The sequence below is a fragment of the Cricetulus griseus genome, chromosome 4, assembly GCF_003668045.3.
Source record: "Cricetulus griseus strain 17A/GY chromosome 4, alternate assembly CriGri-PICRH-1.0, whole genome shotgun sequence".
Taxonomy (NCBI): domain Eukaryota; kingdom Metazoa; phylum Chordata; class Mammalia; order Rodentia; family Cricetidae; genus Cricetulus; species Cricetulus griseus.
This window is the reverse complement of record NC_048597.1, coordinates 122,148,156-122,219,346: the sequence shown is the minus strand read 5'-3', so window position 1 is coordinate 122,219,346 and position 71,191 is coordinate 122,148,156. Positions and strand designations below refer to the sequence as shown.

Genomic DNA, 71,191 nt, shown 5'->3' with positions numbered 1-71,191 from the left:
TATTTTGATTTAGACCTTTTCTAAGTAGAGTGGTTGGGTGAGAAACTGCTGTAGTTAGGATGTATTATCTACAATGAGTCATTTTTTAGATATTACTGAATAAATTGAAGAGGTCATAACTGGTATATAATTAGTTTTATAAAAATATCTTTTTTTCCCTTCCAGATGTACAGCACTTAAGAGTCTCCATTTCCTCCGGTGTTTTCCTAGAAGTAAACCTAGTCATGCAGATCTGAAAATTTTTATAAAAAATGCAGTTTGAATTCTATGGAGTGTACTTTTGTGTATGAATAGTTATATAAAATATTGAGTTCTCAAAAAAGAAGGCTAGTTAGTAAGGTACTTCGTGCAACAGGAATGCTGTGGTAAAACAGGCTTGTTAGGTACTTGTGGTAACAGAAGAGAGAGCTCTGTCTTCATAAAGTGGTTCATCTGTAATTATAACAGATGTAGTGAAGCTAAGGTGGACTTTTAAAAATGCAGTCTATCAAGTTTATGGACAAAATACTGTGTTGACCAGATATATTAAAATAATAGACACAGGAAGGATTAAGGTACTAACACATAAGATTTAACAGGTGAGATTAATAACAGTTCAAGCTTTAAGTAAAGGTCATTCACCACGCATACTGTAGTCTTAATAGGTGTGTTAACTTCCCCAGAAGGTAACTGAGATTAGTATAAACCACTTCAGGAAATACTGTGATGATGAGCTGTGGGAAATTAGCTTTTAGGAAATGTAACCATGTGGAGAATTTACTTACTTGTATTTGGTAGACAATAGAGTAGGTTTGGACCTTATGTTAAAGTCCTTATAAGGTGAAAAAGCCTGCATATAATTTTTCCAATATAGTCAGCACCTGACTCAGTATATCTTGACTACATAACTTTTTTTAATGAAAGTAAATTATGGTTAAATAGCTCTTGGGTTACCCAAAAGGGTTCATATGATCCTAGAGTCCTGAGTAGTGTAGTATTTTGGGAAATGAGACAGGTTTGTCCTATATAAGGGTGAACTCATATAAATGCAGTCAGGTGTAGTGACTTCCACCCAGTTAGGATCTGTCTGTGGTAGAGATCTTACTTAGTGTGAAGGTGTGAGAAGCTTCACAAAGGCAGTGTAAGCTTTTAGAGATACTCTCACTACTCATGCACACAGCTCTCTCCCAAAGAGTTGTCCAAGGTACCTTACGCCAAAACCCCACAAGTATAATGGAAAATAGCACAACCCTGCCAGACTGGACAAGAGAGAGCAAAGAAAAAATGAAGTATGATTTTTCATGTGAGCTGTATAGAATGTCCACGTACTCAGCTTTCCCCACGGGAGTTCCTGTATCGGAAAGGAGCCTAGCTCGAGCTGGCTTTTACTATACAGGTGTCAACGACAAGGTCAAGTGCTTCTGCTGCGGCCTGATGCTGGACAACTGGAAACAAGGCGACAGTCCTGTGGAAAAGCACAGGCAGCTGTACCCCAGCTGCAGCTTTGTTCACACCCTGCTTTCTGCTAATCTGCAGTCTCCATCCAAGAACACAGCTCCTGTGAGAAGTGGGCTTGCACATTCGTTACCTATTCCAGAACGAGCGGGTACTCACTCCAACTTGTCCTCAAATCCTCTCAATTCTAGAGCAGTGGAAGACTTGTCATCAAGGACCAATCCCTGCAGCTATGCCATGATTACTGAAGAGGCCAGATTTCTTACTTACAGTATGTGGCCATTAAGCTTTCTGTCACCAGCTGAGCTGGCCAGAGCCGGCTTCTACTATGTGGGACCTGGAGACAGGGTGGCCTGCTTTGCGTGTGGTGGAAAACTGAGCAACTGGGAACCGAAGGATGACGCTATGTCAGAGCATCGGAGACATTTTCCCAACTGTCCATTTCTGGAAAATTCTTCAGAAACGCAGAGGTTTAGTATATCAAATCTGAGTATGCAGACACATACTGCTCGAATGAGGACGTTTCTGTGCTGGCCGTCCAGTGTTCCTGTTCAGCCTGAGCAGCTTGCAAGTGCTGGATTTTACTATGTGGGTAAGATGTTAACAGAGACTAGAACTTTCTCTTTTTTGTTTATGGGAATATACATGAGTCAGTTTCTCATCTTCTTTTCTTGTTTAGATCGCAATGATGATGTCAAATGCTTTTGTTGTGATGGTGGCTTGAGGTGTTGGGAATCTGGAGATGACCCCTGGGTAGAACATGCCAAATGGTTTCCAAGGTAATTGGTTCTTTGATTGTTTTTGTTGAGACAGGGTCTTTCTGTGTAGCCCTGGCTGTTCTGAAACTAGCTCAGGCTGGCCTGGAACTCAACAGCAATCTGCCTGCCTCTGCCTCCTGAGTGCTGGGATTAAAGGCATGTGCCACCGATGCCCGGCTATCCCTAACCTCTTAATTTTTATTATTGCTTAAAATAAATTTAGGGGCACAGTTGTTAGTGAAATAGAATTAGAAATTGTATATTTGTAACCAATTAACTATGTGAACTTGGACATAATTTCTAAAATAAATGGGCTGTTAGGAGTTTTTATCATGATAAAATATACATAAAAATATACCAATTTAGCCTTCTAAAATGTATTCTTGTGCAGCATAAAGTGCATGTGTACTGTTTTACAGTCATGTTCAGAGCCTTTTCATCTTCTCACTCTGAAACTCTGTATCCCATACACTTGAAAGCATCCCCCCCACCCCTGGCAACCAGCCTTTTACTTGCTATATCTGAATTTTTTACTTTAGGTACCACATGTAAGTGGAATCATACAATGAAGAAAGTTTGGACTTGTGCATGCCTTCCATAATAATGATAAATCTGTTGGACCTCCTTCAGGAAATTACAGGGACCTTTGGTCATTTTTGTGTGATATATGATGAAAAGGAATTTGGAAGTAGAAATGTTTATAGTGGATCAATCCATTGTATATGATGGGGTAGGGAGTGCACCCATGCCCACACGCCTTTAATCTCAGCACTTAGGTGGAAGAGGCATGTAATCTCTGTGAGCAGAGGCCAGACTGGTCTACATAGCAAGTTCAGGTCAGCTCAGGTTGAGGCAGAAGGAGTCTGAGGTCAAGGTTAACTTGGGCTACATTGTGAGCCCCAGACCAACTCAGCTAGTTGGCCAGACCCGATCTGGAAAAAAACAGTAAGCAAAAAAAAAATTCTTATCCAAGGAAAATAAAGCACAATTTGCTAGTGGAGGTCATAGGACAACTCTTCTTTCACCATGTGGGTTCTGTGAATGGAATGCAGGTCGTCAGGCTTGGTGGCAGGCATTTCTGAAGGCACCCAGAGTTTGTTTCAAGGGTTCTCTTAATGCAACAAATTTGACAAGTGATTTCATAATGTTGTAGGTCTTATTGGAGGTTGATCTTTAAGAACATGTTTGAAAAAAAGCAACATTTCTCCATAGTAATGCTAGTATGAATTTAGTCTTCACTGTTGAAAATGTCAGAATTTTAAATGACAACCATACTTGTGGGCTTATATGTTGTAACTTGAAATTTAACTTATATATAAAAGACAAAAACGTTCTAAATTCTAACATTTGAATTGCTATACTTTGTAAAACAAAATTCTTCACCCTGTTTTAAATGCCAAGGGAGAAGACAGGAATGGTTTTTGTCAGTGCAGCTCAGAACAGGTTTCAGCTGTGACTGTTTGCTCTCAGCAAAGACAGACTAACAGATGGTCATTATCACTAGGTTTTAGTATATATAGTTCACTCATTTGTCAGATTCAGGTGTGCTGCGCTCTGAGGGCAGTCAGGACTGCTATACTACATGTCTTTAACCATTCTGCTGATTGGTTTCTGTCATTGACACACTGGTCACCTGGGAAGAGGGACCTCAGCTGAGGATTGCCTCCCTCACATCTTAAAGCAGTCTGCTATGAAAACTGATGATTTCAGCTGCACAGAAACTGCCTCTGTCTTCCCAGCATACCATGGCTTTGGTGTCACTATATCCTTCTAAGTTTATTTATTGTTTATCTTCTTTCTTTCTTTCTTTCTTTCTTTCTTTCTTTCTTTCTTTCTTTCTTTCTTTCTTTTTTTGGTTTTTCGAGACAGGGTTTCTCTGTGTAGCTTTGGAGCCTATCCTGGCACTTGGTCTGGAGACCAGGCTGGCCTCGAACTCACAGAGATCCTCCTGCCTCTGCCTCCTGAGTGCTGGGATTAAAGGCGTGGGCCACCAACGCCTGGCCTATTGTTTATTTTTCATATGATAATTGTAGCTACAGTTATTTCTAATACTGTTTTTATTAGGATAGTTGTCACTATAGTTGTAGCTATAGTTATTTCTAACACTGCCTTTATTTAATAGGACAGTTATAACTACAATTGTAGTTACAGTTGTTTTTAGCACTGTGATGGACTGGGGTAGTACTGAAGGTTGATTCTGGGCTTTGTGCATTGTAGATAGGCACTTTACCTGAGTCCCAGTGTTTGTTTTTTTTTTTACCTTTATGATAGAGTTGAATTATTTACACTCTGCATTACAATGTGGAGAAGTCTGAAGATGATTATGTATTTGTCTTCACCTGTAAATTTTGTACTTTCCTGTGCTCTCAAGAATTGCTCTTTGTATTCTTTCATTATAGCTTGTGTATCTGTCTTGTTCTCTTGAAACTCACCACACTCCCTGAAGATGAATATTACTTGCTTATCTGACAGCAGTTTGTAAACACCTTTCTCTTCCTTCTTTTGAATTGGTTCTTGGAAAATTTTTGTCTCCCTTTGTTGTTAGAGTTTTTGTTTTATTTATTTGTTAGTTACTTGTAATCCTGCTTCTTAGATTTTGTGTTGAGCAAAGACCTTTAACTGTGGGTGGGTGTGAGGGTTTGGGCTTGTCAGGGGTATGGCAGGCCCAGACTCCTTGGGAAGTGCAGTTTCATAGTCTCCATGGAGCTTCTGTTAGCTGAAATCCTTGTTAGTGAAGGTTTTAGAGATTCTCAGTGTCTGGGCAGCATCAAAGCTTATGATCTTTCCTGTCATGGGAAACACCCTGGCCAATGGGACCCCTGTTATACCTGTTCTGGCTTGTGAGTGTTCTCACAATGAAGGGGACGGTAGCACTGGTGTTACCTGGTTTGTCTTGATGATTGAGAGCCTGAAGAGCAGTCACAGAGCCATCTGTGTGAGTGTGTGGAGAGAGCACTGACTGCTGCTGTGATGTGTTGAGTGTCTGAGATGAAGACACTCACCTTGAACAGCTGGAGGAGATGTGGAGCACAGGTGTGTCAGAGCAGCTGCAGGGCTGGGGCTTAGGACAAGAGCAGAGTGGACATAGGACAGGCTCTGACATGCAGGCTGCTCTGCAGCTCGGTGCTACAGAGCATGGGTTCCTTGCTGAGTGTTGCAGCACCCCTCCTTTCTGCCTCAAGGGTTCCTTAGTAGTGGGAACTGGCTGCTCCATGGGAGAGGAGGTTCTGAATTCAGTGCCAGTACACACTAGAGAGTCTTTTGCTGTGACACTTCAGGAGGTCAGTGGTTCTCTCAAGGTTGTTGACAGCTTCATTGGCAAAGGTTCTGGGTTTTTCCCCAAAGGAGCCCCTAGGAGCCATGGTGGTATTTGCTTGCCAGTACTCCTGAACTCTGAGCCTACCTGTTTCCAGATGTTTCTGCTAAGCCTGTCCTCCCCATTGGGCCTTCTTTCCCTCCTCTACCCCTTCCCTCCCCTTCCCCACCCTACCTATCCTCTCCCTCCTTCTCCCTTCCCTCTCGCCTCCCTCCCCCTCTCTCTTTAGTGATCCTTAGCTCAATCTTAGCCTTAGCATACTATTCAACCCCCTCCCCCCCCCCACACACACTGTCACAGCCTCCACCCACTCGTCTGTCTTCATTTTATGTTAGTTGGGTTACTCAGCCTTCCCTGGGCTGTATGTTCCAAGGACAGCTGTCTTTTTTAGTTTTGATTTGTTACAGACATAAGCAGACAAGACCCTTTTACTTTGCTATCTTTTTTTTTAAAACAATTTTTAAAGATTTTATTTATTTATTATGTATACAACATTCTGCTTCCATGTATATCTGCACACCAGAAGAGGGCACCAGATCTCATAGCGGATGGTTGTGAGCCACCATGTGGTTGGAACTCAGGACCTCTGGAAGAGCAGTGGGTGTTCTTAACCTCTGAGCTATCTCTCCAGCCCCACTTTGCTATCTTGCTGATAACATTCTTGTAAACTCTCCTTTAATCTGTGGGTTTTATTTGTTAATCCCACTGAATGACAGTAAAGACTGTGATGCAAATTCTCTGGTCAAATTAAGCAAGCTTTATTTTCTGTCAGTCATGCTTTCTCTCTAAAGTGGAGTTTGAGAAAATAGCATTGGACTCAGGAGAATGTTGGGTTTATATAGTCCCCAAACTGTGTGACTAGGAATTTTTCAAGGGTTGGAGGATTTCCAGGGGAATTTGATATAGGAACTTGGCTGAACATTTTAAAATTATTTGGCAGAATATCTGATCTCATCAGGATACATTCAAGGTGAGTCAACTCCATAGAGTGGGGAGCATGGCAAATTCCAGAAACAGGTTAAAGTACTTAGGCCAGCTTGGATTTTGCAGGAAACAGAAATGACATTGTTCTGACCTTGTAACAAAATGGGTTCAGTCCTTAAGATGGAGAGTCAGACTGCTCCATCAGTATTTTCACTTCTGGGTTTTAATTTTTATTTAAGTGTATGTGTCCGCATGTATAGCATGTGAATGCCATAGGATGGCGAAAAAACCTCTAGGGCTGAGGTTATAGGCATGTGAGAGCCCTTTCACATAGGTGCTGTGTATCCTGGGAGAGCAGCAGGTGCTCCTAACACTGATCCATCTCTCCAGCTCCCCTCCCCCCTTTTTCATTTCTTTAGCAAAGAGTCTTTTGAAGAACCAATGTCTCTAATTTTGAAGATGACATTATATCAGTTTTACCTTTTATGGATTATGTTTTTTGTCCTGGTCTAAAATTTCTGTTTTTGAATATTGAATCCTGTGGACTTCTGCATGCAAAGTAGAGGCTCTGTATCTGATACAGCTATGCTACCAGGCTTCTTAATTTGTTTTAATTTATTTTTACCATATTCGCGCGCGCGCGCGCGTGTGTGTGTGTGTGTGTGTGTGTGTGTGTGTGTGTGTTAGGGTTACTATTTCTATGATGAAACACCATGACCAAAGCAACTTAGAGAGGAAAAGGTTTATTTGGCTTATGCTTCCATATCACTGTTCTTTATAAAGGAAGTCAGGACAGGCACTCAAACAGGATGGAAACCTGGATGCAAGAGCTGATGGACAGGCCATGGAGGCTTGCTGTTTACTGGCTTTCTCCTCATGGCTTGCTCAGCCTGCTCTCTTATAGAACCCAGGACCGCCAGCCTAGGGTGGTCCCACCCACAGAGGACTGGACCCTCCCCCATCAATCACTGTTTATAAAAATGTTTTACAGCTGGATCTTTTGGAGGAATTTTCCAATTGAGTTCCCTCCTCTCAGATGACTTTAACTTTTGTCAAGTTGATATAAAATTATCTAGCACAGTGTGTCTGCATGTGGCTATGTGTACATGAGTGCAGGTGCCCAAGAAGGCCCGAAGCATTGGGTCCCCTGGAACTAGAGTTACAGAAGGTTGTGAGTTTCCTGCCATGGTGCTGGGGACTGAACTCTGGTTCTCTGTAGGAGCAGCAAGTGCTCTTGAGCACTGAGCTACCTCCGGCCTTCCTTCTAAGCTTCTCATATAAGAACGTGTGGACATAAGGAAGGACAAAAGGAATTTTCTTATATTGAAGGATATGGTTCATCTTTAGTTAATTTTTGCATGTAGCATGGGCATAGGTCAAGATTTTTTGTCTTTGTGCTTTTAAAAGAAATTTTCTTTCTTTTTTAAAAAACCTTTATTTATGTATCTATTTATTTATTATGTATACAATGTTCTGTCTGCATGTATCCCTGCTGCCCAGAAGAGGGCACCCAATCTCATTACAGTTGGTTGTGAGCCATCATGTGGTTGCTGGCATTGAACTCAGGACCTCTGGAAGACCAGTTAGTGTTCTTAACCATTGAGCCATCTCTCCAGCCCCCAAAGAAATTTTCATATGGACATCTTGTTGTGTAACATTTGTTCAAAAAGGAGTAGGATGGCAATGGATGTTAGGTGAGCTTCTTTCGAGAAGCTTTAGTAGTTTACATGTTTGAGAAACATTGCTACAAAATGTGGAGATAAAGTACTTGATTATGTGTTTCCTGGAGGAAGTGTGGTAGGTTGTATTTCAAGATAGGAGAGTGAACTCTGGAGCAGGATTGGCAGTTCCTGTATTGTGAACAATAAAATTTTAATAAAGAGTATTAGTTTTTGAAATAGTGTTAAGCACAAAAAAGATAATGTCTGTAACATTGTTTTTCATAAGCCAACTTTTGCCCTAAGTCCAGAATTTTCCCTTTGTTGTGTGTAATTAGGAGACAGAAAAATAATGGAATGTACCAACACAGTAAGAATGTGTGCTGGTATGTGACCGTTTGGGTTTGTTAGACACAAATGTCTCCTGGGTTGTGATGTAAAATGTTTGCTGTGGGGTATAATCAGGAAGATTTGAAAGTCACTCCTCGAATAAATTGACATGAAATAATTTAGAGTCATTTTTGTTTAACATTTTAGGTGTGAGTTCTTGATACGGATGAAGGGGCAGGAGTTTGTTGATGAAATTCAGGCTAGATACCCTCATCTTCTTGAACAGGTAAACTCATTCTTCAAATCAACCAGAGAGCTGGGGAGGTGACCATTTGGTAAAGTGCCTACCGGGCAATCTGAGGACCCAGCCCTGTGTACAAAGCCGGGTGTGGCAGTATACATCAGCAAACCCAGGGCTCGGGAGATGGGAATCCCTGGAGCTCTCTCTCTCACAGGCCAGATAATGGAACCGTTCAGTGAGTTCCAGGGTGAATGGAGACAGAGACCTTGTCTTAGAAATAAAGGATAGAACTGTTAAGACATCTGTGTCTACCTTTGTCCCCCACACGTGTGCACATGTAGTTGCTCACACCCATGGTAACAGGTACACACACTCTCTCCATATACAAAATATAGCATTGGACTATGCCATGTAATAGTGATTACAGAAATCTTTTAGAGTGATATTTATATCTGTTTTATTAGTTTATTTACAAATTTTTTTAGGACAAAATTGGGGCTTATTAACAAATTCTTATAGCGATTTAAGAAAAAGAAATGTGCTTAGAAAGATATACCTGAGGTTGTGAGGTGCTAACACACTTGAGAATGTAAGTGTGTGCTTAGAAGAGCTGTGGAGTTGGAGTTACATGTCATGTAGCCATGGTAATGGCATCCTTGATAGTTTGCTACTCAGGCTTCTTTATAAATACTGTTATTTACTTTTGCAATTTTGGAAAATCTTATATCCTACCAGTGTACAGAATTTTTTTCTTAAAAACAAAAATGGGGTTGAAGAGGTATCTTCAATGTCTCTAGTCTTTTCCAGAAAAAAAAAAAAGCCAAAAACCTTTTTAAAGTGTTACTACCTTTTAAAACTTACCCAAATTGAAATACTGCTTTCCAAAGGAGTGAGGAGCCACTGTTGTATCTTCCTTTCTCTGAAATGGAAGAAACACTGGAATCCTAACTTGGTTGTCGATAAAGTATAAGCATAGTTGTATAATAATTATGGTGAAGTAAAACCATAATTTTTAATAAATACTTACATAGTATTTATTTTAGAGGTTTGAGACATGCAGCTGAGGCATGCCTTGAACTCTTCATCTTCTCAGCTTTCCAAGTGCTGAACTTACAGGTTTGTGCTAGCATACCTGGCTTACAATGAAGTGTTTGAATCACCCAGTTTCCAAAAGGGTATGTGTATTTACTTAAACTAACTGTTGTTGTTTGCTTCGGTGTGGCAGCTCACTCTGTCATCCCAGTGCTTGGAAAGCTGAGGCAGGAGGATTGCCATGAGTTGTAGGCCAACCTCAGCAACAGAATGAGACCTTACCCTACAGCAAGGCAAATCCCTGACTCTGCTGTTTGGACTGTTTGAGGTTTCTGATTTTCCTGTCAAGTGTTCTCTTATTTCATAGCTGTTGTCCACTTCAGACACCCCAGGAGAAGAAAATGGCAACCCTCCAAGTAAGTAGGGAAACTTTTAAAATACAACTATGAGATTTTGTAAGAATTTTAGAAATGGAAGTATATTAGAGGAAACCATATAGGGAACTGTGGGTGCTAACTAGAAAATTTGTCTACTAATAAGATTTGTGACATTTTTAAGATTCTAAGACGTTTATTGGTCTTCAAAGTGCTGACATTTCATATGAGGCAACAAGATACACACAGAAAACAAGAGCCTGAAGCCATGTCAAATGAAAGCTTTGCCTCCAGGGAGGAAGAGGTTGTGTGTGAGGTGTGAGCAAGCTTTACCTCCAAGGAGGAAGAGGCTGCTGTGAGTGTGTTACAGTTGAGTTATGATGTTAGGATGTTAGGTTTAAAGGCAGGAACATAGCAAGAGTACAGGGGCTCTGGACTGGAGCTGAGTTTTAACCATATCTCAGTAGTTACTGTATGTGATCCCCATGTATTATGGTCCCACGGTGGTTGATGTGCTAATCACATCTGAAGGGGAGTTCTGGTTTTGACTCACCTTTTCAAGAGAGGCTTTGGCACATTAGTGGCTAGAACAGAGGAGGACCAAGATATAGAAAAGTCGTAGAAACCATGACTTGGCAGTAGATAAGGTGCCTGCTTGGTAATGGAAACAGTGACTCTGAAGTGCACTAAGGTCAGCAAAGTAATGGATAGTGGGTAGCTGTTCTTATTTAGTGTTTAAATATTTAGACTGCTGCTGAGGCTAGAACCCAGGGCCTTGTGTATGCTAGGTACTTGCTATACCGTCTGCACCTTGCCACACCACTCTGTACAGCACTACACTATGCCATGATACACCACACTATACCACACTGCCATGCTACACCATGCTACATTTCCAGCCTCTCAAGATTTACATCTTACTTTTGTTTATAAAATCACTTTGCCAGTCTTCAGAATGAGTGTTATACATTTCCTTTCTTTATAGGCTTCTGTTTGTAATTTACAAAATCTTTTTAAAAGAATGTGTGAGAGATTGTATACATGTGTGTATGATGTATGTTTGGGCATGCATGTGCCACAGTGCACGTGTAGCGATCAGCAGGCAATTCTCAGGAGTCAGTTCTCTTCGCTTTACATGGGTTCTGGGATCATTCTGGCTTGTCTGGCAAGCGCTCCCCTCTCAGCCATCTCAATAAGACTCTAGCTCATCCCACAGTTTTCCTAGTTCATGTTCTTCACTGAGAATGCTGTGTGATGTTTCACTCTTGGCTTTTTTGAGGGGTCTACCACCCAGTTCCCAAATAAGTCACACACACAGGTTTATCTTTAGGAATGCCTGGCCTGGGCTTGGCTTGTTTCTTGTCAGCTTTTCTTAAATTATTCAACTACCTTTTTCTTCTGGACTTTTTTCCTTTTTTTACTTCTGGATATCTTACTTTCACTCTTACTCTGTGGCTAACTGGGCAGCTGCCCCCCCCAAAAAAAGGCCAAAGAATAAAACATCACCCAACAAAGAAAATAGAAAAATGAAAAGAGAACTCTTGTTTTCTCTTCAAAACCACTTTTCTTTGTTCTTTTGTTTATTTATTTATTTCCCCTTCCTTCATTCTTGATACAGAGTCTCATAATATGGCCCAAGCTGGCTTTGAACTTTGGATCCTCTGGCCTCGGCTTCTGAGTGCTCTATTACAGGATATGCCATCATACCTGGCTTCATTTTCTGGATTATGTCCCCTACTGCTAATTTGTAAATGTTGTCATGGTCACCAGAAACTGCTGTATTAGCAGATCTCTTACTTCCTGACAGCTGGCATTTGATACAGTTGAATGCTGCTTTTGGAAGTGTGTTATGCAGTATTCTTGGCTGCCCTAAACTTGAGATCCATAGGGCCTTTATCTCCCCAGTGCTGGGTGACAAAGGCACTCCGGCACACGGGCCTTTGTCCTCAGTATACTCTTTTGGTTGACTTCCCTGATGTCATTTTTTGGGGGTTTTCCTGTTCTTCTGTTGATTCTGAGCAGTTTCCTTTCCTAGCTCCTCTTTCTTTTTTTAGTTCTGAGATAAGGTTCCTCTATATAACAGAGTCCAGGCTGTCTTGGAACTTGCTCTGTAGACCAGGCTGGCCACAAACTCACAGAGATCTGCCTGCCTCTGCCTCCTGAGTGCTGGGATTAAAGGTGCACACTACCACCACTTTTTCATATTTCTGAGTCACAGACTACCGTATGAAGTGTTCTTTATGCTCTGGTCAGATGGGTGCCAGGCTGCAATGTCCAGTTACCTGCTTAAATTTCAAAGTGCTTCCATTTCTGGCTAACGTGGCTGTTTCAGTAAATATGTTGGAGCACAAGCTTCCCCTGTTTGATTCCTGAGAGGCTCTGCTCTCACCTTTCCATCTCAGTTAATAGCACCCAGCTACAGAACCAGCTGGGCCTTCCCAGTGTGTCCAGATGCTCACTGTCTGCCCACTGCCAGCCTCACCGTCTACTGCCCTCACCGTCTATAGTCCTCACCCGCTTCTGTCCTAAGTTTTTGTCCTGCTTAAGGCTGTTGTGCTTGTTGTTCTCTTTCAGACATTCCTATCGATTACTTTATCATTTCAGCTTCAGGGTTTGTTTATTCTTCATGTTATTTTCTGGAGGAGGTGTCAGGGGTCAAGGCTGGTTTGGCTACTTTGGACATGCTTTTGAGGAGGTTGCTGTTGACATTTTGACATTGGTTGTTTGTGTGTTTATTGCAGCAGTCTCCAGCAGATGGCAGGGCAGTGTCTTGGAAAAGCTCAGCTGTAATGGCACAGAAGCACAGGAAGAGCTCACACTGACCTTAACAGAGAGGGCTTCCCAGGCCTTCTCTTCCAACTCCCACTCTCATCACCTTACATTTTCATCTTCACAACTGCTCTGTTCAGGCTCTCATTACTTTTGCTTATTTAACTATGTGTTTTCCTTACATCTTTATGTGTCCCATCCTTGTTTTCTCTGCCTCACTTGTGTTTCTGTTTAGACATTATTCATAATTCAGCTCTGAATCATCTCCATTGGTGTTGTGAATTAAACCCAAATGCTTCATGTGTGCTTGCCAAAGACTCACCACACTGTGCAAGGTCCCAGCCCCACACCTAACCCCTTTACAGGGGAAGGGAGTAGATGTGTGCATGATTGCTAGAAATGGAATTCTCAAGCATGCCAAACAAGTCCTCTACCTAGTCCATACCCCATGTCTTAATTTTTTTCTGTTCTTTTTACTGTGCTATCAACCATATGCTAGAAAAGCATTGCACTGAGGCGCTGCACCTCCGTGTTAGCACTGTGCCCTATATCTATCTATCTATCTATCTATCTATCTATCTATCTATCTATCTATCTATCTATCTAGTTTTCTGAGGGGGTAGCATGTTAAATCTTGTTTGTGAGTGTCAGAAAAGGGTCAAAGGCTTTGTCTGTGCTGGCGCATGTCCAGTTCTTAATGAACTTTACAGTTTCCTCGATTTTCCTGCCTGGAGGTTATTTCTTTATTTTTGTAGCTCGGCGCGTACACACACACACACACACACACACACACACACACAGGATTAGTTACACACACACACACACACACACACACACACACACACACACACACAGGATTAGTTACTTCAGGAGTCATCCTGTGGGTTTCAGGAATTGAACTTTGGTAGGCTTGTGCAGAAAACATGTATACCATGAGCCATCTTGCCTGCTTGATTTTTGAAAAATTAAAAAAATACATATGTTATTGTGTATGTGTGGGTGTACATGCCACAGCATGTGTGAAGAGGACAGCTTTGGGGGCTGGAGAGATGGATGGCTCCGTGGTTAAGAGCACTTGGCTGCTGTTCCAGAGGACCCAGGTTCAATTCCCAGCATCCACATGGCAGCTTACAACTGTTTGTGGCTCCAATTTCAGGGGATCTGACACCCTTACGTAGACATACATGCAGGCAAAACCAATACAGATAAAAGTAAATAAATAATTTGTATTATTATTATTATTATTAGGAGGAAAACATTTGGGAGTTAGTTCTTTTCTCCTACCTTATGGATCCTGTGAATTGAACTTAAGGCTTTCAGGCTTGGCAGCAAGTGCCTTTACTACCCCACCATCTCACCAACACTGGTGAGATTTTTTAACAGTACAGATTCCTAAGCCTGTTGATAAGAGATTGTTTTTATTAAGTACGTCTAGGATGTATGCATTGTAGCAAGTAATTTTTTAAATGCATAGTATGTTAATTGTACTCTCATTTCACTATTATCAAGTTAAAATGTTATTGAAGTTAATTTAATTGGTGCTTGTGGTATATCTCCCTAATCAGGATATGAGATTACAGTCATTATTTTCCATAGTTTTAACTTTGTGGAGTTTAATATTAGCAAATTTGTCTGCAAACAGTTATGCATTTCGGACTTGGTGAAAGTTCAGAAGATGTGGTCATGATGAACACGCCTGTAGTTAAAGCAGCTTTGGAAATGGGCTTCAGTAGGAGCCTGGTAAGACAGACAGTTCAGAGTCAACTCCTGGCCACTGGCGAAAACTACAAGACGGTCAGTGATATTGTCTCAGCACTTCTTAATGCTGAGGGTGAAAGAAGAGACGAGGAGGAGGACAGACAGACTGAAGAACCGGCCTCAGGTATTGCAGGGTTGGTGGCTACACAGTTTCTCAGTTACATGTTACATATCAGCATCCTTGACTCACACCCATAGGCTTTTGGAGACATCCCTCTTTCCCCAGTATTTCTAAACTGTCTGTCTGTCAAGCTCAGGCTGGCTTCAAATTCGGTCTGTAACTAGCTCTGTCCTTGAACTCCCCTGAGCTTCCGGCGCCCGACGCCAGAGTGCTGGGATTACATATATATGCTACCATACCCCAATTTACAATAAACTTTTTTCTTGAGCTATATTATATTTCTTCTTTTTGCATAGCTAAATTTTAAAAAGCATGATTTAAGGGGTTGGAGAGATGTCTCAGTGGCTAAGAGCTTTTGCAGTCCTTGCAAAGAGCCTGGGTTTGGTTCCCATCATCCATGTGGAGTCCAATGTCCTAAACCCCAGTCCCAGTGTATCTGACACCCTCTTGTGACCTTTGCGTGCACCTGGTGCACACACAGACACTCAGCTCCTACACATACACGTACACATACAAATGGATACTTTTTCTTTAAAGCAAGATTTAAAACTGATTGAGAGCTGATTGTAGTGGAACATGACTCATTCCTACAACCCTAGCATTCAGGAGAGTGAAGCAGGAGTGTGCTGAGCTCAGGGTCAGCCTAGGCTACATAGCAGGAATCTCTCTTTAAAAGATTGAGATATTTCTACTTTTTAAATAAAGTTCCTTTAAATCTGGTTTCTAATATGGTATTTTATTAGTAGGTATTTACTTGTTAGGTTATCCTTATACCAAAAAGTCAACTTAAGATGATCCTGGGCTGTGATCCTTTGTCCAGCCCATGGACAGTATATAATGATTTTGATATTTGTGTACTTTTTTTTTTTTAACATCTTAACCTCCCAGAACATGTCTTCTGAGTAATTACATTTTCAACAAATATTTTCATATGTTTAAATATGTAAACAGCAGAGGTAAATAATGTGAAAGTGATGATTGTTCTCAAGGAACATGTAAAAGCTGGGGAAACTTGGTTCAAAAGACAGAATCAGAGAGCTAGCAGAGGGCCTGCAAGACAGCTAAGTGGAAAAGGGTGCTTGCTGTCCACCCTCATAACCTTAGTTCAGTACCTGAGATGCACACAGTAGGAGGAGAGAACCAGCTCCTGCAGGTTGTCCTCTGATGGCTATATGCACATCATGGTACTGAATCTCTCTCTCTCTCTCTCTCTCTCTCTCTCTCTCTCTCTCACACACACACACACACACACACACACACACACACACACACGGTACAAAAAACTTAAAAGCTGTCAGAGACGTGAAGGTTGTATGTGTAATGTAAATTGAGGTATTAGGTTAGAAAACACTTTTGTCCTTAAATAAAGGTAGAAATAGTTCAGGCCAATGAGGTACTTGCTACCAAGCCTGATGGCTGAGTTTGATGCCCAGGACCCACACGGTGGCATCCCATCCCCCACCCCCCACCCCCCAAGGAAGAAAATGATTTTTTTTTAAGGACTAACTAGTTCAGGACAGCCTTATTGTATGACCATATATCAAAATGTTTAAAATTCTAACTTCTGGATTGATACACATTTACATTTAAGTTCTGGCATTTTTTTGGTTAGCAGGTAGGCAGCTCATTCAACTAAACTTAAGGTTTCTTACCTCTGAAGTGAGGTTATCTGTTATGAACAAGCTAGATTCAATTTTTAAAGCTGCACTATAAATTTAGATTTACAAGATGCACCAGGTAATGTAAGGTAATAAAATGCATTTTATTGAACTCTGTAAGGAAGGTGTTGTTACTCATATTTCAGATTGGAAAGCTGAGGTGTATAGCAGGGGGACATGGCTGAAGTGTCTAGACTTGCCTTTGGGCCAGCAAAGTCCATCTTGACTTGTCGCTTAAGCTCTTGAGTGCTGTAGTTCATAGATGGTGTGGAGTCTCAGAAAGGACATCAGCACTGTGTAAACCAGGCTTGATGGTTCATGCCTGTAATCCCAATACCTAGAAGATACTCATGAGGATCAGGGCTATCCTTGGCTCCATTTGGAGCCTGGATACATAAGGTCCTGTCTCAGTAAATAACAAACCAAAAAACTCAACTAGTTTAGGACTGGTTTGGCAACTCATTTTGTGGTCTTTGACAAGCCACTCATGCTGTTCTAAGGCTCCCTCTCTGGAAGATAGTTGGCTTATTTAACTGACATTTTGAATGTGACAGTTTGTGTGCCTGTACTTATAACCAATAAAGAGATATAATACAGATAAAAATAAATTACTTTTTAACTCCATTGTGGGGAAAGAGAAAGAAAAAGAGGGCACATGTTTTACTACTCTCTAAAGTTTTCTGCTTGTTCTCAACAATTTACAGACATGGGTCCAGGTCCATTAGCATTTAGACTTGAAAGTATTTGTGCTGTGTGGGACATCTGAATTTAATGTGGAAGTTTATGATGGCAGTATGGAGGTGCAAACAAGTCATTTTCCTTCCCCTTCAAGCTCCATTTAGTGCCTAATTTGTGCATAGGGGTCATTGGGTATACTTGGGGCCTTTGACATTTAACGGAACTTTTTCCTTGCTTGTTTTTAACTGAAGGTGACTTGTCATTAATACGGAAGAATAGAATGGCTCTCTTTCAGCAGTTGACCTGTGTCCTTCCTATCCTGGATAATCTTCTTGAGGCCAGTGTAATTACTAAACAGGAACATGATATTATTAGACAGAAAACACAGATACCCTTACAAGCAAGAGAGCTGATTGACACCGTTTTAGTCAAAGGAAATGCTGCAGCCAACATCTTCAAAAACTGTCTAAAGGAAATCGACTCCACATTATATGAAAACTTATTTGGTGAGTTTGTTAGGGAAATTATTTAGTTACCAGTAGGGTTTTGTTCATCTCTCTGTTGAGCAAGCAGAATAAATCCAGTTAAAACTGTAATCTTTACATTTTACCTGTTCCAAAAATACTGGTGTATTTTACTGTCTAGGTAGTATTCTTTGTAATATGTAGCAAAAATCTATATAAAAACAGTAGATTTGAAAAAATGAATGATTTTTGTATGCTTTCTTTTTTCAGTGGAAAAGAATATGAAGTATATTCCAACAGAAGATGTTTCAGGTAAAGTACAGTTAGTACTTCAACATTATTTCTGTTACTTTTTAGAAGTTGCATTTTACTAATGTTCTTTTTTGTTCTTTCTTAGGCTTGTCGCTGGAAGAGCAGTTGCGGAGGTTGCAAGAGGAACGAACTTGCAAAGTGTGTATGGACAGAGAGGTTTCTATTGTGTTCATTCCCTGTGGTCATTTGGTAGTCTGCCAGGAATGTGCCCCTTCTCTGAGAAAGTGCCCCATCTGCCGGGGTACAATCAAGGGGACTGTACGTACTTTTCTCTCATAAATGAAGAATGGTTTTAAAGTATTATTGGACACCAGAAGCCATCTGAACAAAGAATGGATTACTGATTCAACCAGTACATTCATGTTTGCTCTTCTTCAGAATTACTCATCTTGCTTCATGAAAGGTGGTATTGTGTATTTAATCTTGATCTGTTTAGTTGAAAGGGAATGTCTATGCTGATAAGCTAAGGGAGTGTGTATGTATAAGGAGTAGTAGTGTTTGCTGTGTGTCATTCAGGAGTCACTGGATTTGGAATTTCTGAAAACTTTAGGTTCAGGTGATGTAGAGCTCAGAGACTCTGGAAACCAGTAGTCCTGGCACTCAGCAGTTAGGGTGCGCCATGCTTCTTGGTGCTTTTTCCTTCTGGAAAATAAGGATTTTTCTGTTACTTGGTAAATAAGATTCCCCTAGTTGTGAGAAACATATTAATAAAGTGTTTTTTAAAGGCTTGCATCATCACAGTGTGTTTTCTTTTTTTTTTTTCTGAGCACAAACATAAAAATAGAGCACATTTATTAAGAGTAGGAAAGCCACACTTACAGTAAGTAACAATGTATCAAATCTCACATAGTAAACACAGCAAAAGAGAGCAACTCCTTACTTGATATTCTGATGCAGTATCTTCAAAGCCTGTCCTTAACACATATCCACATAAGGCATTCATTTCATAGGCAGAAAAAATGACATCATTGAAACAGATTTCCTGGTTTTCAGCTTTGATTATATTCTACAGATACACTTGAAATACAAAAAAAAAAAAATCAACAAAAGCTGAGCATGGTGGCACATATCTCTAATCCCTGCATTAGAAGAAGCAAAAGCAGGTAGATCTCTGTGAAATCAAGGCCGGCTTTCCTCTACATAGTGAGTTCCAGGCCAGCCTGGCCTACAAATCGAGACCCCAACTTTAAAAAAAGAAAAACAGCAAGAACACAATATTCATTCCTAAAATAAATGTGCAATATATATGTGTGTGTGTGTGTGTGTGTGTGTGTGTGTGTGTGTGTGTGTGCATATATATATAACTTTTATTAATATTCTGTACAATGGCGAATATTTAGAAAGGTCTGATGTTTTCAATTCCCCTGTGAATCACACTGATGTTTTTGGTCCATTAGTCCGGTGGAGGGAGTTGTATTTCTTTTTCTTTGGTGGCTCATCATCTGAGCTACTCTGTACTGCGACTGCTGCTGCTGGAGGTGGCTGGAGTCTGAGTCTGAGTCCGAAGAGGAGGAGGAGGAAGAGGAGGAGCTAGAGACCTGTCATCCAAGTCACTGTCTTCTGAGGAGGATGAGGCAGATGTCTGGCTCTCTGATGAAGACTCACTGGCAAAACTGTCACTGCTAGAGGTACTGGAACTCGTGACACTTTTAGACCTCTTCTTGGCTTTTCTCTCTATATTAGTCTCTCCCATGCTTTGCTGCAACAATCTAGTTTCTTTTAAAGCTTTCTTCAGCTCTGCTGTTCTTGAAGGCCTGTGGAGGTACTTTCTTTTTCCTTTGCATTCATACATCCAATGTCCAAATTCCAAGCATTTCTGACATCTTACATGTAGCTTATTGGCTTCAGCTTGTCTCTGAGCTATCAGCCAATGCATGGGAGTCACCATCTTCACAGTGTGTTTTCTATCCTGATTTAAAAGTAACTTTTATAAGACTTTATAAGCCCTCATTTGTTCTTAGGCTAAAAAAATGAATTCATGAAACAAATTATTAAAGTATTTCTAATAATGTGATTCATGAGAATTCCTTTAGCTAACAAACTGTGTATGCTTTACAAATAAAGTATTGGGTGACGACTTCACTGTCAAAAACTCAAATAACTCTACATGAGAATTTACAAGAAACTGTGTACTTGCCTGGTGTGTGGGTGTTGATGGGATTAGGGGATAGGACACGGGACCAAATCATATGTGGCATGTCCCAGATTTAAATATGGTAAACTTGTGAAGATTCAAAGTGCATTTAAACAAAACAAACAAAAAACAAAAAACAAAAAAACAAAGCAAGCTGGGCATGGTGGTGCATGCTTTTAATACCAGCACCCAGGAGGCAGAGATATATCTGTGAGTTTGAGGCCAGCCTGGTCTACAGAGTTTCCAGGACAGCCAGGACTCACACAGAGAAACCTTGTTTCAAAAAAAAACAAAACAGCATAGTGGTACACACCTTCAGTCTCAGCAGAGGCAGGTGGATCTCTGTGCTTGTTGGTTTTTGACAACAAATTTAGACATCTGGGAAGAGGGAATATTAATTGAGAAAATACTTAAGATTGGCTTGTAGGAAGTCTGTGGGGGCATTTTCTTAATGATTGATGTGCGAGGGCCCAGCCCATGGTAGGTAGGGCCACCCCTAGGCAGGTGATCCTGGATAGTACAAGAGCCCAAACCAGTAAACGGTACACCTGCATGGCCTGTGCTTCAGTTCCTGCCTTGACTTCATACAGTGACAGAGTGTGACCTGAGAGCTGTAAGCTGAAACAAACCCTCTCCTCCCCAAGTTGCTTTTTGTTATGGTGTTTTATCATAGCAGTAAAAGCCTTAAACAAGGCAAAGCAAAGATGGCCTGGACTACAGAGTGAATCCCAGAGTAATAGGACAAGAGCAAACAGAACCCTCTCGGTTAAGGCTCCTTAGAGTAACAGAACTTTTAGAATGAATCTCTATAGAAAGGGATTTATTAGAATGATTTACAGGTGCAGTCTCACTAATCCAAGAATGGCTGGCTACAAATGGAAAGAATCCAGTAGTTGCTCAGTCCACAAGGCTGGGTGTCTCAGAGGGTCTTCACTATACACCAGAATTCAGAAGAAGTAGTCTCTAAAGCCAGTGAAGGAATGGACTTGCTGGCGAGGTGAGAGCAAAGAGGCAAAGAGCAAAAACTTCCTTACATAGACTTCCAGGTGGTCTCAGCTCAAGATCCAGATTGGAAGTGGATCTCAAGCCAGGTGTCGCACACCTTTGATCCCAGCTCTTAGGAGGCAGAAGCAGATGGATCTGTGATTTCCAGGACAGCCACGGCTACACAGACCCTGTCTCAAGTGGATCTTCCCACTTGAAATTAAAAAACAATCCCTCAGTGGTATGTCCTCTATTTTTTGGGTTTTAGTTAATTCCAGATGTAGTCAAGTTGACTACGTAGCCATCATACCCTCCATTTTTTCTTACTCCAGAAGGTTAGGGTTTAGACTCAAGGAATGTGGGTAAAGTCTCTGCTGTCCATTCTTCTTTTGGAAATGTTGCCATCCCGTCCTGATACTTTGTAAAGAGTTGTTTCCATTTATGTCTGTGTTTCTGTCTGTAGGTGTGTGCAGTTGTCTACAGAGAAGTGTTGTAAGAGCAGCAGATGTTCTTAATTCCTGAGCCATTCTCCAGTTCTGTCAGGATACATGTATATAAGAATAAATAAGTTCAAAACCTTGTGTTAGCAAGAGAAAGTCTGTCCATACACTATGGGGAAATGTAAAGAAATTTATTACACCCTGAACCATAGTAGGTCTAAAAACATTCCAAACTTTATCTTCATCCTGGACCTATTATGAACGATTTCTGATGAGGCTTTCAGCTTTCTCAGGGAGTAAAATTGGAAGTTTGTCAGTCAAGTAACCCAGTTAGAGCTTACCCCAAGATGAGGATGTAGTCAGTGCATGCCAGGCCATCAGAATTTTATCTGAGACTTTGCTGTTACAAGAAAAAACAAGCCCTCCATGCCCTTCTCCTAAATGGTAGTCAGTCTTTTTAGAATTTACTATTTCTTCTATTTGGTCCTTTGCTTCCTACTGGCTAGTATGCCTTGAGGATCCACTGAGTGCCAAGTACCTGAGCTGTTCTCTGGACTGAATTTTGATGGTGGAGCTTATAGGAAATAGGTCTTTTTTCTTTCTTTCTTGGTTTTTCAAGACAGCATTTCTCTGTGGCTTTGGAGGCTGTCCTGGAACTTGCTCTGTAGACCAGGCTGGTTTTGAACTCAAGAGATCCACCTGCCTCTGCCTCCTGAGTGCTGGGATTAAAGGCATGTGCCACCATTGCCCAGCTGGAAATAGGTCTTTAAAAGCAGTAATCAAGTAGAAATGATACCATATTTGGTGAGCTCCATGATGTGTTACAGCTCTGAGAGGAAAGGTAACCTGACATTCAGGAGTCAAGAAATACTGCAAAGTCATACCATACAACAAACCTCACAAGAGATTGGGAGGAAAGAACCCAGGAGGGTGGCTGCCTCTTCTCAAGCGAGAAACAGCAGAGAACTGAGCAGAAGGCAGAGCTTATATGGAGTGTCTTGGGGGGTGTGGGTTGGGTGGAGCTTTCCAGGATGGGAATTGGTGGGATTTCAGATCCAGAGCTTGGGCTTTTTACTCTGGAGGGAAGGGCCTGGGTCCAGCTGTTAGGGAGTTAGAATGTTCTTTGGAAGGAACCTGGAAGTTGGAGGTCCTTGGGGGAGGGGCCTGGCCACTTGTGTGCCTTGAGAGGCTTACATTTCCCCATTTTTGTTTATTATTGGTAAACAATCAGTTTATGGGAAAGGGAGACCATGGTATCAGACTGATTCCTGCTGAATCAGGATGTCCACGTCCTTTGGGTGAACTTGATTTTCTTTTCTTTTCTTTTTTTTTTTTTTTTGAACTTGATTTTCATTGTCAGTATAATTGGGTGTCACTGGCTTCTGGCTCTGTTCCTAGGTAATCCTATAGCAACTGATTAAGTCTGTTTAGAGATCCTTTGAATCTCTTGTTGAAGAAATCTAGACAAGAAGTTTATAAGGCAGGGTTTGACTAGCATGGTTAAGAAAATGAGGAGAAAGGAGTTTAAGAAGGGTATACTATCCAGTTCCATATTAGACTGTCAGCAAGCCACTGGCATCGAGCTGTGTGTCTTTGGAGATCTATCTGGAGTTGTCAGATCTTGTCTATCATTGTACTTGACCGGTTGACATAGAAGCAACTTTCCTCCCCCAAGGAAGAGACGAAGATCACCTCTCTCTGCTGTTAGTAAATCTAATCCTTGCTGATTTTGTAGCACTGTGGTGGCAAATGAGTCTATTTGGCCCTGGAGTATAAGGGTGGTCTGAGTGTAAGCTTAGGTGCTGCCACATCCTGGGGTACCTGGTTGTTTGATTGCAGCTCAGGCTGTATGGAACTCTTAGACCTTTCCATGCACTCAGGAGGCACAGATAGTTGATTTGAGGGCGCTTGGTGGTCTTTGTGTCTCTAGGTCCATGGCTACCAGCTGGTAGTCTTGCAACAACAGCTAATTGATTGGATTAGGAGTTTTGAATGAGGTATCCGGGGTTACATAGAGAGGAGATTGATGAGCAGGGTGTAATTAGTAGAAGCAAGAGACTCAGATCAGCTTGAGGAGAGGGAGAGGGGTCAGGAAGGAAATCATATGGGGTTCCCAGTCCAGCGCAATGTGGTTGTTGGGGTGAAGCCTCATTCTTCTGAAATGAGGCATCTGATCCCATTCTCCTGGGGTAGCTAGCTGACAAGGTAGTTGACTTTGGTGTCCTCTGAAGCTTAAGAAACAGGGTCCTGTTGCAGTTGCTGTATACAAGGGGTAAAGGGTTTGAGGTGGGATAAATGAATCCAGTGGGGGAAGCCCTCAAGCTTAGCAGCTGTTGGAATTACAAGAATTACCTTGAAGGGGCCCTGCCATTTAGGGGAAAGGTCTGACGGACCTAGTCCCTGATGTTAATTGGGGATGCACAGGGTAGGCACATGGTAGAGGTAGGGAGTGGTCAGTAAAGTCCCATAGGAGGGAACGGAGGTGATGAAGTAGGGGTGTAAGCAGGTGGTCAGGGAGAGGTGAGGGTTTAAGACAGAGACCAGGTGTTAGAACCGGCCGTCCATACATGAGTTCAAAGTGTGAGATGGAAAGGGATCATTTGGGGAGAGCCCTGAGCCTGAAAAGAGCCAAGAAATAAGAGTTTTGCGCAGTCAAGGTGAAGTTCCTGTGATATTTTAACAAGGAAGTTTTTTAAGGAGCAGTTCGTTCTACCTTCCCTGAGGACTGGGGGTGATATGGGATATGAAAATGCCAAGAGATGTTGAGAGCTTTAGATAGGGTTTGGGAGATCTGAGAGGTGAACTCAGGACCATTGTCTGACTAAAGAGAGGCTGGAATACCAAATCAGGGAATAATTTCCCTGAGAAGGATGTCAGAGACTGTCTGGTCTTTTTTGCTTGTGGTTGGAAACACTTCTGCCCACACTGAGAAGTTATCATCCAATACAAGGAGATATTTGACTCGTCTGATTGTGGGCATGTGGGTAAAGTCAAGTTCCCAGTCAGTCCCTTGGAGAGAGCCCCTGGCCTGGTGGGTAGGAAAGGGGGGCTATGATACCTGGAGTTAGGGACTGATATCTGACAGGTTTTACAAGAGGCAGTGATAGTTAAGAAATGCAAGTCCTCAGGAGTGGGCTGGAGATGGGCCTTGAAAAATGAGACAAAGCCTTACTGTTAGGATGAAAGAGCTGGTGTAGATAGGACAGAATTTGTCAAGTGTCAGGGGGTGACTGTGAGGAAGTGGGTTGTAGTGTATGAACTCCCTGTGGTAGGTGAGGTGAGTCTGTGTCTCGAGGGCTTCGGCCCTAGCTTCTTCATCAGCTGGTTGTTTCCCTTAGAGATGATGGAGCTGTCAGTCTGATGAGACCAGCAGTGGATAATCTCTATAGCTTTGGGAAGGTGGGAGGCCTTTAGCATGGCCAAAATATGACCTGAGTTAGTTATGAATCCTCCTTTCGTATTAAGTACCCCATGCTCTTTCCAGATAGCAGCATGGGGCAGGAAGATGTGAAAATCATATTTGGAGTCTGGGTAAACATTTAGGGATTGTCCCTGTGCTAATTGGAAGGCACGGATGAGAGCTATTAGTTCAGCCTGCTGGTTAGTAGTAGTATGGGCAGGGAGTGCCTGTGCCTCCACCACCCTGGTATCTGACTCTATGCCATAGCCTGCTCTATGGGTCCCCTCGTGTAAAAAGGAGCTGCCATCTGTGTACCAGGTATAGGTGGCCTGAGGCAGTGTGCCCTCCCATATGTGTGAAGGATGTGGCAATGGTTCTTCTGGGGTTTCAATGCAAGAATGAGATGGGGAATAGTTAGTATTAGATTGAGGGGGAAGATTTGAGATATTGAGGGGTGGGCAGCATTGGAAAGTAAGTGTGGCATCTGCTAGTGCCACTTGGAGAGAAAGAACTCGGGAAGGAGGTACAATTTGTAAGCCTTTATAAGTTAGGAGATAGGACAGGTTGTGGTGGGAGGAGGCAGTGGTGGGTGACCCAAAGGTTAGTTTCTTTGATTCACTAAAAAGGAGCTCAGCAGCTGCTAAAAGTACATATGCAGGGTGCCAATTCTTGGGTAGTTAGGTCTAGTTTTTTTTTGATAGATATGCTACGGGTGCAAAGGAAGGTCCCAGCTGGTGTCCTGGAACTCTAAGGGCATATCCCTCCTTTTCTGTTACACAGAGGGAGAAAGGACGAGTTAGGTCTAGGAGATGAAGGACTGGGGCCTGGAGAAGAGCCTTTTTGAGTTTCTGAAACAGTAATAGGGTTGGAGAGAGGAGTTCACATGAAGAGCCAAGAGCTGCCTCATAATGGACGGGCAAGGAGAGAGTAAGAGGGGATCTAGGAGCATACGAAGCCAGCTATTCCTAGAAATGATAACATTTCCTCTTTAGTCAAGGAACTGCAAGAAACTGGATTAGGTTTTTTCTGTCTAAGGTGATAGCTTTGTGAGTCGGGATAATGGTTAGTCTCAAGTAGGTCACCTGAGGCGTGAACAATTGAACCTTGGAAAGTGAGACGCTACAACCTGCTGTATAGGAAATTTAGAAGAGCAGAGGTGTCAGTTTGGCTAACTTTTAAGGACTGGCTGTAAAGGGAAATATCATCTACATATTGTATGAGTTTAGATTTGGGGAGAGACAGAGAGAGTAGGTCAGAAGCCAGAGCCTAGCCAAATAGATGTGGACTGTCCTGGAATCCCTCAGGGTTCCAGGATGTGAGTTGAGTGGAAGTGTGAGTGTCAGGGTCAGTCCAGGTGAAAGCAAAGATTTTGAGACTGAATGTTGAGAGGGGTAGAGAAAAAGTTATTTTTAAGATCCAGAACTGAAAAGTGAGACGTCCCTGAGGGGATAGTGGAAAGAAGTGTGTAAGGGTTTGGCACCTCAGGATGGAGGGGGACCACTGCAGAATTAATGAGCCGGAGGTCTTGAACTAGGCGGCAGCTTCCATTAGGTTTTTAACAGCCAGTATACGGGTGTTTAAGGGAGAGGATGTAGGATGAAGTAACTTTTTTCTTTTTCTTTTTTTTTTTTCTGGAATTGTTTATTTTTGGCTTGTGAATGCCCTTAATTTGTTGATGTAGCAAACAAATTTCAACTCTGCTATGCAAATGACAGACGGAATCTGCTCAGCAATTAACTTTAGGGTTCAATTTCATACAGGCAACATTCTATATGTGAAAAAATTACTAACTGAACTACAGATATTAAATACTGAAAAAAATTAACTATTACAATTTATTTTATTTAACAATCTACGAAGTTCGCAGCCATCAGCAGTTCCAGTGAAATTTCAGGTGCAATTGGGAATTCAGGAATCTCGGTGGAGCTGTTAGTGTAGCGGACCTTGTAGGTGAAATACATGCACACTTTCAATAGCACGTGCGAAGAGATCTCTCTAAAATTGACCTCATTGGTTTCATTCTCAGCAAATTGCTCTGGTCCACTCAACATGGCCTTTATTGCTCCTGATGTTAATGCATATTCTCTTTTTACAATATATTCATGGCCATCAGAAGATATTAACTTGACATACATGGCCTTCATTAGGGCCTTCACAGCCACCATAGGTTTTCTCCTCTCCATCCATTATGTTCTTACAAAATCCTATTTGATTCCACAGGAACTTTAGTAGTTTCCTGTCGAGGCAGAGGCACAGTCCACTGGTAACGTGCGAGCAAAGGGAGCACGTTGTGTTCGAAGTAACTTTTTTCTTAGGTCAGAGATGATAGGTTTAAGTCTCCTAAGGCTCTGGAGTGGGAGTGGGTACTGGACTTGGGTGTTTACCGTGAGGGATCCTGTAACTGAGTAACAATGGGGGAATGGTGTCTAGCCACAGAATGGGTTTGGGTGTCTGAGACTTGGGGGTCCACCTGAAAGGTGGTCAAAGGAATTGACATATTGGAACCAGTAGGGTAGGTGGCTAGGAAGAGGAGGAGGAGAGGAGCCGCTGGCAAGTCTGGGATTAGGCTAATGGGGGGAGCAAAAGAAATAGAAGCTCCTACTTTGGTTAAAAGATTGCTTCTCAGTTAGGGCACAGGACAGGTTGCTATAACCAGAAATGAATGAGTGAGGGGAATTACCCTGAAAATGCAATTGAGTGGTAGGGTCTGATGATGTAGGTAAGGCTGTCCCCCTACCCCAACCATCGGGAGATTAGAAGGAGAGATGGGTACCCAAAACCCCCTCAGGACTGAGTATGTGGCACCAGTGTCCAAGAGGAAAAAGATGATTATCTAAGGGGTATTGAGGCCAAAGTTTATTGCAAAGTGAATAAATTTAGGGTCCTTCAGGTGGAATGCCAGGTGTAGAGACTGGAGGTTTTCTAAGAGGCATCCCAATGAGAGAGTGTGGAAGACACTGCTCTGTGGATGAGAGAGAAGAAAAGTGTCCCTGCAGCCTGTAGTCAGGGGCATCCCCAGCACTCAGGGAGGACTATCACCACACTGAGAAGGGGTCAGGAGCTTAGCCTGCCTACGCCAAAGAGACGCAGAGCCTGGTACCAGGGCTTTTGTGGAGGCCTGAAGGCAAGGACAAAAACCAAGCTCTAAGAGGGGGCTCTCAGCCCCAGGAAAGGGTTGGAGAACAGAGTGCAAAAGCCATGAGGGCCCAGAGGAGCTGTGGAATTACAGACAGCTCTGAAGGGAAGGTGGAAGAAGGAGGTAGGAAGGGGTACAATAGCCCAGTTGTGCCTAAGGAAACTTCAGGACTATGGCTCCAAGGGTGGGGGATGGGGTCAGGTGAGAGGGCCAGCTGTAGCCTTAAAGACCATGGCTGTGGGAACCTCTACTTGCAAGAGTACCAGAGGAGTGCTAGACACAGAAAGGTCACTTCCTCAGACTCAGGGAAATGTTTACACCATTTACACGGAACAAAGTAAAAACTTACCTAATTGCTGCTGGTGGATGGGGTGCTGAGCAATCGGTGAGCAGGAAGGTGAGTCTGTTGCGGGTGGACTGGACATGAGGGGTCAGGTCCCAGTGCAGCCTAGGTCCCCCCGAGGGGAAGCACAGGCATAGGAGAACTTACCCAAGTCATAGAAATAATGTGTTACAGCTCTGAGAGGGAAGGCATCTGGGCAGGCAGGAGCGAAGGAATGCCACAAACTCACAGCACACAATAACCTCACACAAGAGATTTATTGGGAGAAAAATCAGGAGGGTGGCTGCTTCTGCTCAGGTGAGAAACAGCAGAGAACTGAGCAGAAGGTAGGGCTTATATAGAGTTTCTATATAAAGGTGGGGTGTGGTGGTGGACCTTTTTAGGGTAAAGCGTTCCTGGGTAGGGTTTTGTGGGACTTCAGGTCCAGAGCTTGGGCTTTTTACTCTGTAGGGTGGGGGCTGGGTGCAGCCGTTAGGGACAGTTAGAATGTTCTGTGGGTGGAACCTGACAATTGGAGGTTCTCGGGGAGGGGCCTGGCCACTTTGCCTCAAGGGGCTTCCACAGTCCCTATGCCCTAAATAAGCCCTGTGAAGACAGCCAGTGGAAAAAAAAAAACAAACTACCACCTGTAAGGCAAGGAGGGAGGACACTAAAGCTCCCAACACCTTCAGCTTGGACTTGTAGCTGCAAGGACTGATAAGTCACACAGTCTGGGGAGCTCTAGGTGCTTTGAGTGCATGAGCACCAGGCACTCGGCAACTGCAGAGTAAGCACTGGCTGTGGACCTAGAACATGACCTGGCTCCTTATCTGCTTTCCCAACAGCCAACCCATAAGTTGTATTGAGCATAGATGTAGGGGAAGGGGGGCGGCCAAAGAAACACACCCTGAGCAGAGCCAAAGAAACACATTTTGTCCCCGGAATCAAAGCCAGTGAAAGAAATACACCCTGGCCCTAAAACTAGAGCCAAAAGGCTTAAAAAGGACCAGTGAAAGAAACACACTTTGGCCCTGAAACCAGAGCCAAATCTGACCCTAACCACAACCCAACAGCCAGCCCCTCCTCTTCCTTAGAAGGGGTCACAACCACATACCTGAAGCCACGCCCCTAGGGTGCAGCCACCATCCCATCCACTGGTGGAACAAGATACCACTACACATGTGCACACGTGTGTGTTTGTGTGTGTACCTGTGTGTACACACATGAACACCACAACATGCATGTGAAGTCAGAGGCAGCTTCCTGGACTCAACTCTCCGTTTGGATGAGATGTCCCTCATAGTCTGGCATTTGGGTCCCTGGTCCCAGTTGATGGTACTGTTTGGTTAGGTTTAGGACATGCGGTCTTGCAGGAAGAAGTCCTTCGCTGGGTGCAGGTTTTAAGATTGCAAAGCCCCACGCCATTTTCACTTTGCTATCTCTAATTCCTGCTTGTGGTTTAAGATGTCAGTGCTCAGTTGTGGCTGCTGTTATGCCCGCCTGCTGCCAGGCTTTGCAACAGTGATGATGACACACTCTTTATCCTCTGGATCCCTAAGTACAAATAAACCCTTCCTTCTGTAAGTTGCCTTGGTTGTGGTGTTTTATCACAGTGATAGAAAAGTGGCAGATACTGACTGGTTTCTGGAACTGAACTCAGATCCACAGGCTGGTGGGTTGTGGGCATCACCATTATATTCCTGGTCATCTTGATAACCCCTTCTGTAAGTTTTAACATTTTATTGACTATCCTTGACCATATACATAGTATATAGTGTAATATATAATATATTATATAATGTATATAGCATTCATAATAAACTTATGAAGAAGTTCTTAAAACTTTTCATCTCAAAACCCCTTTTATTTATTTTTTTGTTTATTTATTTTGGTTCTTTGAGACAGGGTTTCTCAGACAGGTGTAGCCCTGTCTGTCCTGGAACTCACTCTGTAGACCAGGCTGGCCTCGAACTCACAGAGATCTGCCTGCCTCTGCCTCTTTGGATTAAAAAAGTCAAAGAACTAAGGGTAAATAGCGAAACCAAACCAAAAAACAAAAACAAAAACAAAAACAAAAAACAAAAAAAGAAAACCTTTCTTGAGTCCACAAGATAGCTCAATGGCTAAAGGCACTTGCTATCAAGTTTGGTGTCTTGAGTTCAGTCCCTGGAACCCACATAGTAGAAGGAGAGAACCAACTCCTGCAAGTTGTCTTCTGCCCTCCACAGATGCTGTGGTACACACATTTCCACCCCAATAAATATTTCAAAACAGTTGAGTATTTTGAAATTCACTTAGAAAGTAAAGCAAAAAATTTAAGTATCAATTCATTGAAATGATGCATTAGATGTTAATTTTTCAGGTTTTTTTTTATTTGAATTAGAAACAAGATTGTTTTACATGACAATCCAGTTCCCTTATCCCTCCTGTCCTTCCCTACCATCCCCCCCAACTAAAACCCTACCTATCACATATCCTTTCTGCTCCCCCTGGATGGTGAGGCCTTCCATAGGGTGTCATCAGAGTCTATTGTATCCTTTGGGATAGGGCCTAGGTCCACCCCCGTGTGTCTTGGCTCAGGGAGTATTCCTCTATGTGGAATGGGCTCCCAAAGTCTACACCTATGCTAGGGATAAGTACTGAACTACTACAGGATGTCCTATAGATTTCCAAGGTTTCCTCAATGAAATCCATGTTCCTGGGGTCTGGATCGGTCCCATGCTCGTATCCCAGCTATCAGCAAGAGTTCCCTGATATTCAGGTCAGTTGTTTCTGTGGGTTTCACCAGCCTGGTCTGGACCCCTTTGCTCTTCACTCGTCCTTCTCTGCATCTGGATTCCAGTTCAGTTCAGTGATAAGTTGTGGGTGTCTGCTTCTACTTCCACCAGTTGCTGGATGAGGGCTATCGGGTGGCATATAAGACAGTCATCAATCTCATTATCAGGGGAGGGCATTTAAGGTAGCCTCTCCTCTGTTGCTTAGATTGTTAGCTGGTGTCATCTTTGTAGATCTCCAGACATTTCCCTAGTGCCCGATTTCTCTGTAAACATAAAATGTCTCCCTCTATTATGATATCTCCATTCTTATCTTCTATTCTTGCCCTGACTCAACCTTTCTGCTCCCTCATGTCCTCTGCATCCCTCCTCTTCTCCCCTTCTCATTCTCCTAGCTCCCCCCGCTTCCCATGCTCTCAATTTGCTCAGGGGATTTTGACCTTTTCCCCTTCTCCAGGTATGTCTCTCTTAGGGTCCTTGTTTCCTAGCTTCTCTGGCAGTGTGGATTGTAGGCTGGTAATCCTTTACTCTATGTCTAAAATCCACATATGAGTGAGTACATACCATGTTTGTCTTTTTGTGATTGGGTTACCTCGCTCAGAATGATTTCTTCTAGTTACATCAATTTTCCTGAAAATTTTAAGATTCCATTGTTTTTTTTTCCCACTGAGTAGTACTCCATTGTGTAAATGTACCACAATTTCTCTATCCATTCTTCGGCTGAGAGGCATCTAGGCTGCTTCCAGTTTCTGGCTGTTACAAATAGTGCTGCTATGAACATTGTTGAACAGATGTCCTTGTTGTATGAATGTGCTTCTTTTGGGTATATGCCTAATAGTGGAATTGCTGGATCTTGTGGTAGACTCATTCCCATTTTCTTGAGGAGTCGCCCTACTGATTTCCAAAGTGGCTGTACAAGTTGGCACTCCCACCAGCAGTGGAGGAGTGTTCCCCTTTCTCCACATCCTCTCCAGCATAAACTGTCATTGGTGTTTTTGATTTTGGCCATTCTGACAGGAGTAAGATGGTATCTCAGAGTTGTTTTGATTTGCATTTCCCTGATGTTTAAGGATGTTGAACACTTTCTTATTTGTCTTTCAGCCATTTTAGATTCCTCTATAGAGAATTGTCTATTTAGAATTGTCTAAAAGTGGGGTACAGAAGTACCCCACTTTTTAATTGGATTGTTTCGTGTTTTGGAGACTAGCTTCTTGAGTTCTTTATATAGTTTGGAGATCAGCCCTCTGTCCGATGTGGGGTTGGTGAATATCTTTTCTCATTCTGTGGGCTGCTGTTTTGTCTTGCTGACTGTGTCCTTGGCCTTACAGAAGCTTCTCAGTTTCAGAAGGTCCCATTTATCAATTGTTGATCTCAGTGTCTGTGCTACTGGTGTTATGTTCAGGAAGTGGTCTCCTGCACCAAATTAATTCAAGGGTATTTCCCACTTTGTCTTCTAATAGGTTCAGAGTGGCTGGGTTTATGTTGAGGTCTTTGAATTTTGTGCAGGGCGAAAGGCTTGGGTCTATCTGTAGTCTTCTACATGTCCACATCCAGTTATGCCAGCACCATTTGTTGAAGATGTTCTCTTTGTTCCATCGTATAAATTTGGACCACATCCATGATCACTGGAGTCTCCACTCCAGTTTATACTGCAACACTCAATGACTTTCTTAAAGAAGATTTATTGTCTCCTTTTGTGTCTTACATGTGGGTATGTGAATACCAGTGCAGAGGTGTTCAGCAAGCCAGAGGCATTGGATCTCCTGGAGCTGGAGTTACTGGAAGTTGTGGTTCTGTCATTGTGGCTGGGAACTGAACTTGGGTCATCTGCAAGAGCAGTACATGTTCTTGACCACTGAGCCATCTTTCCAGCCCTGCTCAACAACCCTTTTAATAGACACAATAAACCTTTAAAAGAGCTGTGATGGCTAATCTTGGTTGTCCACTTGACAACTGAAACACAAACTACTGGGCACTCCTGAGAGGGATTTTCTCAGTCAGATTATTTGAAGCATAAAGGTCTACTCTAAAATTCCAGCTGTGCCTTCTGGTGGCAGCCTATATAAACAGGTCAAAGAAGAGAGAAACTGTGCTTTTGGCCTGCTTCCCCTCACTCTGGCTGTTAAGTTCCTTTGATTGTTGCTGCGGCATTCCTTCACTGATATTAGAAGCAACTTCTTCAGAATTGCACCGTCCACTGAAAACCAGCAGCTCTCCCCCAGGCCTCCAGCATCAGACTGGGACTGCTGAGACATCCGGCCCTGTGGACCTACAACTACCGGCTGTGAGACAGCTGTTGTTAGCTTTTGCAGATCACACCCTGTAAACCACTCTAAGAAACCCCCTTATGTGTTCTCATTCTGCCAGTTCTGATCCTTTAGAGGACTTGACCACAAGAGCAGCAGGAAGTGGGATGCAGAGTTCTCACGTACCCCCTTTGAACCACATGTGCACACCTTTCCCAGCTGGACTACTTAAAGATTTGTGCCTTGACACAGTATCAACACAGATCTACCCACACTGATGTCATTTCTTCAGGTGTCGACCCAGCACTGAGGGTGATAGTGTGCATGGTTCTTGTTTTCAATTTTCTGAGGTACTTCTGTTTTCCCTCACAGCAGCTGTGCTGACATACTTTGCCAGTAACAGCCTTACAATGGTTCCTCCTTGGCCTCTCTGAACCCTGACCATGCCCTTCTTTAACTGCCACGTGGCAGGTGAGGTGGGACTCCACTGTGGTGTGACATGGGACTCCATTGCGGTGTGACGTGGGACTCCATTGCGGTTAGTGACATGGGACACCACTGTGGTTAGAGACGTGGGACTCCACTGTGGTGTGTCGTGGGACTCTGCTGAGGTGTGACGTGGGACTTCACTGAGGTGTGACATGGGACCCCGCTGTGGTTAGTGAAGTGGGACTCCACTGTGGTGTGACGTGGGACTCCACTGTGGTGTGACGTGGGACTCCACTGTGGTGTGACGTGGGACTCCATTGTGGTGTGACGTGGGACTCCACTGTGGTTAGTGATGTGGGATTCCACTGCGGTTAGTGACGTGGGACTCCACTGCAGTGTGGCATGCGCCAGGTTTTTCCATGAACATTTAGGGCATTTGTATGCACCCTTTAAAAAATGTCTGTTCCATATATTTTTCCATTTTTAATATTTTCTTACTGTTGAGTTCCTTATAAATTTGAATATTTAATTTTATCACATGCATTATTTGCACACCTTTTTTTCCCTATTTTGCAGTGTGTTATTTTAGATCTTGTTTTCTTAAATATACAGGTACTATTATAGACTTTCAGGTCTGCTTTGTTACTATACTTTTGGCCTTTTTGGTCTACTATGTTGTTTAAGTCCTTGCTGACTTTCTGTCTGATACTTGCCATTGTTGAGTGTGGCATTAAATATTATAACACATGTGTTTTACACATGGACCCCCTTGACAAACTGACCCATACACTGACCTTTTATGTTTTTAAAATAATTTTTATATAAATTAAAACAATCTTATTTTACATACCAATCCCAGTTCCCGCTCCCTCCAGTTCCTGCCAACCCATCCCACTCCCCATCCACTCTCTAGGTGGGAGGTGAGGCCTTCCATGGGGGAATCATCAAAGTCTGTCACATCATTTGGGGCAGGATCTAGGCTCTCCCCCGTGTATCTAGGCTGAGATATATCCCTCTAGAGGGAAGGAGCTCCCAAAGTCCATTTGTGCACTAGGGATACATACTGGTTCCACTGCCAGAGGCCTCATAGACTACCCAGGCGTCACAACTGACACCCACGTTCAGGGGGCCTGGTTCGGTCCTATGCTGGTTCCCCAGCTGTCAGACTGGGGTCTATGAACTTCCACTTGCTCAGGTCAGCTGTTTCTGTGGGGTTTCCCAGCCTGGTCTTGTCCCCTTTGCTCATCACTCCTTCTCTACAACTGGATTCCAAGAGTTCAGCTCAGTGCTTAGCTGTGGCTCTCTGCTTCTGCTTCCATCAGCTACTGGATGAAGGCTCTAGGATGGCATTTAGGGTAGTCATCAATCTCACTATAGGGAAGGGCATTTATGGTAGCCTCTCCACTATTGCTTAAATTGTTAGTTGGGGTCATCCTTCTGGATCCTTGGACATTTCTCTAGTGCCAGATTTCTCTTTAAACCTATAATGGCTCCCCCTGTTAAGGTATCTATTTTCTTGCTCTCTATTATTCCCCCAACTTGATCTTCCTCATCCCTCATGTTTCCCCCCCCTTCTTCCCTCTTTTTTTCCTAGCTCCCCCCACCTCTTCCCATGCTCCCAATTTGCTCAGGAGATCTTGTTCCTTTCCCCTTCTCTGGGGGACCATGTATCTCTCTCTCAGGGTCCTCCTTGTTTCCCAGCTTCCCTGGGGTTGTGGATTGTAGGCTGCAAATTCTTTGCTCTATGTCTAAAATCCATATACAAGTGAGTACATGCCATGTTTGTCTTTCTGTGACTGGGTTACTTCACTCAGGATGGTTTCTTCTAGTTCCATCCATTTGCCTGTGAATTTCAAGATTCCGTTGTTTTTCCCCTGCTGTGTAAATGCACCACATTTTCTGCATCCATTCTTCAGTTGAGGGACACCGAGGTTGTTTCCAGGTTCTGGATATTACAACTAATGTTGCTATGAATATGGTTGAACAAATGTCCTTGTGGTATAAATGTGCTTCTTTTGGGTATATGCTCAAGAGCGGAATTGCTGGATCTTGAGGTAGACTGATTCCCATTTTCCTGAGAAACTGTCATACAGACTTCCAAAGTGGCTGTATTAAATTTGCATTCACACCAGCAATGGAGGAGTGTTCCCCTTTCTCCACATCCTCACCAGCATATGGTTTTTAACTTGTTTAATTTATCTAAATGCAGTCTTTTTGGTTTTTTTTCATACACAAGTATCTTTTTCCATCCCCACACTTGTACACTTTGTCTTTAAAAGCGAAGTGAGTTGCTTACATGAAGGTGGCATGAAGCTGAGTATTGTTTAAATCTATTCAATGGTGTGTATTCATCTGCGCATGTGTATGTAAAGGTGGGAAGCTACTTTTGGATGACCTTCCTCTACCACTGTCCATCTTCTTTTTGAGGCAGGGTCTCTCACTGAACCTAGAGCTCACCTTTTTTGGGTAGACTGGCTGGCCACAAGCCCCAGGGACTTCCTGTGTCTCTGCTCCCCAGCACTGGGGTTATGGGTGTGCACTGCCACCCCAGCTCTTATGTGGGGACTGGGAATCCAAACTCCAGCACTGTGTACACAGTCAAGAATTGTGTTCTTATTTAGGTGCTGCAAATCCGCCGGCTGTCTCCCATGACTGGGTCATCTTCTATGCCAGCAGCGGTAATATGCTTTAGTGTTTTATCTTGTGTTCCCATTGGCTGTTATATATTATATAACCCAGTGGTTAATTTAGGAACTAACTTTGTGTAAACTACTCTGGACTTTTACCACACCTCTTGCCATTTCTATTGCTTGTCATAATTCATCCTCTCATGTCATGTACCCACTAGCAGTAGTGTAGCAGCTGTCGCCGTAAATGCCTCATCTTCCTGATGCCCATTCTAAAGCCAGATGGCTCCCTCCTTGAGCATTCCCGCAGTGTAACTAGGGGAATGCTAGACTGCATTTAGGAAGGAAGAAAGGAAGGAAGGAAGGAAGAGGAAGAAAAGGCACTGGTGAGAGGTGTGATGGCCTGGCACACGGGAGGGGACAGCTGGTGGCTGACATAGTTTTGGCAGACATTTTAAGGTCTCCAGACCTCTGTACTGTGAGTAGCTCAGTTTCGTGGGTCTTCACTTGTGATATCTGCTGGAGCCATTTTGTACCACAGAGGTCATCACTAAGGCTTTTCAAGGCACTGGGTCCAGCTTTCAGGTGATGTCACCAGTATCTGAAGGGTGCCTGTGGAGAGGCTATGGGTCCAGAGACTGAAGCATAGGTTCTAGATCAGGGCCCCTGTGACAAGGTCATGACAGTATCTAGGTACCACCTGTGAAGCAGCCAAGAATTGGGAGCAACAGCATGTGATACGCACCTGGCTACAGTGGCTGTCGGGTAAAGGTGACGTCTGGTGACCACATGAGCTGGTATTAGTAAATAGGCACCTTACAGTGGCTGTTTAAGATAGCAGCACTGATGTTGGATGTCTAGGCCTAGAGCTGGGGTTTGAAGCAAGGCCTTAGTCTCCCTGACAGCTGGGCTGGCAGGTTAAATGTACACATGGCTTGAGGGTCCACGGTGCAGCATCAGAGCTTAGGTCTGGTGTGTTGTGAGTTTGTGCAGGGTCAGGAGAGATGGCACCTGGTTCCTGGAGTAAACTGTCTGCTTTGTGGTGTGTGAATGTGGCCATGGGGTGCAGCCTCTGGTGGAAACCGATGGTTGCTTATCTGCTGCAAAAGAAACTGCACCCAAGAATATTGAGACTCCAATGGCAAACTTTCAAAGTCTGTGCCGAGAAGTAGACATTTTTGTTGTGAGACTAAACAATTCAAGGTATGGCCTACGAGTAAAAGCAGGCTTTTACTGTGCAAGCAACAGGATTATATACTGGATAAATAAAACCTCTGCACACATTCAATAAAGCACTAAAAATTTTGAATGGAGAATGAATTTTATTCTAAAAATACATCTTAGTAACAACAAAATACCAAAATTGGTCATTATAGAAAAATGGGTAACAAGAGTTGGCTAATCTTTCCCCTGAAGATACAAAATTATCACACCATAAAATATGTTGCCAACTCTCATTTCTCTTCCTTTTATGGAATTACCAAAGTAAAATTTAAAGCTAGAGTAGCTTAGCCTGGTGTCCACCTGAACATCTAAGATGTGCTATTTTAACACACACACACTATAGGAAAGCTAGCAAAGATGAGCATTTGCTTAAGCCAGTCTCAGAAGACATGTGGTCAATTCCGGCAGATTAAAAAGAAATCCCTTCAACAAAGGTCCTGGCATTTGAAAGTAACAAATTAGAAAAGCCTTAACAACATTACTTTTAACCCCCCAAATGAGCAGAAACTAAGAGGCACATAAAGACAGTGCTTTAAGAAAGTGGTTTCCATCTTCAAAGTGCTAGAGCTACAGGCAGTCAAGGGCATCTTCGGCTGGCACTGAAGGACCAGGGATGCAGCAAACAAAAACATGTTAAACCTAAACTATATTCTGAAGACAAGCGGCCAACAAGAAAGCATTGGTTTCCCATCAGCCCAGCCTTGAAACTAATCTAACCTCATGTTCCATTTCCTAGAACTTCCTCCCTCCTCTCTGCACTAATACAGAGCTGAGTATTCCATGTTGGCCCTAACATACAGCAAGTAGAAATGATTCTTATTTATATAAAAAATTCTTGCTAGTTTGTGCTTTTTGAAAACTAGAAGCAGATTACAAAAGTTACACTTATTTTTTTTAACTGTAACAGGTGTGCACTCATTAGGATATTTTTGGCTTATTTATACACTTTCAGAAATTGCTATAATTTATTTTGGCCCTCTACAATAGAAATATTATATTAGTATTTTGTAACTAAATACCTCCTTTGTTAAACGTGACCCTGAGTTTGACCTGGAATACAAACTATAGAACTAAATACCACAGAGAATATGGGCTGCTAGGGTGACCGGATGCTGCTTTTCCTGCAAACACCAAGATGCAGCTCCCTTTCCAGGATGAGGACTGGCATGGGGATAAGGAAGCTGGAATTTACTCCAAAATATAGGTTAGTATAAAAGTCATTTTCTCAAATCTGAGTAAGTTGACACTGTGAAAACTACAGCATCTCCACCCTGTGGGTTTAGTGGCCTGGGGGCTTCACAGTCCCTGCTTTAGAAAACAGTATTTTGCCATCAATGTAGACTCCTAACACTGATTTGGAAATCATATAATGGGGACTTAAAAAAGGTATTTTGCATTCCATTACAAATTTCTACATATGGAAAGCAGCTATAAAGTGCCTAAAAAACATTCACTACAACTCAAATTGACAACTGCCTGTGAACGGTGGTTTCAGGTGCTTTGACAGGTTTCCCTGGCAGCAGTTGTGTTTTCCTACAATGCCAGGCCTGCTGCTGCATCTTTTGAGAAGCGTATCAGGCACTGCAGCTTGTCTAAATCATACAGAGCGGAAGGAACATCGACATGGATAGTAAAGTCCACACTCCACAGTGCTCTGGTGGCCTTTAACATGAACATGGTGTTGTGAGGGCTGTGTCAGAGTGTAAGTTCTCTCTAGATCAACCCTGACTTTAAACCCTAAAATGCTGACTCTTCCTTAAGTTGAGCTGGTTAGCTGAGCTGTGGAGCTCAAGGTGTTAATTAGGGCACACCCAGTTCTGAATGGCATTCAGGTTTTTATGTGATCAATAAAGACAGAAAATGGAGTGCTGTGGCAGGCTCCACAACTGCATGGGATCCTGCCCCTCAGTGACAATCAGTGCCATGCGCATACTCCCAAAGACAGGCCTTGTCTTGCTACAGCTTTCTAGAGCAAATATAATCACTGGATAAATTATCTGTGAGTTCCAAATATTCACTGAACTGCCCAAACCACACCCTTTACCTTTAGTAATGAGGGATTTCCAGATATTCATGGAACACACTGTTCATTTTATAAATGGCTTGCTTATACTATTTCCAAGAAAATAATATTTTGAGCTAATATAAACCAAACTAATTGATAGGGCTGTAATCTCTTCTTTCTTTGGCCAAGGTTGGGGGTACCTTAAATGATGGCATCATGTTCATCACTGTAAGATATAGAAAATTTTAATTACTGTAAAATTATTGTTTGTAAGGAAGGTAACACTAGAACAATTTCCATTTTCACAATCAAAATTAACTTTTGCTGCTCAGCATTAAGTTTTATGCATACCCAGTACATTGCAGTGTTAACATTGCCAAGCAGGCCCATAGTCAAATCCCTGTGACTTTTCTTAGGGCACATGCCATTATCTGGTCATGTACACATGAGGGAAAAATTAACCCATAAAGGGTAAAATTAGGAAGTTAGGCAACTCTAGCAACTTTAAAGTCTATGATCAAGTCATAGAACACTATACATGGCTTACAGAGCTATGCATACAGGAACTACTATTACCAGGGAAAATTAAACAGGAATTTCTTTTGTGTCTGTGTCTGTCACAAAAAGTTAGAACCATGTTTATACCAAAAATACTTTTTGGTACCACAGACATATACAGAGCATGTGAAGTAAGTCACTAGGCTGATGAGACCTGGTATGTCATTTCTTATGATGCATGGTAAAAGCAAAAACTCAAATGCGTTTGCTACATGTGGGTAAAGCAGGCTTTGATGCCAGGGAAAGCACAGCCGTGCTTACAGGTGTGCTTTCGTTTGTAAGCACAAGTCTGCACATGAGCATAGCACAAGTCTGTCCTTGAGAGCCCCATGGTCTGACTCTGGTACAGTCATGATAAAGCTATGTAGAATGGACAAACTTACATGCTTCGATACCGAATGCCTCTCCTTGAATAATACATTTTGCATCCAATGTAGAGAACAGATAGAACTCCCAGGGTTAACACTATTCCTCCAACAAAGCTGCCGGTGTCAAACTTTGATCCTTTACTTTTGTCAGGATGAATAGTTGCTGTTACTAAAAGGAAACAAAACATGTTTGTATTTAAGACAGTGCATGTTCTGAAGTCTGACTGTCTATGTAAGAATGCTGAAGGGATGAGGGAAAATTTGGGCACATGAAGTTTCTATGTTTTTGCAGAATGGAATGCTGGCTTTAACGTGGCATTTAACAACTGATTTACAGCACAGTAATTGTAATACATACTCGTTATAGATGTCTTTAAACTACTGTGGCCTGTAGTCATCATGGATGCTGACGTATGGGTTGAGTTTGGAGAATCACTTGCTTTGGGTGTAGACTTTGAGACAGTGGAAGTTATGTGTGGTGAGACTACTGGTGTTGATATTTTAGCAATAGTTGTAGGTTTCACAGTGACACTTGTGACATTTCTCGGCAGTCCTGCAGTTACGGTGCTGCTGTTAACCTCATTGGTCTGGTTGGAAGCCATGGTGATAGTCTCTGAAAAAAAAAAAGCCAAGAATTGAATTGTTAGAATCCAGAGTAAAAGATCTCACACACTGTCTAACAAGGGCAGCAGCAAGACAGTTGTGCCAACAATGGTACTCAAGATGTCAACAAAACCAGGCCTATATTTACATAGCTAGGAAGTTTCATAAGGATATAAAAAATATAAACCTGTAAGACTGAGCCATGTCTGAATATGAATGCTGCACCACGCTTCCTATTACAATTTAAGTTTTTATTTTGTTTTATTTCTCCAGGCTGGCCTTGAACTCACAGAGCTCTGCCTGCTTCTGCCTTCTGAGTGCTGGGATTAAAGGCAGGCACCACCACAGCCCGGCTAAGTTTTAGGTGTTTAAAAGATACTTTTTTTCGCTTGTTTTCTGGAGCCAGGGTCTTGCTATGTAGCCCAGGCTGGCCTTAGGCTTGTGGCAATCACACTGCAGCCTTCCTGAGTGCTGGATTTACAGGTCCCCTTATAACCTGTAATAAATCATCCCTTGTCTAGAGGAATACGCCCTGAATATGAAAGTGAAAAGGTTTTTAAGTTTAAGGTTCTCTGCCTCGTTGTCTCAAGGACTCTGAGGACAGCCAGTAGTTGCAGATGTCCAAGCCACAGTAGGATAAGAGCAAGCAGAGTTACTCTTTACAGGGGGAAACAACTCTCCCTGTAACATTCCCAGGTGGTGACTCTGGGAATGCAACACCACCACAGTTAGGTGGTCATTTTGTGATGGTGATAGGGGCCCACAGGTGGAAGGATGTGTTTCTGAGAGCTGCAAATCTCATAAAGCCAGTTCCGAAGTGGTGGTTTATAGTACCAACACCTCAGCTCATGCCCAGTTCATATTTTTTGATATGAAATATTGTGTACGTGAAAAAGGGACAGACAGAGATGTCAGTGTCCTTAAGAAAAACTCCCAACAACAAATGTCTCCTGTATGTCTTATTCAGTAGGTACTTCCCTTGAGGGAGTGAACACTCCATGTGACCAGGACTAAGTCCTTCCACACTAACATCCAAATGCTACCACTGAAGCTCTTGAGCTGCACTGTTCTTACATTGCACACACGTGTGTGGGTGGAGACCAGTGATGCACCTTTGACTTCAGAAGACCATGTTGTTAATTTCTGTGTTGGCTCTCCGTCCCTGCTGCCCATTTTCTCCTCATAAACAGTAAAGATGGAGAAAATTCATCACTGGGTGGGCCTTCTTGCCCTGTCAGCACCAAGGTCATCATTCCTTCTGTTGCTGTTATAAAGAGAAATTATGACTCCATATGTCACCATCCTGTCTTCCACAACTAGTCTTAGAAGACTTGAGTATTTCAAGCTTAACTGTACAGGCTGGTTTTCCGGGCCCTGCTTCTCCACACCCAGTTCTTAAATCCCGGTGCACCTTCTGGCTCACAACCTTCTCTACTGTGTTCTCTCCATGAGGTAGTAGCTATTTTTTTCTTTTCTTTTCTTTTTATTTAAATTAGAAACAATCTTATTTTACGTATCAATCCCAGTTCCCTCTCCCTCCCAGACTTTCTGCTCCTCCTAGTGCAGTAAGCAAATCCCTCTCATCCCAACACCACTTTAAACATTAGGTTGGGATGGGTGGCCAACTTGTGTCCATTGTGACTCCCAGAGATGGCACTTTTGCCCTAAAACTGCTTACACTTCTAATAGCCAAGAAGTTCTTGACCGCTACCAGCAGACTGCTAGAGTGCCCAGGGAAGCCACCTCTTGGTCTGCTGACATGCTCATCTCCCCTCCATTCTCGATGCTGGTTTAGGCAACCCTCGAAAGCTATGTCCTGGCTTCAGGGCCCCCTTCAGTGGTAGTGAAACAGTCCCTGCAGCTACGTAACTGGTACCAGTGGCTGTACAGATTTCCACAGTCACAGGGAGATGAATTTAGTCCAAATGTGAGATCACTGGACATCATCACAGCCTAAGGGAAGGGAGCACTCAGTAACAGTCCCATCCATATGCCTTCCAGCAGCCGCAGTGTCAAAGGGCAGATTCCCATGTGCACATGCTTGTGTTTGGGGCTTCCACTGGTTCGATCAGATTTCACTCCTCTATCCAGTTAGTTCCAGCCACAGGAAGCAGAACTCAGAGCCACTTAATGTCTCTGAGAGCCACTGTCCTGTGCCTGTAAAGTGCTGAACAAGGGCTGAGAGCATTAGCTGAGGTAATGTTACCCATCAAGCCTATGACAGACTGCACTGCCAAGTTCACTCAGTGAAGCCTGTCTCCCATTTCCGAAGGTACCCCTTAGCTAAGGCAAGCTTCAGCTACAGAAGAAGCCACTGTCTGACAGAGCCACTGTTGCTCTGTGAATCAGTTGCTTCAGCTGACCCTATGCCTGGGTAGCTTCGGCTGCCTCAGTGCAGGGTGGCTGCTGTGATGAGCAACTGTCCTTACCAGTAACCAAGTCACAAAAGACTGAAGAGGAGCAATTTGTTTTCCTCAGGGCATCAAATGAACACTTAAAACTTGCATACAATTTTTAAAAGCTCAATTACTTTAATGTGCAGTCGTAGCTTTCTATCCATTACAGTTGTTAAAAACATGGTGCTATTTCCAACATAGCCAGAAGGTTCTGGTGCCTGTGTTATTCTGAGGCAGCTGATTAAGCATGGTTTGTAGCTTGAAATCTTGAATAAAATTAAAATGTTGAGTTCCTAGAACTAAAAGGAAATGAAGTCCCGGAGAATCACTCTTCAGAGTGCAACCTACTCTTACCCTGCCAAGAAATATTGGCAAGCCCAGAGACACTCCTTAAAAGCCAAAGGCCTTCTTACTGTGAGTACATAGACTTGTTCTAGAAATTCTTCTCAATTCAAATTATTTGACAGTGAGAACACAGAACTGAAAATCTGATTAAAAAAAAAAAACAACATAAAAAAGGTTGGGCAATGGGGGTACACCCCTTTAGTCCCAGCACTTGGGAGGCAGAGGCAGGCGGATCTCTGTGAGTTTGAGGCCAGTCTGGTCTACAAGAGCTAGTTCCAGGACAGCCTCCAAAGCTACAGAGAAACCCTGTCTTGAAAACAAAAAAACAAAACAAAACAACAACAAACCAAAAAAAAAAAAACACCAAAAAAACTCCCAAAAAACAAAACACACACACACACACACACACACACAGAGAGAGAGAGAGAGAGAGAGAGAGAGAGAGAGAGAGGAGAGAGAGAGAGATAGAGACAGAGAGACAGAGACAGAGAGACAGACAGAGAGAGAGAGAGAGAGACAGAGACAGAGAGAGACTACATAACTAAAAATTTTTCTACCATGCTGGCAATGGCTTTTCTAGATGGGATAGAAAGGAAACAGTTTCTCCCTTTTTTAGGCATTGTCATTCTAATGCTGGTAGTTTTTATTTTCCAATTTACAAGCTGAATCTAAATTCTTTCTGTAGGAAATTAGAAAACATACTATAAGGCAATGGGAAGGATTCTTACATAGAAAGTGATATAAATATGCAGACTATATATAAATGTGACCCAAGACCCACCCTGTCCTTGTGGCTCTGGGCCCTGAGTAGTGGTCCTTGGGACTGCCATGTGCCCTCAGGCTCCTTCATTTGACCACTGGGAAAGAGTCACTGCCAGAGTGTTCTGTCCCTCCTTCTATAGTGGTCTGTCAAGCTAACATAACTGAAAGGCCAGTATCTTTTATTAAGCTGCGGCCTGGCATGAGCTGGCAAAGCTGAGTCTATGTCCTCTCTATAAAGACTGTTCCACATATTTTACAAACATCTGTAATTTTCCCAAGTTTCTGAGGTAGTTGTGAGCCCATTTACAGATAAAGCAAAGGCATAAAGAGGGTCACAAGTGTGGAAGCCATGCCGTGAAGTTAGTCACAAGGGATAGCAGTGCCAAAGAGCCAGAAAGTCTTGGTTGGAATGGGCGAGGAGGTATACCACTGCTCAGTGCTTTAACATGCTCCTGGCTGGAATGATGAAACCTGTGAATAGCATTTAGGCTAAGGCGGCTGGAGAGATGGTTCAGTGGTTAAGAGCACTGGCTGCTCCTCCAGAGGACCAAGGTTCAATTCCCAGCACCCACATGGCAGCTCAAAACTGTAACTCCAGTTCCAGGTGTTCTGACACCCTCATACAGACATATATGCAGGCAAAAGACCAGTTCACATAAAATAAAACATTACAACACAAACATGCTCAATTACTTAAGGTATCAAGTTCAGGGAGGTATGCACCAAGCACACAGATGTTCCCTGAATCTGCATATAAGAAACACTAAGAGCTGCTCCCATCAGGGAGCCCACACAGGCACTGCCAGTGATCTCTCTCATACCCGAGTCTCTGCAGGACTAAGATGAGGGAGACATCGTGCCTGAGACAACACTGTTCACACTGTACTAGCAATTTCACAGGCTATGCAGTCACAGGCTATGCAGATGGTGCTGCCACTCGGTCACAGCAGATTACGGCCTAAACACAGAAGAGGCATGTGCAATATGCGGCTGCCACAAAAGAATGTGGTCATCAACAAGCTCAGAGCACCATAACACAGAGCCAGTCAGCAAAACAGTGTCTGCTCAAAACGTCACAAAGCTGCCCCTGGGGGCAACAGCCACACACTGGAGCATCCTGGCAATGGTTCCCGTTCACTGCAGACATTTCTTTCCTTCTTTCCTTCCTCCCTCCCTCCTTTTTTTTTTTTAATTTTAAAAAAGAATAGTATCCACTTTACTATGAGTCACAGTTTTAGTTAAATCAGGACTGTCCAACAAAAACATTATTAGCCATTCATGATCTGAATTTTGGTGTATGAATTAAATTAGGGTACACCTTAAAAGTCATGAGACATTTGTTTTGTAATAAATAAGGCAGCAGAATTACTCATTAGTAGCCTTTTTAAAATAAGCTATTAGGTCCGCCTTCTCTCCCTTCTTCTTAATTCCAGCAAAGATCATTTTTGTTCTGGGGATGTACTTTTTGTGATTCTCCAAATACCCTATCAGGGTCTCCTCTCCCCAGGTGATGCCTTTGTTCTTGTTGGCATCTCTGTGTACGAGACTCCAGCAGCCTGACCTGTCTTCCTCCCTAACAGACCATGGAGATTTGGTCCAGTCTTATGCTTGCCTCCCTTTTCCACCATGTGGCACTCGGCACACTTCTCAACAAAAATCTTGCCTTTCTCAACATTGCCCATTTTAATTCTCAACACCACAATCACTGCGACCTGAAGACGGACGTCCTGCTCTCTCTTGTTTTGTTTTTTTTGAGACAGGGTCTTGCTATGTAGCTAAGGTTGGCCTGGAACTTGCTCAGGCTGACCTCGAATTTAGAATCCTCTTGCTCCAGTCTCCTGAGTACCCAGACTATGGGCATGGTCCCATGCCCAGTTTTGATGCTAGTAATTGTTGTTTTAAAGACAACAGCCTCACTCTGTAGCCTGGGCTGACCTGAAACACTATGTAAAGGGTAACCTTGGACTCTTGACAATCCTCCTGCCTCAGCCTTGTGAATCCTGGGTTATAGGCATAAGCCACCTGGGCCGACTCTGGCACTAGAAACTTTAATACTTATTGCCCAATATTTTCCCTGAAAGACAAAGGAAAAACGAAACCTTGAGACACTAAAACACACACATGCTTAATATTTCTAGAAATACTGGATTTCAGACAGCAGCAGCCTATGTGAGCCAGACACCATGCCAGGTGGTCTTCATATTTTCAAGTTTGTGTGATCTCTGTCACAGACCTAGAGGAGGGCTAGCAGGATTTAGTCCTGCAAGCCTAGTGCCCATGCCATTTAAACATCTAGTTCAGCATTGAGAGCCCACTTGAGAGCCCATGTGAAATGCTCACTCGGACACTGATTTCCCTGACAGGCACTACAGGCAGCATCAGTAACACACAGGAATACCTGTCACAAACACCAGAAGTTTAAAAGCTCAGTGTCAAATCACTTAGGATTATAGTGCTCTCATCAGTCTGTGTTCTAGATACTTTTATGTCAACTTGACACAAGCTAGAGTTATCTGAGGGAACCTCGATTACAAAAACGTTTTCATAAGATGGGTTGTAGGCGTATGTGGGCGATCTGGCTGCGACATCTGTCACCCCATTGATCGCCAGGGTTGATTTGGCTGATCTGGCTGGCTAGGCAGGTGTCCCCTTCCTCCCTCACCTCTCCATGTGCGTCCCTCCCGAAGCTGCACGCTCAGTCGAAGAGGACGACCTTCCCTGAATAGAGGAGGTCTTCGGTCAAGGGTATAGGAGTAGCTGCGCTCCCCTGCTAGAACCTCCAAACAAGCTCTCAAGATGGGTTGTAGGCAAGCCTGAAGGGCATTTTCTTAATCACTGATTGATGGGGGAGGACCCAGCTCAGGTGGGGAGTGCCATCCCTGGGCTGATGGTTCTGGGTTCTGTAACAAAGCAGGCCAAGCAAGCTATGAGGAACAAGTCAGTAAGCAGCACCTGTCCGTCCAGTCTGCTTCAGCTCCTGTTTTCCAGATTCCTGTCCTGCTTGAGTTCCTGTCCTTACTTTCTTCAGTGATGGACTGCAATGTGTAAGCCACATAAACCCTTTCCTCTCCAAGTTACTTTGATCATGGAGTTTTATCACAGCAATTGTAACCCTAAGAGAGTCTGTCAATAAAGTCCCAAGGTGCAAGTGTACCCTTACCTGCTTCCCTCTCAGGTCATAAACTAAGGGCTTTTTTACACTATTTCACTTGGTAGGGTTTCTATACCATACAGGTCTATTCTCCGTGGTTTCACTTTTATGTAACTACTCCATGCATATGTCTTCCAACATCTCTTTGCACTGAACATTTAAACCTTTTTTCTAAGAGCTGCACTGTTACATAGGTTTGAACATATTCATGCTTTTTTTGTTATATGAAATCTGGTCCTTACACTCTAACAACTACTGACTCCCAAATCCTACATCTAGGAATCTAGCTAAATCCTAGCTCAAGCTGCTAATGATGTATATGTAAGATCACTGCAAAACTGCTTAGGAGAATAAGATACGCACTTATTCAATAGGGTATGGCTAAGGAAATCTGAATCTATACCATGGTGCACAATGAAATATTACAAAATAGGGAACATTTAAAATTATGTTTCCAGAGCTAGCAATATGGCTCGGTGGGTACAGTGCTTGCTGCCAAGTCTGATGACCTAGCTTCCATCCCTGAAACTCGAATTGTACAATGAGAACCGAGTCCTGCAGTGTGTTCTCTGACCTTCACACATATACTGTATGTATGTCCCTATCCCCCAATAATATGTCTACAGATTCTTTGCTATGCTCGGTTCCAAAAGTTGAGGTCTGATTTTGTATCCCTTGTCTCGAGGTTGTCTTCCGAGAAAGAGAATCTGGTGAAGGTGATGCCTCCTGACCTGAGGCAATCTTCCAAAGCTCTCTTCAGGAGAGGGCTGCTGTGGAAGCTAACCACTTGAGGCCTAGGGACAGCAGTGTGGGAAGAACTGAGACCTCCTGCCCATAAGCTGGTGATGTCAGCCACCTGAGAGCTGTGTCCTACTTGTTCACACCAGTAATGACTGCAATATAAAATCAGCCATACTGAGTAACTGCCTAACTCCTGACATACATTGACAGTACATAATAGGAATATTTTTAAACTCCACTAAGCTTGGAGCTCTGAACTTGCAGTTGGTACAAGAGACAAAGCCAACAATGTGGGCATGTTTCTCCACTACTTACAGTAGTGAACACTGTGGGCATGTCTCTCTGTTACTCATGGGAGTGAACACTGTGGGCATGTCTCTCTGTTACTCAAGGAAGTGAACACTGTGGGCATGTCTCTCTGTTACTCAAGGGAGTGAACACTGTGGGCATGTCTCTCTGTTACTCATGGGAGTGAACACTGTGGGCATGTCTCTCTGTTACTCAAGGGAGTGAACACTGTGGGCATGTCTCTCTGTTACTCACATGAGTGAACAATGCGGGCATGTCTCCATTACTCATGGGAGTTACTGGAAGGAGTGGTAGGAGGCCACTTTTTCAAGCTTTTGCTTCAACACTAAAGCATCAGCTCAAAGGCTAAATTAGCACGAATGCGAATGGCCACAGTTTTCCAGAGGCCTGTAAAGATTTTTAAACAAGTGTGTCTAAAATTAAAGTAATTTTATTTTACTTCAGGGTACAGAGGAAGCCCTGAGTGAGTGGAGTCCTGAGTCAATGTATGTTGACATAAGCTCAGCCATGTCAATGATCACATAGCCTCAGACTCAGAAGGATGGCAAAGCCTTTCTTGGGATCAAATGCCGACAGTGTGCAGAAAATGTCCACCACAGCTTTCTCTCTCTCCCTCATATTTATGGCCTGAAGATGCCCTCCCTCTCCCCCAAAGACTACTGCTATGGAGAGCAGCCTGCCTGCTCATCCAGTGGTATGTAATGATTCATCTCTATTCCACACTGTAATAAACACCCAAGCTTCCAGGGATCCAGTTTCTCCAGCTGAGAAGCAGAGCACAATCCCAGCTTTCTGTGTCATCTGTTTTTCCTTCATCCCACCCTAGCCAGGTCTGTTCCAGGGTTGTGTATTCCTAAAACAGCTGAATCTCAACTATTGTAAAAGAAAGAACAAAATTACTTTAATTTTAGACACACTGTGAACAAGTTCCTGGCTGACTGCTGATTAAAAGAGGCAAACTGAGGGTGGAGTGGGCAATCAGAGGGAGGCATAATGACAGATGACAGTCTGTCAGAGAACAGCGACAAAGCTAACTAACCTAAGTTATCTGAAGCTTCTAGAATGTGGGAACAGAGAGCCCTAAGGATCTGGAAGCCTCCCAGGCTGGAACCGCCTAATCTTACCTGTGTTCCCTGTGCTGTGTGTAGTAGTAGCAAAAGTGGAGATTGTAACAAACCATGCTACCAGGCATGGTCCAAGTATCTCACCTGTGTCTTTGCATTCAATGTAGTGAGCACAGGAATTGAGGGTCACTTGCCTTACTTTACATAGAAAGGGGCTGTGACTGTGAGAAGATGTCTAAGGAGATAACTACTTAGGAAGCACCTACACATGCAGAGTTCATCACAGCAAACCTGGAGAAGGGTCTTTACTGACATCCTACAGACTGGAAGTGAACATGGGAGTGGATGGAGCAGGGCACAAAAGACTTGATTCCTTTCTTCAGAGTTCAAGCTTGATCTACAGAGACATTACTAGTTTCCTGACTTTGTCAAGGTTGAGGCAAAGTCGGAAGTGGGTCCTCAAGATAGGAGTGAGAATGAGGCTTACCTCAACACCCAATCACATGCTCACCAGGCAGCGTTCTCAGAAGGACAATCTTCAAGGAAAGGTCATGTTCAACTTAGTGTAGATGAGGAGATAAAGAATGTTGCCTGCTTTGTATCAGTTCTCATGGTCAAGATTGGCAGGACACAGAGTCCTTATGTATCAGTCACCCACTGAGCCTCAAATGAATGGGACTAGAAAAAAATCCTGAGTGAGGTATCCCAGACTGATAGAGACAAGCATGGTCTGTACTCACTCATTAGCTGTAAAATAAAGGATAATGATGCTATAATCCACAGACCCAGAGGGACTAGGTAACAAGGAGAGTTCTTGGGGGATACTCAGATCTCCCGGGAAGGGGAAATAGAAGAGATTTCACGAGTGGACTGAGGCAGATGGGGATGGCAACTATCAGGTTGGGGTGGCATGGAAGGGGAGAGTGCTGAGGGGGACTGCACAGGGAGGCATTTTGGGGTTGGTTGGAAGCCTGCCACAGCACAATCTCCCAGGAGTCTATGGGGAGTAGTCCAGCTTAGACTTCTAGCAATAGAAGAACTGACCAACTCCTGTGACTAGATTGGTGCCTGACCCAATTGTCATCAGAGAGGTGTCATCTAGTAACCGAGGAGGCAGAAGCAGAGACCAACAGTCAAACATTAGGAGGAGAAAGGAGTGTAGGGGACAGAGGGGTCAAGAACACCACAGGAAGGCTCGCAGAATCAACTAACCTGAGTTCATAGGGGCTCAGAGAGACTGAACCTACAACCAGGGAGTCTGCTGCATGGGACTGAACTAGGCACTCTGCATATATGTTACAGTTGTGTAGCTTGGTACTCTTGTGGGACTCCTAACAGTGGAAGCAGGGGCTGTCCCTGACTCTTTTACTGGCTTTTGGGACCCTACTCCTCATACTGGGTCACTGTGTCCATTCTCAATACATGGGGAGGTGCTTAGTCTTACTACAACTTGATATGCTGTGTTTTATGAATACTCTTAGGATACCTGCCCTTTCCTGGATGGAGATGGAAGGGGAGGGTTGTGGGGGGTATTGTGGAGAGGGACTGGAAGGGGAGGATGGGGGAGGGTGCTGTGGTCAGGATGTAATATAAATAGATGAATAATAAAAACCCATGAGCCTCTTTCTATGTAAAGTAAGGCAAGTGACCCTCAATTCCTGTGCTCACTACATTGAATGCAAAGACACAGGTGAGATACTTGGACCATGCCTGGTAGCATGGTTTGTTACAATCTCCACTTTTGCTACTACTACACACAGCACAGGGAACACAGGTAAGATCAGCTTGGACCTTGGGCGCCCAGCCTGGCTTGCTTCTCCTCACCAGGGCTCTTACCCCCAAAGACCTGCATCACTTCCCTCCAATCCTGTCAAAAGGGTTCAAGGACTATTTCCTTAAAGATTTTCTTGTTTTTTTTTTTTTTTTTCCTTAAAATTTTAAAGATGTGTTTTGCTTGGGCATATACTGGTGCACCATGTACATGCTTGGTGTCCACACTGGCCAGAGAAGGTGTTGGACAAGCGGTTGTGAGCCACCAGGTAGGTGCTGGGAATCAAACTTGGGGCCTCAGAAAAAACAAGCACTCTTTAACTGCTGAGCCTTTTTTCCAGTTCCAAGATTTTTCTTTTTTCAAAGTGATCTCTTCCTCTTCTGGGCACTCATCTTTTTACCCGTATGTTTATATTTGCTATTACGGCTTTTTGTTCCTTATTACAACCTTCCAACTCAGTTGAGACATCCTAGCAGGGTTATCTAAGACCAATTAAGTCTCTGTGCCTCCTGGTACATGGTACACTGTCCTACGTCATTTGGACACATAAGTACAGAATGAACATTTGTTGAGTGCCCATGACAAAGGAATAGCTGGTACAAGAGCAGAATTGTCAGCACACATCAATACAGCAGCCAGAGTTTGCTAGTTTTAAGGGTCTAAGAGACAATGGTATCCTAACCAGACCTGGCTTCTCCACTCCTGAACACTGGACTCAGTTCTAACAACACTGGAACAGGCACAGAGTGCCAGCTCATGCAGGCTGCTCTAAACATTCTGCCTGTACTAACTCTAACCCCTGTAAACCCATGAATAGAACTAGAAGGAAACGGACACAAAGACCCTACTTCCATGCAAGAACTTCCCTCCTTCTACCAATACGAATAGAAGTGCTACTCTACGATGGATGCCTTGGTTAACAGTGTGAGGCTAGGCCTCAATCCTCACCAGGAGGGTAGGGGTGGGGAGGCACATCTAGTAAATAACAGTATCTGGGTAAGAACTACAAGAACCAAAGGGAATCTATTAATCCTTGAAATGCTGTCTGCAGTCTATAGCCATTCAGATGCTCTGACTCCTCGAACTTTACAAAATCCCTCGGGTCAGAATCCACTCATGCTTTACTCTCCATTCTCATGCAGACGGATCTTCATTTCTCAGGGCTCTACAACCTACACCTGTAGCGTCCTCACAGGCCTTTGTACTGGAACACTTGGTCCCCAGTGTAGCACTTTAGGACACAGAGCCTTGATGAAGGAAGTCTGTCATTAGGTCAGGCTCTGAGGGTTAACAGCCTGGTCCTACTTCCTGTTCTCTCTTTCTGCTTCCTGTGTGCAGATAAAATATGACCAGTCTGTTTCCTGACTGCTGGGCTAGCTTCATGCTCCTACAGCTGTGCCCCACACCGAAACTGTAGGCCAAAATAAACCCTTTCTCCCTTTAGCTGAATTTGCCATAGTATTGCATCACATTGACTGAAAGGAACTAATACAATAAATACTCACGAGCAACTTCAACTACCTGAACTTTCAAGTTTTAGTTACCTCTAACAAGTCCAGCAAAAGCCTCCCGGCCCACTGGCACTGTCTCCCTGCCTCAGGCTTTTCAGCTAAAAACATGAGGGCTGGACCCCTGACCCTCTGGGGTGGTTTGAATAACAATGCCCCCCCCCCCCCCCCCCGCCCAAGTCCATTAGGAGGCACCACTAGGAGGCATGATCTTGGAGGAAGTATGTCAGTGGGGGTGGGCTTTGAGGTTTCAGAAGCTCAAGTCAGGCCTAGTAGCTCATTGTCTCTACCTGCTGCCTGTGGATCCAGATGTAGAACTCTGAAACTACCTCTCCAGCACCATGTCTGCCTGTGTGCTGCCATGCTTCCTGACATAATTAATGGACTAAATTTCTGAACTGTAAGTCAGCTCCAATTAAATGTTTCCTTTATAAGAACTGCATGGTCATGGTGTCTCTTCAAGCAACAAAAACCGTAACTAAGACGTACCAGGAACTGGGGCATTGCTGTGAAGGTCAGACCATGTTTTTATTATAGAATGTGGACTTTGGATTAGAAAAGCAGCTGAATTCTTTTAAGTGAGCCTCGATGGACAATATTAGTGGAATCATGGAAGACGGTGGTGCTGAAGATGATTTGAACTGTGGAGGCCTGGCTCAAGAGGTTATAGAGAAGAATATTAATATGTGGCCTAGACACTGTTCTTGTGATATTTTGAGGAAGAATGTGGCTGCTTTCTGCCCTGTCTAAGAAACCTGCCTGAGGCTAACGTGAAGAGTTCTGGATTAACAGTCTTATCGGAGGCAAGTTCAAAACAGTCTGATATTGACTGTGTGGCATGGTTATAAGTGGCCAGTCTTATGCAGATCTGTAATGAAAAGGAGCAAGCTGAGCCAAGAAAAATACAAAATGAAGATAAAAAGCTTAAAGAAAAACCTAATACTAATTGGAATAAAGAGAATAGTGACCTCAGATTGAGACCCTGCCCAGCTAAGCTTCCAACTTGTGAAAAGGAATGAAGGCAAGTTTAGGACCCAGTGTGGTAGCTCACATCTTTAATCCCAGCACTCCAGACACAGGCAGATTTCAGAGTTTAAGGCCAGGCTGGTTTACAGAGTGAGTTCAAGGACAGCCAAGCTTAGGCAATGAAGGAAACCATTGAAAAAAAGAAAACCAAGGAAGATGTATATAAACAAGGGGGGTATGTCCCTGCCCCAGCAAGCAGCAGAACTAGGCACCTTTGGGCACAAGGTTCTGAGTCTAGATTCAAGGATATAAGGAAGGGGTTATGGAATATCACTCTGAGACTAAGGAAAGCAGCTGAGGCCAGGCACATGTCAGCGGTGTCCCTACATGGGGGCCCAGAAAGGCCACTCTGTGAAACTGTGTAGCCTGGATTGCCTTCGAGACCCCAAGATATCGGAGATACCAGAACCATGGGATACTTGCTAGGAGAGCTGCTAACAGGGAGTGGAACCAGCCCAAGAGAAAGAAGTGTGCTGAAGTCAAAAAAGCTGAAAGGAGCTGGAGATCTGAAGAGTGTTTTGACATCAGACATGGAGATGCAGAGTTTGGAGTTTGCCCAGCTGGTTTTTGGTCTTGCTTTGGTCCAGTCTTTCCTCACTATGCTCCCTTCCCTCCCTTTTAGAATGGTAATGCATATCCTGCACCATTATGTATTGGAAGTATGTGATCTGCTTTTTGATTTTGATTTTACACCGGATTACAGTTAAGAGACTGCCTTGAATCACAGAAGAGACTTTGGACTTTAAAGCAGGGTTGCGACTGACAGACTATGGGGACTCTTGAAGTTGGACTGATTGCATTTCTGCTCTGCATGCAAATGTTGGTACTGTGCTTTTATTTCTATACAACATTGAAAGCCTAAAGAGAGCTTGTTGCATAATGTTTAAAAAAATGTTCTTCCCAGCAAGATGGCAGCTGAGCAACAGCCTTGGTGACAGTCTACTGTAGCATGATAAATAAAAGACCCAGAGACTAATAATTGGGGTTCAAGCTTTAAGCTGAAGATCAGAGAAGCAAAGCAGCTGGCCACTAGCTCTTAACCTCTATCTCAGACTGAAAGGCGATCCTGGCTCCATAAAACCTCAGGCTGCAATCCCAATTCTCATGGTGGCTGGAGAATCCTGAGACTCAATGTCTTCCTATCTTCAATGTAGCTGGAGAATTAATGCTGGCTCTTAGACCCTGTTCCTGTCTTAAATACCTCTCATGAATCCTGGGGTTAAAGGCGTGTAATCCCAAGTGCTGAGATCATCTTTGTGTGAGCTGTTTCTCTTCAGGACTGGATCAATTTCGTGTAGTCAGTATGACCTTGAACTAACAGAAATGCATCTACCTCTTAATCCTGAGTCCTGGGATTAAAGGTGTATACCACCATTGCCTGATTCCTATAGCTTGAGGCTGCTTTTGCTTTCTGAATCCTCAGGCAAGTTTTAATAGATCATAAATAATATATCACCACGGTCTCCTACTGGCACACCAGTGAACAGCTAGCTATTCCTTTGCCTAAGTGGTAAGGAAATCAGTGAACTAGTTTTGAAACACTAATTACAATCAAGGCTTGTTTCTTTCAAATTTTGTGGGTTAAAAAAAAAACAAAAAAACAAAAAACAAAAAACCAAAAACCCATAAATCAAATCTAATACGTAAAACCTAAAAGCAGTAAACAAGGACCCAGAACATATAAGAAGGAAATACAACAAAACTAGAAAATCAGTTGCAAAATAGTTAGACTCAGACCCTACCTATCAATTGTAACCTTGCATGGAAATGCTTTAAATCCCCCAATTAAGACTGCGACTAAATGTGGACAGAATCCAGGATCTCTATCATACTAAATGGTCTGTTCAAAAAACTAAGTTCCACTGTTTGGGTACATGTAAACTGAAAGTAAAAGAAGGGGAGACAACATTCCATGAACATGGAATCTAAAGAGAGGGTAACTTCATAGGCAAAATGTGTGTTAAAACAAAAGCAGTACAAATAAATATGACCATTACACAATGATGGCAGATTCAGTCCAGCAAGAGGAAGTAACAGCTCCCAGTACACAGGAACTCAACAATGGAGCTCCTGGCAGCAAAGGCAAATGTTAGGAGGCCTATGGAAGTAAAATCTCAACAACAGTAGTTGACAACTTTAGCATTCTACTGTCAGCAACAGACAGGTCACTAGTGTCTGGGTCTCAATCCAGAGGAAAGAAAGCAAATATGTCAAAGAGCTACTCACAATCACCAGAAATGCAAACAACTTAACTGTACACCCGATGATGACAAAGACAGTGTGGTGTATACCCAAAGCAGAATGACTCTGATCATAAAAAAGACATCCTGACCATCCTGTGACACGGATGTTATGTGACATAAATCAGAAACTGAAAGAGAAGCAACACTGACCATGCACAAGCATGTGCCCACACAAAATCTAAAGTTTGGTCTTAAAAGCCAGGCATGGTGGTGAACACCGGTGGTTCCAGCTACTTCACACAATTCAAAAAAAACAGGCAGACTTTGTAACAAAAAAAGAAAAGGAAAACAAACCAAAGGTTACTGCTCTTGCAGAGGACTGGATTTGAGTTCAGAGCATTTACTGCAGCTCCCACCAGGACTCCAGCTCAAGGGCATCCAACAGCCTCTTCTGGCCTCCATGGGCATCTGCCCCCGAAATAAAGCATAATAAAAATAAACTAATTTTTTAACATGTTGATACTGTGGTTAGTTTGATACTGTGGTCGTTGACATAAGGATGGAAGGGTTCTGGGAAAGTGGAGGGCATTAAGACACCATTAGAGCAGTCAGATCTTTGCTGTTCTCACTGGAGTTTGACCATGGAGACAAAACAGAAAAATGGTCAGTAGGATGACTCAGTGGGTAAAGGACTTGTCAATTTCTTTTTTTTTTTTTTTTTGCAGAGTACATTAATGAAAAATTATTCAGAGAGCAATGGTTGGACAGCAATCTAAAACATGACTTAATTTTTTTTAACTATAAGCATGACTATTAGGGTTATGGTTTTGAAAAGTCTTCATGTATATTCACAAACCCCACAAAAATCAAGATGTCCACCTTCACAGGAGTCTCTCAAAGGGCCAAGTTTTAACCCCATGTACCCTGCAATGAGCACAAATGATTCAAATTCCTATTCGTTTTCTCCCCTAACCTCTTTACACTGTCACAAAAGGACTACAGGGGATGAGCTAACTTTGAAGTTTCAGGACATTTCACGGCTAAGCCTGGAATGGGTGCTGAGAACATGAGTGTTAGGCTGACCTAAGCAAGCAGACCTCCACTGTTCTCTGTAACTTCTCAGGTTCTTTTCTGGAACTTCAGGGAAGCTCTACTTCCCTACAGACTTTCCCGTATTCTCTTGACAGCTGATGGACTGAGTATCAGACCAAACACGTTAGCCATCACACTAATGGTATAGCATGCCTCAGTGGGTGAGGTGTCAGGTCTGTTTTCAGAAGGCTTCCATGCAGTGGCCATCACCAGGCAACATATTCTAAAACCCAGCAGGGAAACAAATCCCTTACTTGCCAAACACTGTCACCTGTACTTTCTTCGCATCTCTAGCTGGGACGGCCATGCTGAGCATCCGCCTATGCAAAGACCACTGAGGAGGAGACAGCCCCTTGGTCTCTGCTTCCCCGCTGCAGCTACAGTGGAGTGCGCCTCAATACTATGCTTCCTCCACGACTTAACTGGTCTCAGCTGGCACCAGGTCGGTATTTCTAACAACTTATGGCTAAGCTTGGGCGGCTGCTCTGAAGCTAGAGTTGGTGTCTCTTCATAGCAAAATAGTGGTGAGTAAGACAAGAGCTCCCTGCTCTTTCAGAGGACCCAAGTTCAGTTCCTCCACACTGGGTGGCTCACAACCACCTGACCTGTGGCTCTGGAGGATCCGACTCCCTCTCTGGCCTCCATGGATAACTGCATTCATGTGGCACAGACAGACACACAAGTAAGTAAATAAAGACTGCAGTGAGTTATGACGTTTATGTTAAAAGTTAAAAAGTAATGGGTAACCTAACTGCCAGATAATTTCCAGGATTCAAAGGGCTGTTGATCCACATGAACCCTTTTTATTAAGTGGCTCACTGGGAAAGTGAAAATTGCCTATCTTCAATGCTGCCATTGCCAGTCACCTCTGCCTCTCACAGACAATGGAGCACAGTAAGAGGGCGTCTCTCCCCTCTCTAGCCCAGTTCTTGCTCCTCTCTCACACAGCTCTGCCTGCTGGGCCTCTCTAGTCTGTTGTAAACTCCCAGTGTTCAATCTTAAATTCCTCCCTTTGAAACGATCTCCAAATGTGGCGGCTAAGTGATCACTGACTCAAACAATAAAACATCTGAGCTCAGAACACCAGCCTGCTTCTCCTGCTCCTACCTGCTATCCCTATCAATCAGCAGACCTGTGTAGGCTCCCACCACAGCCATTTGCACTCACTCAATCAAATCTTGTGACTGCCCACAGTCTTTCAGTGGTTTCTGGCTGTGTTATGATCAATTTCAAACTCCAGGGAGACTTCTGCACCTCTCTAGGACAGAGAGTTGTCCCCCTTACGACAGCCTCAGGGCCAGCCTTCCCCTCTCACCTTTTCTACCTTCTTACTGATCAGCACAGGGCAGAGATGGCCCAGCATCACCTGTGGAGGCCTTACCCAGAGTGCTGTGCAGCACGACACAGCCTGACCTTGGGAAGCAGTTAAGATTCAGGGTTGCTTCTACAAAGAATCTAATCATGGCAACTCCATAAACACAAGAGCTCTGTGTTCTCTGACTGCACCTTGGTGACTCCTGGCACCCAGGGCTAGGATAGCCTGTCCACTTCTTCCATGCACTTGGCTATTGCTTACTGCTCCAACAGAAATCTGTGCCAGGTCCTGCATGAGGCCCTGGGATGCAGTGGTGACTGAAATCAGTGCTGCCCCTTCAGGCACTGGCTTTGCAGTTGGAGTAACAGGGAGAAAGCCTCATGTAGACACAGAACGACAAAGCCCTGGGGCCTGCCAATGTCTGAAGATCAAGGGCTGTCACTAAGGACCGAGGCCTGAGTGTTCATGTTCACACTCAATGGGGGAACGGCAGGCACGAAAGGCAGAGACAGGAGGGAACAGTGCTTTAGGTACCAACAACAGTCTGGCACAAAAGCCCTGAGCAAGGGGAGCCTGGAGAGACTGGAGGAGAGAGGAGAGAGAACTATCTGAGTTCTTGCTTTGCCAGGGCTCAGTGCCGAGGGCTGTATATGCCACCTCACTGACCCTGTGAGACCTGTGCTGCCTCATGAGAGGAGAGACTCAGAGCGACTCCATATCACCCATATCCAAGCAACAACAAAATGGTCCTTTTCCTCTTTGTATTTTCTCTGAAAGACAACACGGACTACATATCGTGGGGAGACACTAAAAACTAGTGGGGAAAACAAATGACCAAACCAGTCCCTGAGCCCTCAGGCAGTCTCAGGGCACCCGACACAGTGTGCTAGTTGTTCTTTCTTCTTTCATTCTTTTCCCCCTTCTTCCTTCCCTCTCTCCCTTTCTTGGGAAAGTAGCAAAGAAACTCTATTCAAAGCAAAGGTCCTAAAATGCATTGTCCAGTGGGGAGGGAGGGCTGTGATCTGAATAAATTGTATGAAAATTTTTTCAACAACAAGAAAAAGCAAAACAAAACAAAAAGAACTGTCCACACAATCCCCCTTAGTGATTCTGCTCCCTGAACTCTATCAAAGGAAGCCTCAGACAATAGCTGGCATTCCTAAGCACTCTTGTTTAGATGGCCCAGTATCAGTCCTGGCTGGTTAGCCCACTCTGACCTGCACTGTGTTTCTGCTTTGGATAAAGTCATTTTGCTTCTTTTGTAAAAAGAAACAAAACAAAAGAGAGAGAAGAAGGAAAGAGAGACAACGGCCACACGAGTGAACAACCAGGTTATAAGTACAGGGCCATGACCGTCTAGATTTCCACTTTTCAAATACTGTGCTCACAAATTTCAGCTGAAAACACCAGACCAAAAACAAGTACTTTTAAAATCATGTATATATTTTGGTGTACTACATGTTTTGACCCATTGTGGGATGGCTAAATCAAGCCCCACCTCACACATTATTTTATGGTGAGCCCTCACAATCTATTCTTTTAACAATTTTCAAGTCTGAAACATTGTTATTGTGCTGGCAAGATGGCTCAGCAGGTAACAGTGCTTGCTGCCAAGCCTGACAGCCTGAGTTCCATCCCTAGGACCCACATGATGAACAGAGAGAACTCACTCCTATAAGGTGTCCTCTGATCTCCACACAACCAGTGGACACAGACACAGACACACAAAATAAAATAACTCAAGTAACCATGTCAGCTATTTACTATATCTTACAAAATTTCCACATAAACCATGAATTACTTTCGCAACCATAAAGGGGGGCAGCATGGATAAACCAGCCATAAGAACAAAAAGCTTAAAGTGTTGGAGTATATAGCAACCCTGGTGGAATCATAAACGTGCTAGGTGCAATTCAGGCTCCTAATCACAACTCTAGTGTATACAGAGCCATGGAAAGGGACGCTAGGGCAGGCACATCATCCTAGTTGCCGAGTATGAGAGAGTGAGTGCAGTGGGTTAGGCTCCCTGGAAGAACTACAGGGAAAAGAGCCCTCACTTTATGAGGAAAAAAGACCCTGAAAAGCTAATTGAGTTGCCTTGTTTCTGGCCTCCTATGCTTTGACAGCTAATAAGTAATTGTTTTGTTCCCTAGTTCCGTTTATGAAAACATAACTAAGGAACAGACACCTCTCCATATCATGCCAATATTTCTTGGAGGAAGAGGCTCACTCCTGCTTCAGAGTACCTGCAACATGGCGCCTATGTTAGCTGTTTCTCCTGCCTGGAAGGCTCTCTCCTCTGGTGTGGATAGGGCTGGCTCTCTCTCTCTCTCCAGTCTTCCAATCTCACCTTGATTCAGCCCACAGGTCTACCCACACCAAAGAACCTGACCTTGTGGTCAGTCTCTACCACATCACCTACTATCACTTTAACCTGTTTATCTCTTACCACCATCCAAAACAACCTGCAGTTCATTACTTCCTTATACTCCCCCCCCTCCCTTGATGGAACATTCATGAAGGCAAACTCAGATGGGTTTTATTTACTAAATACCTTGTGAGTGAAACAGCACCAAGCCAAGCAGGCAATCCAAACATACAGCTGGTTCAGTAAGTGGGCATACAGTATATGATTATTCCACGCCACAATCTGTTCGGGAAAACCTAGGGACATTACACATTACCAGCAATCTTCAGATGCAAGCACACGGACATGAATGCAGTTAATAGCATGAAGAACTCAACAGGTCAAGTCTGAACTGGCTTTTCATAGCAGCTAGCGAAACTCTTTCCCATATCACTCTCTATATAATTTTCCCCACCCCTTTTAAAGTTCTGCTGTTTTACTTTAAAAAAAAAATAAAAAAAAACCTTAGGTGTGTGTGTGTTGAGGCCAAAGGCATTATATTCCCTGGACTTGGTGTACAGCTGGGTATGAGTCACCTGGTGTAGGTACTGGAAACTGAACTCAGGCTCTCCCTTGATAGGAGCAACAAAAGCTCCTAACTGCTAAGCCATCTTCTATAAATATAATAAATAAAAATAACACACATAGAAAGTGATGAAGGAAGAGACCTGAGGTCAACCATTGGGCTCCACATGACACACGCACACATTTTCTTTCACCCTAAAATAAGCCAACAGGAAAACACATCCCCCAAACAGCCTAATAACATATATGTAAAACATTCAATCCCCCAGTGGAAATTACTACTATACTTGCTGATAATAATTTATCACCCAGTTGATAAATACTACTATACTTGTTGTGATTACCTATCACTCAGTTGATAAATACTAGTATACCTAGGGGTATCTTTCTAGCCCTTTTCTCCCCCACAAAAAAGTTTTCTGTAATTTTGCTACATATGCTGAAATTCAGCAAGTCATTATTATGATCATAATAGAGGCATAGCTATGTTTCACCAGACATCAGCAGGAAAGGAAGAGCTAGTGAGAGCAAAGCACAAAAGTGTGAGATGAACCACCCAGGACTCCGGTACCCACAAGGCTGAGGCAGGAGGATCTCAAGTTCAAGACCAGCCTGCATTACACAGTGAACTCAAGGGAAACTTAAGCTCTGTTACATGACGTGATCAAACAAGGAAATAAATAACAACACAACTCCATGAAGCAGCCCAGTGATGTAAGTGCATGCAATGGCAGGGACCAAGGGACTAAGCACCCAGGGAGCCAAGATGTGGTCCACTTTGTGCCCGGAGCACTCAGAGTGTGTCAGTAAGAGCAGAGTATGCGCAACCTTTTCCTGTTTCTGACTCAGTCAACCCTAGGAATGAAGACAATGTCAAGATGCCCTATTATGCAACGGTAACACCTTCAAGCTAGCGAGTGTGGAGCCCCAAGAAGGGCTCATTTGTTCCAAACTAAAAGTGTGAGTGAGGTGCCTCACTAATTGTCTCCCTGAGAAACAAGATGGCAGGTTGAAGTCTGATGGCTCAAACAGTCACATTCAGAGCCAGCAAGGACAGTTCAGGGGGACTTTGTTCATTAGTGGGCCTGCAGACTCACAACTTCATAAGCCACATGTTTTCCCTCACTATTGAAATCCCAGTAAGTTTTTGCTTTGTTTGAGATGTGGACTGTGCTGGTCAACTTGATACAAGGGTCAGCCATCTGGGAGGAGGGAAACCTCAACTGAGAGGACATCTCAATTGAAAGACCCGCTCGAAATGCCCCTGAGCCCCCTGCCCCGAAGCTGCCGGGGCCTCCCAAGCCTTCACCCCGCAGGGCTCGCGCCCCCGGCCCGCCCCGCCTGGCACCGAGCCTCGGGGCTGGGGCCGAGCAACGAGCACCAGATGGGCAGGCCCGAGAACGAGCACCAGGTAGGCTGGGGCCGAGCAACGAGCACCAGGTGGGCCGGCACGAGGGCGAGCACCAGGTGGGCCGGCACGAGGGCGAGCACCAGGTGGGCCGGCACGAGAACGAACACCAAGGGAGCCGGCCTGGAGCCCTGCCCCTGAGCCCCGCCCGATGAGAAACACTCCGTCCCAAGGTCTCCGCCCCCAAGGTCAGCCATCTGGACGCGGAGGGAGGGGGAATTGAGTCTGTTGTACCAGACACCAGACCTTGAGAATATGCTGATCTGGAATGGCTCTGTGTCTTATTTGAACCATCCAATAGAAATGATTCTGTATTTCGCCTCATTTGAAAGACTCTGTGTTTCACCTCATTTGAATAACTCTGTACTTTGCCTCATTTGAATAACCCTGTATAGCGCCTCATATACATTGACCAATGGGAATAGCTCTGTACAATGCCTCATTAGAATTATCCAATAGAATCCCTGCTCCTAGCTTGCGCCTTTTTCCCTATATAAGGACCCCTTTCCCTTGGCTCGGGGCGCTTAGCCACACAAAGGCTAAGTCGCCCCGGGTACCCGCGTCTCCAATAAAGCCTCTTGTTTTTTGCATCCAGTTCGTGGCCTCGCTGATTCCTGGGTGTGTGGGTCTCCCTCTACGAAAGTGCCTCTTCGGGGGTCTTTCACAATCACACTGGCCTACAGGCAAGTCTATAGGAACCATTAGGTTGATGTGGAGGGCACAGCCCACTGCGGGTGGTGCCACCCCAGGCAGGTGGTCCTGGGCTGTATAAGAAAGCAAGCTGAGCAAGCCACGAGAAACAAGCCACTCAGCAGCATTCCCCCATGGGCCGGGCTTCAGTTCTTACAACCTGAGAGTTGTAAGATGAAATAAACTGTTTTCCTGCCATGTTGTTTTTTTTGGCCATGGAATTTTATCACAGCAACTGAAAGCATATTAGAACAGGGTTCTAATGCATTCTGGGCTGCCTTGATGTCCCTATGTGACCAAGGACAACCTTGAACTCCTAATCTTCCTGTATACACCTCTCAAGTGCTAGGATTACAGGCACCCAGCTTCCCATACTTTTTTTCCTCCAGTTATTCACATCTTTGCTACACTAACAGCAACAGTCAAGTAAGGCATCACCTGTTAATGTCTATAGTGGGCAATCCTTTATACAGGCTCCGGGAATTCCTGAAAGTAACTTGGGGTTCAGGCAGGTCCTGTACCAGTTTGAATACAATAGTACTAGGCTAGCAGGGCTATAGCCTAGATGGAAGGAAACCCTGAACTTAAAACTTACCTGTCACGTTAGCACTGGAGGTCAGCAGAGGCACAGAGTCGTTTCCCTGTGGAGAGCCTACAGAAATAAAGAGACACATTAGTAAGGTGCACTGAGTTAACTTGGAACGCAGCCTGAGCCTCTGCCCTTCAGTGAGAGGTTTAGGGCTCCAAGAGGTGTGCACACTGAAGCCAACTGAGAATTCAGAGATGCTACACCATGGAAAGACAGCATGGGCCCTCAGGGCCCTGAGGAAGAATGCAGAATGTTTCCCTTACAGATGCCACCAGGTTGATGAACAGCCCATTGTACATGCTTACAGTCAGGCTGTCTCTGTTTCTTGAGCTGCAGGGGGAGGGGAGAGAGTCTTGCATTTTGAAGTAACTGTGAGCTTGAAGAAAATGAGAGGCCCATTTATTTCATGTGTATCCATCATGCATATACTCCATGCCTTTAAGCCTGGGGCCTGTATGCAGATGAGAGGGAGGGGAACTCATAGCTGGGCAAGGCCTGAGCATGGCAGTGGTGTGGGGGAGGGGAGACAATGCCACAGGAAGTTCTGCTTGTACCACTGTTGCTCTGAGACATCTTGGAGCTGTCAGTGAGTTTGAGGCTGCATTGTTAAGTCTTTCACACAGAGCACAGCAAACTTCCACAACAAACACATGCACAGTGCTCACTATGTGCTACTCTCAGGTGACAACAGCTTTGTCAAGGTGCCTGTGGAGGTGAAGGATGGACATCAGCTCTGTTCTGGGGTGGTGTGGAACATCCTGGAAAGGCTCTTTGTTTGGGTGATCTTCTCCTCACCACCAGCACCCCTAGTTTCACTCAGTAGGTCTCTCATTTTTCAGTGAAAATCTCAGTAGGTCTTCTAATTTTTAAGCTAGTACTAAGGTGGGGGAGGAGGGATCCTATGCTCTAGGTAAGCAACTTTTTAGTGATTTTTTTTGGAATCTGTATAAAGACTACAACCCAGGTAATGCTATTATTGTTCCTGTCACAGAGACCAGCCCTAGTGAGGTCAGGCTGAGCCCTGCTCTAAGCCACCAGTGTAAAGAGAAACAAAGGTGTTACTTATGTTTCTGACATAACAACACACTTCCAACAAACTCCCTCCCTCAAAACAGAAATCCAAAACAAACCTTTAAAACACAAAGAAAAGTCAGCAACAACAACTTTGAAATATTTACCAATTGTTAAATCTATTTCCTATGCAAATATCTTCCTCTGGATGGGACTATCATCCAGTGTGAAATGGAACTCAGACAGGTCCTGATCAATTCCGATGTGCTTGGCAGGTATCAAGCAGTGTCCAACAACAGTAAGTGCTTATGGGGGTAGGCTCCCTTCACCTCAGCCTCCCGGACATTCTACAGCAGGAGCACTGTTTTTGCAGTGACAGGGACTGAGGCCCAGAGAAAGCTACTCAGCTGTTAGTTTGGACATGGATCAGGCTGATTTTAATCCAAACCCTGCGTAGATCTATGTCTCTCCTCTCCGTAACTTCCTGGTGTTACATTACCAGCTGCTTCTTCCTCTACCAAGCCATCCCTTGGGTCATCCCTCTTCTGGCTTCACTGTCCAATCTATTAATTAGCTAGTGATCTGTCCCACTGCCCAAGACACTGGGCACATCTCTGCCACAGAGATCAACCTCTGTACATATTGCTGCATAAGCATCAGTCACTGTCACTCAGAGGCAGCATTTCATGGCAAAATATTTGAATGTTTGAACAGACATGTCCATATTTTTTAGTTATAGGTTAATAGAAGTTATCTGTCAGTTGCTACCAAAAAAAGAAAAAAATGCTAACAGCTTCCCATCCTGCCTCCTGAGTGCTGGGATTAAAGGTGTGTACCACCGCACTCATCAGAATCATCATTATGATAAATTGTTATCATTATTATTATTATTTTGTTTTTTTCCAGGCTCTATACAGCCCTGGCTGTCCTGGTACTCACTATGTAAATCAAGCTGGCCTGGAGCTCACAGAGCTCAATCTGCTTTTGTCTCTAAGAGCTGGCATTAAAGGTGTGTACCACCATGCCAGGCAGAATAATATTTGAAACCCAGAAGCTCCATGACATTATTTTCAGTTTTCCACAATATTCCGGACAGCACTGTGGAATGGAAACAGTGAGAACTAGCATCACCTGATGTGCTCCGTGATGAAATGGCTGAGTCTGGGTTCTGATCTGAAGTCAAACATGTATTACTTGTTGTAATGTAAGTAGGTTAGCTTACCTGAAAATCTCAGACTTCTCAGTTATGTGATGGAGATGGTATATGAGGACCCTGGTGTGATTTACAGATCTTAATTTTGCATAGTTGTGGGGAATATGTCGAAATGTACCTAGCAAACATTAGCTATATTTCAGTATGACTGCTAAAAATCACCATGTATTGAAATGTTGCTTATACTAATTACATGCTGGATACAAAGACTTCTAAGACAGTTACCTGTTTTTGTTTTGTTTTATAATTTTTAGAGATATGGTCTCCCTATGTAGCTCATGCTAGTCTTAAACTAAAATGTCCTGCTTGCTCGTTCCTTTTAAATGCAGGGATTACCAGAGGGCCTGGTCCTGTTGATTACTCACTTAGGAAAGCCTTTCAGCACAGTTTGAAGGTGACACAGTCTATAAAACTGAACTCATTGGTTCTACCAGTTCATGACACCAGGGCATCAGAGAGAGCGTTTCAAGTTTTCCAAATAGCACTGACCTCTCTAGTGAGCCATTCATATACAAAGTGTAGTAAGAAAGACGAACGACAACAAAAATGTTTTATGAGGGCAAAAGCTAGAAAAGAGCACTCCACTTTGCTCCGTAATCAGCAACTCATGAGAGTAAATAGGTATATTTGTACATACAAAGCAAGCAGTTGGGGAAAATGAAGGCCTCCTTCCATAAACATTAGCATAATATTTACTGTTAAGGCAGAACACCGGCACAATTTTACTGTTCCTTCTTTCCTTAACCAATCTCAGAATTAGGTCTGCAATTCCAGCTTGCCACAGTTATGGGTCAAAAGTGCAAACATAAAATGTTAGCGATTGAGGTGATAAAAACCTGTAAGCCCTGAAAATTTGGGAAGTAGAGTTAGAAGTTTAGCAGTTCAAGATCATCTTTAGCTACGTAGGAAGTTCAAAGCCAGCTTGGGCCTTAAGGGTTACTAGATCCTGCCTCAACAAAAACAATTCAGCTCAACAAAAATGAAATTCAGCTCAACAAATAAGGTTGTTTAATTCACCCGGATTATTCCAGCAAAAGCAGGTGCTGGGCCCAAACCAAACCATCTGCTTAAGTAAACTGACTTAATGGATATCTCTCCATGGCTGAGAACACACACACACACACACACACACACACACACACACACACCACACACACACACACACACACTCATACACACACAGAAAGAGATGGACAGAGCTGAAAATGGCTGAGAACACACACACACACACACACACACACACACACACACACACACACACACTCATACACACACAGAAAGAGATGGACAGAGCTGAAAACCACAAAACCCCTGGTCGCTTAAAGCTACTTATCCTAGTTTACTGTTTCTCTAGCGATTGGGCTGTAGTAGGAGATAAGGGAAAACAGAATTCTAACAAACTCGGAGTTCTCAAAGTGCCCAAAAGGTCAAGGTCCCGAAGGGAAACAAAATACCCTACACGGAAGGCTGCCAACATCACTTTGTTACGACCTTAGTGACGTCGTGGGCTCCGGACAACCGAGACCTGAAAGTTGTTGCGCAGGTGGCTCACAGCCCTAGTGGCCTCGGCCCGGGCAAAAGCCTCACCTGCGCGGGGGAGCAAGGCGCGCGCCCAAGGCTCCCACCCAGCCTCAGCCGCCCTGGGATCTAACTTGTAGAGTCCGGGGCGCCTTCAGCTGGAAGCTGTGTGGGCATTCGAAAATCAGACTTGTTTCTGCATGCGTCAGCGGACGTATTTCAATCCACAGGTCTCTGTACCAGCCACAGAACTCCAGGGTCCTCAGCAGAAGGGCGACCCCAGGGAAACTAAACATGTTACCCACACCACGCGGGAGGGCGGGTGGGCCGGCTGGCTGGCCGCCCCGGAGCCCGGGAAAGCCCGAGTCTCTCTCGATAGGCAGGTGGCCCCGCGGCCAGGGGGATCCGCCTCAAGCTCTGTTCCCCTCGCCCGCGGAGCCTACGGCAGACGCGGGGAACTTCCCACGCGGACGTCGGCCGTGGAGACGCAGGCCGCCTCGGAGCGTGCTCCCGCTCGGCCGGCGGACTTACCGTGAAGGTCCGCACCGTCCGCCGCGGCCCCCGGCAGCGCCAGCACCTGCAGCGCGCCCAGCAGCAGCAGTAGCGCGCCTCGCGAGCACCGCGCCATTGTTCCAGGGCCCCTGAGCGCCGGCAGCAACCGCACCGCGCCCGCCCGGAGCTGCCCTCCGCGCGCGCGACCGCTCCGCGTTCCCTTCCGCCGCCGCGTCCCTCTCCTCAGTACCCGCCGCCGCCGCCGCCGCTGCCGCCGCCTCCCGGGCCCCTACTGACCAAAGACAGAGAGGGCCCGGCCGGGAGGGGGCGGGGCCGGGGCGTGGTCCGCAAAGTCAGGAGGGGCGTGGCCCACAGGAGGAGGGGCCGGGAAAGCGGCGGAACCTGAGGGGGCGTGGCTCGAAGAAGAGGGGAGCGCCTGAGAGGGCGTGGCCAAAGGAGGCGGGGTGGGGAGGGTGTGGTCTCGGACAAGAGGGGCGTGACTCTTCCAACTGACTGAGGCGGAGCCGAGAAGGGGCGGGGCGCTTGGAGCCGGGTGAGGGCGTGGCTTTTCCCTGCCGCTGGCCGGCAGGTTTTGTGTACAAGTTTTCGGGTGGGGACTGGGGTGCATGCGGTGAGCAGCGAGAAAGGGAGTCACAGTCTGGATGACTGCAGAGGGAGCCCCTTAGAGGAGTGCAGCAAGGTCAGACTCTACGTAAGAGCCGACAAACTCAAATTCAGAAGTAAACATCACGATCTTCACACTCCAGCTGCGCCTCCTTTTTTCCACAAGCGTGAGGAAACAATGCAAAAGTAGAGTGGGTGGTGCGGCTCGCAGAACTGTTGGAAACTTTGCACCTATAACCTAGGCCCCTCTCTGCACGGAGTCCGCTGACCTAGCTCAGGACAGCCAGTTGTAATCTAGTTTTTTGGCAAAAATCCCTCTTAAGCCCTTGGAGCCAGTGTTCCCAAAGACTGTATTTGATTCCACTCAGAACTCTAAAATGGTATGTGACTGGCGCAGACCCCTCAACTAACGTCGAAGACAGATCCAGGGCACTTTGAAGATAAGCTAAAAACTTTGTTATGAGAAATACTTTTGACCTTCAGCAAAGCTTATCGGTTATAGATGTGTCCTGATCATGGATTAACTAGTCGATTCTGCTCTACATTTATAAGACTTACATCCAAGGTCGCAGTCAGCCAATCAGAAAATACCAGCATCTACCACAGGCTTAAAAAAAAAAAAAAAAGTAGTGTGTTTAGGATTTGGTGGTTGTTTCTGAAGAATCTGGCCATGGGAATAACAAGTTGCTTCCAGACATGGACTAGGAAGGAGTGTTCTGTAGCATGAATGTTTGCTGGGTCCAAATATTGCACTCCAGCACCCAGGGTGGTGCTATGAATGGATGGGGTATTGGCTAGTTGATTGGGTCAGGAGAGCTGAGCTCTCAACTATGAAATTAGTGCCTTATGAAAGTGGCATAAGGGAAATTTCCACGCTCCCTTCCTCCCACCCCCATCTTCATCCTCAAAACCATGAAGAAACAGTAAAAACAGTCTATGAGGCCATGGGCCCTTAACAGACACTTAGTTGCTGGCATTTCCTTGGACTTTCCAGCCTCCAGAACTGTGCCAAATTTCTGTTTCAGGCTAAGTTCTTAGCAAGAGTGGATGGAGACAATAAGAAGACAAGATGTCTACTGGACAATTATTCCCAGGCCTGACCATGATGGAGGCTCCCCCCACACCCCCCAGAAAGGCTGCTGCCTGATCCTCATAACATGATATGAATGGATGATTTGCTTCATTTTCAGGCAGGGTCTCACTATGTAGCCCACAGTGTCTTCCAATTCATGGCAATTCTCCTGCCTCAGCCTCCCAGGTGATGGGATTATAGGAGTGCACCACCATGTTAGGTGCTTGCTTTGTTTAGTGATAGCTATCTGACCAAATCAGTAAATGTTCTCCAGACATGTCAGGGTGTCTATAGCTCTGTTTTTGCTCATCTTCGTATAATAGAAATGTGAAGATTGCCAGTGTCATATCCAGGCAAACCTGGCCTCACCCCTTGGGAACCTGGCACAGAGTCACCCCTCTGCACATGGCATGTGTACCCTGGCCCTTTAAGAGGAAAAGTCCACCCAGTCTCTTTTCTCTCTTTCCCATCTCTGTCTCCCCATCTCTTTTCTAACTCTGCCTCTATCTCTTCCCTTCCCCTATTCCCTTCCCTTCCCCCAATAAACCCTTTCCATATGTCCCATCTGCAGGTCTCTGTCCATATTCCACCCGCTGTCTGTCCCTCACCTGCTGCAGGATATGCTATGGTCCCATCTGGAGCCATATTTCCCTAGTCGTACTATAACTCAAAATGGAGTCATGCTAACCCTACTAAAAATAAATCTGAGAAGTTACAAAGGAAAAGTATGTATACTAAGGAATTATTTGATAGACGCCATCACCAAAGATTACAAGGACCACAAGCTTACAAAGGAGCAACCAAAATCTCATCCAAATGTGCTTTCTACAGCATGTCTGTCTAGTTCCACCTCAGGTTGATGTCACTTCTACTGTTAATGGTGGAGGAGAAATGTTTCAAGA

General features: G+C 44.1%; 2 protein-coding genes and 3 pseudogenes across 3 annotated transcripts in view; 1 reads left to right on the top strand and 4 right to left on the bottom strand.

Annotated features, from left to right (window-relative positions):
* Birc2 (baculoviral IAP repeat containing 2) overlaps window positions 1-18,565 on the top strand; it is a 20,024-nt gene extending 1,459 nt beyond the window's left edge. The window contains exons 2-9 of one of the 2 annotated variants that reach the window (XM_027415169.2): window positions 166-2,026; window positions 2,114-2,213; window positions 8,628-8,706; window positions 10,061-10,109; window positions 14,479-14,718; window positions 17,303-17,557; window positions 17,786-17,827; window positions 17,913-18,565. In XM_027415169.2, the coding sequence (XP_027270970.1) occupies window positions 1,150-2,026; window positions 2,114-2,213; window positions 8,628-8,706; window positions 10,061-10,109; window positions 14,479-14,718; window positions 17,303-17,557; window positions 17,786-17,827; window positions 17,913-18,106 (1,836 nt within the window). In that variant the 5' untranslated portion in view covers window positions 166-1,149 and the 3' untranslated portion in view covers window positions 18,107-18,565. The remainder of the gene's footprint in view (window positions 1-165; window positions 2,027-2,113; window positions 2,214-8,627; window positions 8,707-10,060; window positions 10,110-14,478; window positions 14,719-17,302; window positions 17,558-17,785; window positions 17,828-17,912) is intronic. The other variant, XM_027415171.2, reaches the window with a different exon arrangement.
* Window positions 18,566-19,198: 633 nt separating this feature from the next.
* Window positions 19,199-19,742, bottom strand: LOC118238739 (annotated as a pseudogene).
* Window positions 19,743-26,611: 6,869 nt separating this feature from the next.
* On the bottom strand, window positions 26,612-27,025 carry LOC100756302 (annotated as a pseudogene).
* A 10,596-nt stretch (window positions 27,026-37,621) lies between these two features.
* Window positions 37,622-70,934, bottom strand: Tmem123 (transmembrane protein 123). The gene is made up of 7 exons (XM_027415257.1): window positions 70,898-70,934; window positions 68,996-69,210; window positions 68,633-68,882; window positions 64,366-64,422; window positions 40,833-41,087; window positions 40,490-40,643; window positions 37,622-39,774 (listed from the first exon to the last, which is right to left on the bottom strand). Exons 1-7 carry the CDS (start codon window positions 70,932-70,934, stop codon window positions 39,750-39,752), a joined length of 993 nt encoding a protein of 330 aa, XP_027271058.1. The 3' UTR covers window positions 37,622-39,749.
* Window positions 45,716-46,262, bottom strand: LOC118238669 (annotated as a pseudogene).
* Window positions 70,935-71,191: the final 257 nt, after the last annotated feature.

Excerpts from the sequence above, each read along its gene's own strand:
- Tmem123 (XM_027415257.1), bottom strand. The coding sequence starts at position 70,934 with ATGGCTCCAGATGGGACCATAGCATATCCTGCAGCAG. Across the intron at positions 68,883-68,995 it reads TTCGAGCCACGCCCCCTCAG|GGGCCCGGGAGGCGGCGGCA; the intron begins GTTCCGCCGCTT and ends TTTGGTCAGTAG. Across the intron at positions 41,088-64,365 it reads CTCCAGTGCTAACGTGACAG|AGACTATCACCATGGCTTCC; the intron begins GTAAGTTTTAAG and ends TTTTTTTTTCAG.